General features: G+C 38.1%; 1 protein-coding gene across 1 annotated transcript; it reads left to right on the forward strand.

The window, feature by feature from the left end:
- Positions 1-9,083: 9,083 nt before the first annotated feature.
- LOC127677633 (vomeronasal type-2 receptor 26-like) lies at positions 9,084-45,457 on the forward strand. Its single transcript, XM_052172673.1, has 6 exons — positions 9,084-9,301; positions 10,474-10,771; positions 24,491-25,300; positions 32,065-32,286; positions 37,806-37,929; positions 44,565-45,457. Exons 1-6 carry the CDS (start codon positions 9,087-9,089, stop codon positions 45,455-45,457), a joined length of 2,562 nt encoding a protein of 853 aa, XP_052028633.1. The 5' UTR covers positions 9,084-9,086.
- The last annotated feature ends 26,632 nt before the right edge of the window (positions 45,458-72,089 follow it).

The following is a 72,089-nucleotide window of genomic DNA, read 5'->3' on the forward strand; positions in this document are numbered from 1 at the left end:
AGATGTTCTTTATATTTCTGCTAAGTGATTTTGTTCTGATATAATTTAACTTTTGTGTTTCCTTGTTTACATTTTTTCTAGCTAATGTGTCTATTGTTGACAGCACGGTATTGAAGTTATCCACTCTTGTGTAAGGATTAATCTTTGGTTGTATAATTGTTATTTTAGTAAATTGGCTACACTTTTGCTTGAAGAAATGTTCTAAACTTGTAATAGCCTCATCATGGACTCTATCTTTTAGGAGTACGAAGAGACCCTGCTTATCTCTTCTGTGTAGTTTGGTTTGAAGTCTGTCTTGCCAGATATTAGATTAGCCATGCCTGCTTGATCCTTATTACCATTTCCTTAAAAGTAATTTTCCTTCCTTTTACTCTAAGATGATATCTATCTTTGATAGTAAGACATATATTTTGGTTCTATGAAGGGGACGAATTCTATTTTTAAGCTATTTTGCTAGTCTCCATTTTTTAATTGGAAAATTGAGACCATTAATATTTAGTGATACTAGTGGAGGAGTTGTTTATGTTCCTGTCATTTGTTGATTTTGAATTGTTTTCTTGGACCTCTTTTTAGAAACTCTCCTGATAGTGTTCATTTATCTTTGGTGGCCAATTGGGTATGCTAATCATTCTCTTCCAACTTAAGTATTATTTTTAGAAACCTCAATAGAGATGCTTAGGTGTCATAAATTCTGGTATATTTTTATCATGGAATGTTTATGTTTCTCCTTCAAATATAAGGCATAGTTTTACTATGGAAAATACTCAGGTTGGCAGTTGTGATCTTTCAGAATTTAGGATTCATCTTTCAGACTCTTTTGCTTTAAGTGTTTCTACTTAATGTATACTCTGTTGTTTTTCTGATGGGCATGTCTTTGTAAGTGACATTGCTTGTAACTTTTACAGATATTTAATGCCCCTTATTTGATATTTCAAGTATTTTAGTTATACTACGTCAAGTGACATTTCTTTTCAGGTCCTGTCTGTTTTCTGTAGGCCTCTTCTACTTAACTGAACATCTCTTTTTTGTAGATTTGTGGACTTTTCTACTATGATGTTATTGATAATTGCTAAACTTTTGTTTTTGTATTATTCTCCTTCTTTGCTTCTAAAATGTACAGATTGGGTTTATTTATTGTGTTACAAAGGTCTCCCCTTTCTATACTAATATATACATATTAGTATAGTATTTCTCTACCTTGTGCTCCTGTCCTGATATTCTCTCTTCAACATAATACTCTCTTTCAGTGAACTTTTCTACTAGGTTTACAGAATTTTGCATTTCCAGGCTCATTTCAACTTGACTTATTTTTCAGCAATTGTATTTCTTTTTTTTTAAATACATTTATTTCCTATATTCTTTGTTTACATTCCAAATGATTTCCCCTTTCCCAGATCCCCCCTTCCCGTATTTCCCATAAATCTTCTTCTTTCCATCCATTCTCCAATCACCTCCCTCCTTTTTTTCTCTGTCCTTATATTCCCCTCCAGTGTTAGATCAATCCTTTCCAGGATCAGAACCTTCTCCATACTTCTTCATGGGAGTCATTTGTTATGCGATTTGTGCCTTGGGTATTCAGGGCTTCTGGGCTAATTAATATCCACTTATCAGATATTGCATTCCATGTGTATTCTTTTGTGACTGGGTTACCTCACTTAGGATGATATTTTCCAGATCAAACCATTTACATAAAAATTTTGTGAATTCATTGTTTCTAATTGCTGAGTATTATTCTATTGTGTAAATATACCACGTTTTCTTTGATATATACCAAAGAAATATACCACCCCTCCTTTGAGGGGCATCTGGGTTCTTTCCAGCTTCTGGATATTATAAATAAGGCTGCTATGAACATAATGGAGCATGTGTCTTTATTACAGGCCGGGGAATCCTTTGGGTATATGCCCAGGAGAGGTATATCAGGTTCCTCCGTAAGTGTCATGTCCAGTTTTCTGAGGAACCGCCAGACTGATTTCCAAAGTAGTTGTACTATCTTACAGCCCAACCAGCAGTGGAGGAGTGTTCCTCTTTCTCTACATCTTCGCCAACACCTGCTGTCTCCTGAGTTTTTGACCTTAGGCTCGTATTTCTTTATTGGACTCTATTTTCACATTTTTATTGACTTTCCTATTCTTTTTAACTCCCCTTTATTGCTTTTGGGTAAATCTGTATGTTCTTTTCATTGTTTGACAGTTTTTTAAATCTCTATCATTATTTTCATAATTGTTTTAGTCATTTACATTCCAAATCTATGTTAAGCTCATAGTGTCTCTTCCAATATTCCTTTACCCTCCCCCCAGTCTTCTGCCTCCTGTAGTGTTGCTCATCATCTGTTCAGCAACTGTGTATGGCAGCTTGGGGAGGCAGAATGTGGAGAGTTTGACTGTGCTTATTCCAGGTAACCACATGGGCTGGGTGCTGGGCATAAGGGAAGGGCTGAGGCACTGATCCAGTGGTAGGAAAGCACAGTCTGAGATATGGGAAAGTCTGCGCTGGCGTGAGGGTCGCTGGGCCTATGAAGAGGCAGAAGCCATGGGTTTCTCTGGCTCTTGGACATACAGGTGGTTCTGTGAGTTACAGAAAAGTCAGGGGTGGGGCACTGAGGCCTGACAAAAATGTCTAGTCCAGATCCAGGGGGAAAGGGGGGGCTCTGGTTCCTAGCAGCAGGGATTGTTTTTATCCTGGCAGAGGCAGGCTTGGTTGCTTTTATGACTAGAAGTACAGTCAGGCCTTCTAATGGAGATTGGGCTGCTGCTTTGTGGGCAAAGACTTCCATGTCTCCCCACAGCAGATCTTGGTGAAAAGGGCAATTCCTGGTTCTAATCAGTTTATTTTCATGTGGCAAATGCATTTGTAAAATCATACCTGACTTCTCATAGTGTGCCAGAGATTAAATACCTGTTGCAGGGAGGAATATCTAGGAATGGAAGTTTATTGGCTAAGCCCTCTGGGCTTCTAGGTACCTCATTAGCATGGAGAACTCTGTCTTGAGCCTAGCTGACCATAGGACACTTGCTCCTATGTGAGAACCATTTCACATGTTACAAGGCAGGGGTCTGGCAGGGAGCTGGGAGTCACCTAAGTCTTAGGTGTATGACACCCAGTCAAGATCTGCTCTATCTAACCAAGCTTCTGGCATGGTTTAATGTCCTACATGCTACTGTAGTTTTACTCATTCTTTTAAATATTTACTCATACTCTTTCTAACTGTTCTCATTGGGAGCAATTACTCTAGAATATTTTTGTTGTTGGTTCTTTAAACCACTTGTCTATTTATCAGTCAGGCATTTACTATGTTCAGAAAGTTCAGAGAGGTCATTTTAGTCTGAGATCTCCTTTTTCTCCCTAGGAATTTTGTATGTTTCCAAATTCTACCCCTAGTTTCTTTCTGAAGTCAGCTACTGTCTTGTGTCAATTCTACCCTCCTTCCTGGTTCATAGTTTTTGGCATTAGTTGTGGATATCCCTGTGCCTGTGTATCTAGGCTTACTTCAGCTCTCCTCTTTCCCATTGGTCCACAGCTTCTGCTCTGATTTGTCAAATGCCATGAATCTGGGTGCCTATGCCTGGGTAAATGTCTCTCTTCTCCCCGGGTCCACAATTTGTGCTGTGTGTTATAGAACTATATAGCCCTATATGCACTTCTCTGAGCCAGCCTCAATTTCCTCCCAGGATCTGCACTCAACTGTGAATTGTGCCAATTATCATGCTTCTGAAAGCCTTACACATGGTGTACTCACTATCCTCTGGGTCGATGTCTTTATCTACCAATTTTGAACTCATCATACCTAGATGCCTTATGCTGGGTTAGTTCACTTCTTCTCCTAAGTTTGCAACTATAGCCATTTGTTATTGAATGCCCCAACTCTGACACCTGTTTCCTTTACCTTAGGTCAGCACCCTTTCTTTACTTGAGACCATGGCTTCTGCCTCATACTGTGGAGGTTCCCTTACATGGGTCCTCTATTCTGCATCATCATTGAACTCTCTTTGAGTTGTAGAACATACTCACCAAAGTCTTTGCTCTAGATGGCTTCTGCTCAATTCCAGACACTATGCCTTTTCCAAAAGTATGTTCCTTTTTTCTTATAGATTTTGGTACATTCCAATTATTTTCTGTCCAGTTATTTTTGTTGTATTCCATTTCATGTTCTGTCTTATGTAATTATTCATTTCAACTTCCTACTATTGCCCTTATTAATTAATTTGGACACATTTTTAATCCTTTCTTAGAATTCCTGGTCTGAAATTTTGTCTAAGTTATTCTCACCTTGCTTGTACTTTTGTATTGAGATTTTTGCATCTGGATAGGGCCTTTTTTGCCATCTTTCATCTTCTAGTGGCAATGTTTGCAATGTTTTTCAATGAGAGTTGTAGAGTTGAAGAATAAAGGAAAGGCCTAGCATTAGGAAGGCAAGTAAAACTATCCTTATTTGCAGATGACTTTATCTCATATCAAAAAGACCCTAAGTTTCCTCAAACACACAAAAAACAAAGAAAGAAATAAAGAAATAAAGCCTTTTAGATCTGTTAACCCATTAAGTTCTTAAGTCAGCATCCATATCAGGACTTTGTCAGTTATAAGTATATTTGAGAAAATAATAAGGAAAACAATTTTACTCACAATTGGTTCAAAATAAACAGGCTCAAATTATTGTTATAAAGGCACTAGAAGCAGTAAAAAATTGTAGATTTTGTGTTTTGTTTAATCAATTTATTAATTATTCTATGTCAATTTCCCATCTCCTTTCTCCTCCCAGTTTACTCCAACCACTCAATCTACTCCTCCTCCATTTTTATTAGAAAAGGGCAGGCACTCCATGGTTATCTACAAGCCATGTCATATGAGGTAGAGTAAGAATAGATGCCTCCTTTTCTACTAAGGCTACACAAGACAATTCAGTATAGAGAAAGGGTCCTAGTGGTAGGCAACAGAATCTGAGATATCTCCTGCTTCCACTGTAGGAGTCCATAGATGATGAAGCTACACAAATGGAACATATGCAGAGAGCCTAGGTCAGTTCCATGCAGGTTGCTTAGGTATTCAGTCTCTGTGAGCCTATGTTAGTTGATTCTGTGAGGTTTTTATTATGATAAACATGTTCCCTCTAACTTGCCATCCTTCCTTCTCATCTTCTGCAGGATTTACTAAGCTCCTTCTAGGCATTGAACATGGATCTCTGAATGTGTTTCCATTAGTTGCAAGGTGAAGCCTCTCTCATAACAACTGAGATGTACATCTATCTATCTATCATCTATCTATCTATCTATCTATCCATCTATCTATCTATCTATCTATCTATCTATCTATCTATCTATCATCTATCTATCTACTAGATTATCATTAGGAACCATTTTATTCACTTTGTGCTTCTTTTTTATTGAATTTGCTGTTGGATTTTTTTTTTTGCTATTCATATTTGTTTTTATTGTTGGTCTCTGGAATATATAGTCTCTAGATCCTGTCTCTCTAGGAAGTGTCAGGAATGGGCTCCATCTCATGGCATAGGTCTTAACATGGACCAGCCATTGGTTGGCCCCTCCTAAAATATCTCTGCTACCCTTATCCCAGCCCATCTTTTAGACAGGATAAATTGTAGTTCAAAATGCTTGTGACTGTGTTGGCGCTCCAATCCCTCCTACGGAAGGCTTGCCTGGTTCCAGGAGAGGTCCAGTTTAGGCTTCATATCTCCCTTGCTAGGAGACTTAGCCAGGGTCACCCTCATTGAATCCAGGGATTTTCCACTGCATTTGGTTTCTTGCTTGTATCAGAAATACCCCTCACATCATTTTTACTTTCTGTTTTACTCTCTCTCTCTCTCTCTCTCTGCCCTCCTTGCATATGGTCTTGTTTATTCCCTTTAAACAGAAAATTATTAAATCCATTAAATATATCCAGCAAAATACTAATAGGTGAAGGAAATTAATAAGAATTTTCAAAACCTGAAAATGGATATAAAACCAATAAAAAACACACACACAAAGTGGAAGAATCCTTGAAATGGAACATATTGATAAGCAAACAGGAATTACATATGCAATCATCACCAACAGAATTCAACAAACTGAAGAGAGAATCTGAAGTATAGAAGATATGATTAAAAAAATGGTACATTTTTCAAAGGAAATATTGAACATAAAATGCTTCTGACACAAGACTTCCAGGAAATCCGGGACAGAATAAAAAGACAAAACCTAAGAATAATAGGAAGAGAACATGGAAAGATTCACAGATTTTTCTATTTTCTGAATTCTTTGTTTACATTCCCAATGCTTTCCCATTTTTCGGTTCCCCCCTCCCCATATGTCCTATAAGCCTTCTCTCCACCCATTCTCCAATCACCTCCCTCCTTTTTTTCTGTCTTGGTACTCCCCTACAATACTGGATCAGGCCTTTCCAGGATCAGGGCCCTCTCCTTACTTCTTTATGGGAGTCATTTGATATGCTCCTTATGTCTTGGGTATTCAGAGTTTCTGGGCTAATTAATATCCACTTATCAGTGATTGCATTGCATGTGTATTCTTTTGTAATTGGGTTACCTCACTTAGGATGATATTGTCCAGTTCCAACCATTTACCTAAAAGTTTCATGAATTCATTGTTTTTAATTGCTGAGTAGTATTCCATTGTGTAAATACACCACATTTTCTGTATCCATTCCTCCATTGAGGGACATATGGGTTCTTTCCAGCTTCTGGCTATTATAAATAAGGCTGTTGTGAACATAGTGGAGCATGTGTCCTTATTGCATGCCAGGGAATCCTCTGGGTATATGCCCAGGAATGGTATAGCAGGGTCCTCCACAAGTGTCATGTTCAGTTTTCTGAGGAACTGCCAGACTGTTTCCAAAGTGGTTGTACCATCTTGCAATCCTACCAGCAGTGGAGGAGTGTTCCTCTTTCGCCACATCCTCGCCAACACCTGCTGTCTCCTGAAAATTTCCTGAACAGAACACCAATAGCTTATGCTCTAAGATCAAGAATTGACAAATGGGATCTCATAAAATTACAAAATTTCTGTAAGGCAAAGGACACTGTCAAAAGGACAAAATGGCAACCAACAAATTGGGAAAAGATCTTCACCAACCCCACATCCAATAGAGGGCTAATATCCAATATATACAAATAACTAAAGAAGTTAGACCCCAGGAAACCAAATAACCCTATTAAAAATGGGGTACATATCTAAAAAAAAGAATTTTCACCTGAAGAAATTCAGATGGCTGAGAAGCACCTTAAGAAATGCTCAACATCATTAGTCATTAGGGAAATGCAAAACGAAACAACCCTGAGATTTTACCTCACAGCAGTCAGAATGGCTAAGGTTAAAAATTCAGAAAATATTTACAATAAAATCATGGAAGAAAATTGCCCTTACCTAAAGAAAGAGCTGTCTAGAAAGGTATAATAAGCTTACAGAACACCAAATAGTTTGAGCCAGAAATTAAAATCTCTCTATCACTTAATAATCAAATACTAAATACACAGAAGATACAAAGAATATTAAAAGCTGCAAAGAAAAATCATCATGTAACATAAAAATTCCAACCTATTAGAATTATGCGTTTCATCTTTACAGAGACTCTAAAAGACAGAATGGTCTGGACAAATGTTATTTAAAACTCTAAGAGACCACAGATGGCCATCAAGGCTCCTATACCCAGCAAAACTTTCAATCACCATAGATGGAGAAAAGAAAATATTTCATGAGAAATCTGAAACTAAACATCCATCTTCAAATCCATCCTTATATAGTATACAAGAACAAAAACTCGAATCCAAGGACATTAACTACATGCACAAAAATGTAGGAAATAAATAATTACATGCTATCAAAGCTAAAAAAAATGAAAGCGTGTGTGCGCGCATGCACACACACACACATACACACACACCCACAGACCCAAACACACCCCCATACACAAACCCACACACTATCACCACATATATCAAAACAAGAATTAACAATCAGTCATTAAATGCAGACACTATTGTAGATGCCATTAAGTTCATGCAGACAGGATCCTGATATAACTGTTTCCTGATAGTCTCTGCCAGAGTCTGACATGTACAGAGGTGGATGCTCACAGTCATCCATTGAACTGATCATGGGGTCCCTAATGGAGGAGTTAGAGAAAGGACTGGAGAAGCTGAAAGGGTTTGCAACCCCTTAGGAAGAACAACAATAAAAATCAAGCAGACTCCCCAGAGCTCTCAGGGACAAAACCATCCAGCAAAGAGTACACATGGAGAGGGACTCATTGTTCCAGCTGCATATGTAGCAGATGATGACATTGTCTGGCATCAATGGGAAAGAAGGCCCTTGGTCCAATGAATGCTTGGTTGCATAGTGTAGGAGAATGACAGGTCAGTGAGGTGGGAGTAGGTAGGTGGGTGGGGTAGCACACTCCTAGAAGTATGGGGTGAGGGAATAGGATAGGGCAGAACTGGAGAGGAATCCGGGAAAGGGGATAACATTTGAATAAACATAAAATATCCAATAAAAAATAGGAGTTGATATTTGACCCAATATAGTAACCAGAAACAATGTTTTCTAATGTAACACAATTTCTTTTCCTTACAGAAATACTCTAAAATGAAACTGATGTTAAATAATTCAGAGTCCAGTTCTTGCCTAACAAACACTGAGCCCTTTGATGCCTCCTTCAGATAACTCTTCATGACTTAATTTTGTTTCCACTGGGTAGTCTCAGCTCAGTGAGTGTACACACCCCACAGATATTTTAGTAGACTTCACAATTTTTCTTAATTGTATGTTTTCCTGCTGTGAATCACTATTCCCAGGTGCCAAGTGAGAGATTTTTGAGTCCTTGGAGACTCACAGTGACTCTGTGAAGGGTACATAATCTAGGGCTAAAATGGTATAAAGCAGATTGGACTCCAGGGAACTGAGGGAGTGTCTGGATACTAGTGGGCCTGAACCAGGACAAAACAATGCTTCATATCTTTGATCCACATGGATCAACGAGACATCTTTTACCAGTTTGTTCATGTGCTCTCAGGGATGATTAGCCCAAGATTCTCAACTAAACATATATCTGGGTTTTATCTATTATTTATCAGTGTTATGAAATTATTCATTGCTCTCTCTCTTCTGATTATCCTCATTGTATTCCAGGAACAAATTTCTTGTTTGTCCTTAAGTATACCTGCTTCTCCTGGCTACTATCAAGATGGACATTTTGTTATTGGAGGACTCTTTTCCCTCAGAGTGACTGCTAGAAACAATAGAATTAAATTTGGCTTTAATGATACAGTGACTATACCGGAAGCTGTTATTGTGTAAGTGTTTGACCTCTCTCTTTAAAAAAAAATGTTTCAGCATTTCATACATGTAAAAAAACATATGTTGATCTCACTCTACTCTACTGCTCCGTTCTAATGTTTGCTGCCTTCAACTTCATGGGTTCTCTCTCTGTGTCTGTCTTTCTATCTGTCTCTATCAAATTTTATTGTATTGAGTTCATTTAGGCATGCCAGTACTGCAAGAGTATACGGCATTATCTATAGTCTAGGCAAGCTACTAGACAAACCTCCTAATGAAACTGACTGTCCCTTCCCAAGTAGCCATCAAGTGCCAATAGTTACTCAGCCATGACTCTGTGTGTCTTTCCCCTACACATGCTGAATTCTCTTAAACACGTAAGAAGTTTTGGAAAGCACTTTGCTGTCAAAACCAATTTGTCTTTTTAGTTATATAGTGTAGTGTATTGAGAAGATTTTAGTCTTCCTGTTTAAATTCACACTTGACACTATTTTTTTCAGTTGCTATCAGTGATCAAGCACTGTGTGTTTTCCTGAGGTTTATCTTATTCTTTGAAGACCACATGAAAAACTAAGTTTTAATGTTTGCTATTTCCCACATGTTTTACTCTTCCATTTTTATTTCTCAGAAACAAATTGCACCATAAACATTGAAAAATGTACATTTAATAGTATGTGGTGGTGCAAAACTTTTATCCCAAAACTTGAGAAGCAGAGGCAGGTGGATCTTTGTGAGCCTGAGTTTAACCTAGACTACATAAGGAGTTTAAATTAAACCTTGGTTGAATAATCGAGATGCTGTCTCAAAAAAATTCAAAAACAAAAATAATCAATTTAATAACAAGATGTACTATGAATCTTCTTTTTTAGCACAATTTTCTCCATATTTTTAATATTGAGTAGAATGCCTGTTTCTTGGAATATCAAGTACAATTTTTATATGAATTAAGTTCTTATAAATAAAAATGCAGAATTTGAGAGGTAGAATGGGAGGAGCTATATAGAGAAAAGAGAGGGATGTATAGAATGTAATTATATTTTAATTATTATATTAAAATATATCAACTAATATAAATAATTATATTTTATAAATTAATATAACAGAACATAAATTAATTAAAATAATTAATTAATATTATTAATCAATATAAAAAGAATACAAAAATGATCTTTCCAATTTTTCCTCCCAGGAATCTCACCAAAAATTATCAGCACATGTTGGCAATGGTTTTTGCTATAGAAAAAATCAACAAGGACCCAAATATTCTATTCAATATGTCCCTGGGATTCTATCTCTTCAATGTTGACTTTTCTGAAACAAAGGCCATGGAAAGTTCTATGGCTTTGCTCTCAGGAGGGAGCCCCCCAATTCCTAACTACAGTTGCAGGCCTGAGAAGACTGATAAGCTGGTTGCAGTGATAGGAGGCATTTCAACAGGAATATCAACTCAGATCTCCAGAATTCTAAGTCTCTACAACATGCCACAGGTACACAAAGCATCTTGCTTCCAAGGTTAAAGATAGTAATATAGTAATAAATGCTAATTAATCCAGTTATTGATTATTGATGAGGTATGGGACTGCTTAACAATTTACTATTTTGTTATCAATTTAGCTCTGAAGTATACATTTTTCTTAACATGAAATGTTAGTAAAATAAACTTCATTTCAAACCTCTAAAATAGAAAAAAATATAAGTAAAAGTAATGACAACCTGTATTCTTTCTATGCCAAGAAAATTTCTTTTGCTATTTACCATTTTTAATACAGTCTTTCTTTTGTATCCAGTTTTAGAGCATCACAATGCATGAAGGCTATAATAATTTTATGCACATATGTACACAGTAACTACTGTGAATATATTCCTGATTATTTTACTGTGGTATCAGCTCAGATTGCCATATAAGATTCATTTATACCAAGAAGCGTGAGTCACCCTTCAGTCAGGCTGGTCATTTGGGCTGTTTGTAATTTTCTCCTGTTGATAGGAAAGTGTTTACTTTTGGCTTTGTTTAAAAATCTTTCTGTTGATCAGTAATTATTTCTTATAAACAATGCTAGAGAGGTAGAATTTACAAGACAATTGCATCTTAATTAGTCATAAACTTGGAAAGGTTTACTTAGAAAGTTTACAAATAACAGTGATCTAGTATTTAATGTTTCCTTCTATCCTCAGTGAAGTAACTTAAATCTTAGTAAAATGAATGAGGCTGCCATGCTGTTTCATTTTTATTATCAATTTTTACCTATTTGTTTATTTTTAGACACATTCTCACTATGCAAGTTTGCTTAGTCTTGAACTTCCATTGCAGCCCAAGATAGCATTAGGGAGATCCTCAATCCTTTGCGTACCCAGGGCTGGGATTATAATCATACTCCATCATGCTTGATTAGATTTTTATTTTATAAGATTTTATGAGTTATTTTTTAAATATTTGTCATTTTATTTATTTACATTTCAAATGTTTTCTCCCTTTCCAGTCTCACCTCCCCAAACCCTCCACCCTATCACCCTTTCCCTTTGACTCTAAGAGGGTAATTCTGCAACCACCCACCCACTCTGGCCTCACTCCTCTAGCATCCTCCTTTACTGGGACAAAAAGGCTCCACAGGACCATGTGCCTCCCCTCCCTTTGGTGCCAGATAAGGCATTCCTCTGATACATATGTAGTAGGAGCCATGGAACTACCAATTTAGATAGCTGTGCCCATGGGATCTTTGAGGAGTCCAGTTAGTTGATATTTTTCTTCATGAGGGGTTGCCATCACTTTCATCTCCTTCAGTCCTTCCTCTGACTATTCCACTGGGGTCCCCAGGTTAAATCCAATGGTTGGCAGAGAGGTTCTGCCTCTGTCTTCACCAGGTGCTAGCAAAACCTCTCAGAGGACAGCTGTACTAGCTCCTCTCTGCATGCATTTGCCATTGGCAATAGTGTTAGGGTTTGCTGTCTGCAGATTTGATGGATTCCAAGGTGAGGCAATCTCTGGATAGACTTTGCTTCAGTCTTTGCACCATTTTTGCTTCTTTGCCCCAAGTTTCCTTTAGATAGTAACAATTCTGTATTAAATATTTTGAGATGGGTGAGTTGTCCCAGGTTCCATCCCTCAACTGTTAGCCATATGTATCGTCTGGAGGTGGTCTTCTCAGGATCAATCACCACTCTGTTGGGTATTGCAGCTAATATCATCCCAATTGGGTCTTAGGAGCCTTTCACATCCCTGGCATCTGGGACTTTCTGGTGGTTCCTCCCACGTGCCTGTTCCCTACCATGGAATATTCTGAGTTTTGGGGCTAATATTTACTTATCAGTGAGTGTATACCATGTATGTCCTTTTGTGTCTGGGTTATCTTACATAGGATGATATTTTCTAGTTCCACCCATTTGCCTGCAAAATTTGTGAAGTCATTGTTATTAGCTTAGCAGTATTCCATTTTGTAAATGTACCTCAATTTCTGTATCCATTCTTTCATTGAAAGACATTAGGGTACTTTTCTGCTTATGGCTATTATAAATATGGCTGCTATGAAAATAATGGAGCATGTCCTTGTTATATGTTGGAACATCTTTCAGGTATATGCCTAGTAGTAATATAGCTGTGTCTTCATGAATTTCATTTCTTCTTTTAAATATGTTATTTTTGACATGTGCTTATTACAACATTTATAATGAATACAATTATTTATAAGAAATGTGTATATAACTGTACTAGGCTCATTTTGGCCACAGAATTATTTACATTCCAAATGTTGCCCTTTTCCTGGTCTCCCTCCCAGAGTTTTTAACCCCATTCCCCCTACCCTTGGCCTCTGAGATTGTGCTTATCCATTCTTACCACCCACAACATGTGCTCCTTCATCTCCCTTCCCTCCAGTATTCAGTCTCAACAGGATTAAGCATATTCTCTCCCACAGAGGCCAGAGTAGGCAGTTCTCTGCTACATATTGGATGTGGGTCCACAGACCAACACATGTATGTTCTTGGGTTGGCAGCCTAGTCTCTGGGAGTTCCCAGGGATCTGGGATAATTTATATTGTTAGTCTTCCTATGGGGTTGCCCTCCCCTTCAGCTCTTTCAGTCCTATCCCTATCTTCTCAATAGGGTTCTACAACCTCAGTCTAATGGGTGGCTGTAAGTATCTGAGTCTGTCTCAGGCAGCTACTGATCAAGCCTCTCAGTGCACAGCCATGCTACATTCCAGTCTGAAGTACAACAAAACATTACCAATAGTGTTATGGCTTGGTGGCCAACCATGGGATGGATCTCAAGTTGTCCAATCACTTCATGGCCTTTCCTTCACTATCTGCTGCATTTTTGTCCCTAACTTTGTTTTAGACAAGAACAATTCTTAGTCAAAAATTTTGAGGGTAGTTCAGTGATGTCATCCCTCTACTTGGGGCCCTGTCTCTTTGGCTAATTCTAATTCAAAGTAATTCTGTACTTTTTGGCTAATATCTACTTATCACTGAGGATAAACCTTTTGAGTCTGTCCTCTTGGGTCTCGGTTACCTCAACCAGGGTGATATTTTCTAGTTCTATCTATCTTCCTATAAAATTCATGATGTTCTCCTTTTTAATAGTTGAAACTCAAATTTTTCTCTTTCACCTATGGCTAGCTGGCTGCCTGTGACTACAGAAACTTACACATATAGCCTAACAAAAGTTCAATATACTCACAATGTCCTGAGACATTTTTATCATTTCTTTTAGTAATCCCCTCCTTTTTTTTTTTTTTTAAATATATAGCATCTTGTCAGATTGGCTGCATGTGCTTTACCCACTGAGCCATCTCTTTTTTCTTTTTTATTCGATATATTTTTTATTTACATTTCAAATAATTTCCCCTTTTCTAGACCCTCACTCCCTGAAAGTCCCATCAGCCCCCTTCCCTCCTCCTGTTTCCCCCCCCCCCCTAATCCTTCCCACTTCCCTTTTCTGGTTTTGCCCTATACTGCTTCACTGAGTCTTTCCAGAACAAGGGGCCACTCCTCCGTTCTTCTTGTACCTCATTTGATGTGTGGATTATGTTTTTGGTATTCCAGTTCTCTAGGTTAATATCCATTTATTAGTGAGTGCATACCATGATTCATCTTTTGAGTCTGGCTTACCTCACTTAGTATGATGTTCTCCAGCTCCATCCCTTTGTCTAACAGTGACAGTCAAGCGGATCAATGGAACAGGATTGAAGATCCAGAAATGAACCCACGCACCTATGGCCACTTGATCCTCGGAAAAGGGGCAGAAAACATCCAATGGAAAAAAGATAGCCTTTTCAACAACGATAGATGGTTCAACTGGAGGTCAGTATGCAGAAGAATGAGAATCGATCCATCCTTGTCTCCTTGCACTAAGCTCAAATCCAAATAGATCAAGGACCTCTACATAAAGCCAGACACTCTGAAGCTAATAGAAAAGAAACTGGGGAAGACCCTTGAGGACATCGGTACAGGGGGAAAGTTCCTGAACAGAACACCAATAGCTTATGCTCTAAGATTAAGAATTGACAAATGGGACCTCATAAAATTACAAAGTTTTTGTGAGGCAAAGGACACCATCAAAAGGACAAATCGGCAACCAACAAATTGGGAAAAGATCTTCACCAACCCTACATCAGATAGAGGGCTAATATCCAATATATATAAAGAACTCAAGAAGTTAGACTCCAGAAAACAAAATAACCCTATTAAAAAAATGGAGTACAGAGTTTAACAAAGAATTTTCACCTGAAGAACTTCAGATGGTGGAGAAGCATCTTAAAAAAATGCTCAACTTCATTAGTCATTAGGGAAATGCAAATAAAAACAACCCTGAGATTTCACCTTATACCAGTCAGAATGGCTAAGATTAAAAATTCAGGAGACAGCAGGTGTTGGAGAGGGTGTGGAGAAAGAGGAACACTCCTCCACTGCTTGTGGGGTTGCAAATTGGTACAACCACTCTGGAATTTAGTCTGGCGGTTCCTCTGAAAACGGGGCACCTCACTTCCAGAAGATCCTGCTATGCCACTCCTAGGCGTATATCCAGAAGATTCCCCAGCATGTAATAAGGATACATGTTCCACTATGTTCATAGCAGCCCTATTTATAATAGCCAGAAGCTGGAAAGAACCCAGGTGTTCCTCAACAGAAGAGTGGATGCAAAAAAAATGTGATATATATATATACACAATGGAGTACTATTCAGCCATTAGAAACAATGAATTCAGGAAATTCTTGTCACACTTTTTAAGCATGAACTGTGGAGCTAGCAGTGCTGTATTGTAGACTATATTCTATTCATGTTTCTTTGGTTTTATCATGTTGGCATTTTTGTTAGCGTTTTTCTGTGTAGAATAAGTACACCATCTCTCGTGTATGTAAATGAATCCCTAATATATGCAAATCATTCCAAATTACCTGTGACAGATAATCCCTTTTTTCATTTTCTTGTCTTTTCCAGCCTAAGTGCTGTATGCCTGTTCTCAACTACTTCTGGGTATTAGGTCCTCTCTATGCTGAGTCTTACATTTTTCTTTCTTGATTAAATTTCACATTTTCAGAGCACATTCTTGAGTTGAAGAAAATTTACAAAGGTCGTTCTGTGTTAGGTTATCATTTGACTTACTTGGTTAGCAATTTTCAGCAAGTTTATTTAGTTATCTATTTTTTTATTCGATATATTTTTTATTTACATTTCAAATGATTTCCCCTTTTCTAGGCCCCAATCCCCGAAAGTCCCATAAGCCCCCTTCTCTCCCCATGTCCTCCCACCCACCACTTTCTACTTTCCCATTCTGGTTTTGCCGAATACTGAGTCACTGTGTCTTTCCAGAACAAGGGACCACTCCTCCTTTCTTCTTGTACCTCATTTGATGTGTGGATTATGTTTTGGGTATTCCAGTTTTCTCGGTTAATATCCACGTATTAGTGAGTGCATATCATCATTCACCTTTTGAGTCTGGGTTACCTCACTTAGTATGATGCTCTCTAGCTCCATCCATTTGCCTAAGAATTTCATAAATTCATTGTTTCTAATGGCTGAATAGTACTCCATTGTGTAGATATACCACATTTTTTGCATCCACTCTTCTGTTGAGGGATACCTGGTTTCTTTTCAACATCTGGCAATTATAAATAGGGCTGCTATGAACATAGTAGACCATGTATCCTTATTACATGGTGGGGAATCCTCTGGGTATATGCCCAGGAGTGGTATAGCAGGATCTTATGGAAGTGAGGTGCCCAGTTTTCAGAGGAACCGCCAGACTGATTTCCAGAGTGGTTGTACCAATTAGCAACCCCACCAGCAGTGGAAGAGTGTTCCTCTTTCTCCACACCCTCTCCAACACCTGCTGTCTCCTGAATTTTTAATCTTAGGCATTCTGACTGGTGTAAGGTGAAATCTCAGGGTTGTTTTGATTTGCATTTCCCTAATGACTAATGAAGTTGAACATTTTTTAAGATGCTTCACCATCCGACGTTCTTCAGGTGAGAATTCTTTGTTTAATTCTGTACCCCATTTCTTAATAGGGGTGTTTGGTTTTCTGGAGTCTATCTTCTTGAGTTCTTTATATATATTCAATATTAGCCCTCTATCTGATGTAGGATTGGTGAAGATCTTTTCCCAATTTGTTGATTGCCGATTTGTCCTCTTGATGGTGTCCTTTGCCTTACAGAAACTTTGTAATTTTATGAGGTCCCATTTGTCAATTCTTGTTCTTAGAGCATACGCTATTGGAGTTCTGTTCAGAAACTTTCTCCCTGTACAGATGTCCTAAAGGCTCTTCCCCAGTTTCTTTTCTATTATCTTCAGAGTGTCTGGCTTTATGTGGAGGTCCTTGATCCATTTGGATTTGAGCTTAGTACAAGGAGACAAGGATGGATCAATTTGCATTCTTCTGCATGCTGACCTCCAGTTGAACCAGCTATCATTGTTGAAAAGGCTATCTTTTTTCCATTGGATGTTTTCATCCCCTTTGTCGACAATCAAGTGGCTATAGGTGTGTGGGTTCATTTCTGGATGTTCAATCCTGTTCCATTGATCCTCCTGCCTGTCACTGTACCAATACCATGCAGTTTTTAACACTATTGCTTTGTAGTATTGCTTGAGGTCAGGGATACTGATTCCTCCAGACTTTCTTTTGTTGCTGAGAATAGTTTTAGCTATCCTGGGTTTTTTGTTATTCCAGATGAATTTGATAATTGCTCTTTCTAACTCTGTGAAGAATTGAGTTGGGATTTTGTTGGGTATTGCATTGAATCTGTATGTTGCTATTGGCAAAATGGCCATTTGAACTATATTGATTCTACTGATCCATGAGTATGGGATGTTTTCCCATTTTTTGAGGTCTTCTTCCATTTTCTTCTTCAGAGTCTTGAAGTTCTTGTCATACAGATCTTTCACATGTTTGGTAAGAGTCACCCCAAGATACTTTATACTGTTTGTGGCTATTGTGAAGGCGGTCATTTCCCTAATTTCTTTCTCTGCCTGCTTATCCTTTGAGTATAGGAAGGCCACTGATTTGCTTGAGTTGATTTTATAACCTGCCACTTTGCTGAAGTTGTTTATCAGCTATAGGAGTTCTCTAGTGGAGTTTTTTTGGGTCACTTAGGTAATAGACTATCATGTCATCTGCAAATAATGATAGTTTGACTTCTTCCTTTCCAATTTGTATCCCTTTGACCTCCTTATGTTGTCGAATTGCCTGAGCTAGTACCTCAAGTACAATATTGAAAAGACAAGGAGAAAGGGGGCAGCCCTGTCTAGTTCCTGATTTTAGTGGGATTGCTTCAAGTTTCTCTCCATTTAGTTTGATGCTGGCTACCGGTTTGCTGTATATTGCTTTTACTATGTTTAGGTATGGGCCTTGAAATCCTGTTCTTTCCAAGACTTTAAGCATGAAAGGATGCTGAATTTTGTCTAATGCTTTTTCAGCATCCAATGAAATGACAATGTGGTTTTTATCTTTGAGTTTGTTTATGTAGTGGATTGCATTGATGGATTTCTATACATTGAACCAACCCTGTATCCCTGGGATAAAGCCTACTTGGTCATGGTGGATGATCGTTTTGATGTTTTCTTGGATTCCTTTAGCAACAATTTTATTGAGTATTTTTGCATCGATGTTCATAAGGGAAATTGGTCTGAAGTTCTCTTTCTTTGTTGGATCTTTGTGTGGTTTTGGTATCAGTGTAATTGTGGCTTCGTAGAAGGAATTGGGTAGTGTTCCTTCTGTTTCTATTTTGTGGAATAGTTTGAAGAGTATTGGTGTTAACTCTTCTTTGAAGTTCTGATAGAATTCTGCACTGAAACCATCTGGTCCTGTGCTTTATTTTGGTTGGAAGACTGTCTATGACTCCTTCTATTTCTTTAGGAGTTATGGGACTGTTTAGATGATCTATTTGGTCCTAATTTAATTTTGGTATTTGGTATCTGTCAAGGAAATTGTCCATTTCCTCCAGATTCTCCAGTTGTGTTGAGTACAGGCACTTGTAGTAGGATCTGATGATTTTTTGGATTTCCTCAGTTTCCGTTGTTATATCTCCCTTTTCAGATCTAAGTTTGTTAATTTGGATACTTTCTCTGTGCCCTTTGGTCAGTCTGGCTAAGGGTTTATCTATCTTGTTGATTTTCTCAAAGAACCAGCTCATGGTTTTGTTGATTGTTTGTATGGTTCTCTTTGTTTCTACTTGATTGACTTTGGCCCTGAGTTTGATGATTTCCTGCCTTCTACTCCTCCTGGGTGAAATAGCTTCTTTTTGCTCCAGGTCTTTCAGTTGTGTCATTAAGCTGGTAATGTATGCTCTCTCCATTTTCTTTTTGGAGGCACTCAGGGCTATGATTTTTCCTCTTAGCACTGCTTTCATTGTGTCCCATAGATTTGGGTATGTTGTGTCTTCATTTTCCTTGTGTTCTAAAAAGTCTTTAATTTCTTTCTTTATTTCTTCCTTGACCAAGGTATCATTGAGTAGAATATTGTTCAGTTTCCATGTGTATGTGGGTTTTCTGTTGTTTTTGTTGCTATTGAACACCACTTTTACTCCATAGTGATCTGATCCACATGGGATTAGTTCAATCTTCTTATATTTGTTGAGGTCTGTCTTGTGACCAATTATATGGTCTATTTTGGAGAAGGTACCATGAGGTGCTGAGAAAAAGGTATATTCTTTTGCTTTAGGATAGAATGTTTTATATATATCTGTTAAATCTAATTGGTCCAAAGCTTCAATTAGTTTCATTGTGTCCCTGTTTAGTTTCTGTTTTCCTGATCTGTCCATTGAGGAAAGTGCAGTATTGAAGTCACCCACAATTATTGTGTTAGGTGCAATGTGTGTTTGAGCTTTAATAAAGTTTCTTTTACGAAAGAGTGTGTGCCCTTGCATTTGGAGCATAGATGTTCAGGATTGAGAGTTCTTTTTGTATTTTTCCTTTGACCAGCAAGAAGTGTCCCTCAGAGTCTTTTTTGATGACTTTGGGCTGAAAGTCAATTTTATCTGATATTAAAATGGCTGCGCCAGCTTGTTTCCTGAGACCATTTGCTTGTAAAATTTTCTTCCAGCCTTTTACTCTAAGGTAGTGTTTGTCTTTGACCCTGAGGTGTGTTTCCTGTAAGCAGCAAAATGTAGGGTCCTGTTTACGTATCCAGTCAGTTAGTCTATGGCTTTTTATTGGGGCATTGAGTCCATTGATGTTAAGAGATATTAAGGAATAGTGATTGTTACTTCCTGTCATTTTTGACATTATTTTTTAAATTTGATTGGTAACTTGTTTTGGCTTTGATGAAAGGTTACTATCTTGCTTTTTCCAAGGTGAAGTTTTCCTCCTTGTATTGGTGTTTTCCTCCTATTATCCTTTGTAGGGCTGGGTTTGTGGATAGATATTGGGTAAACTTGGTTTTGTCATGGAATATCTTAGTTTCTCCATCTACGGTGATTGAGAGTTTTGCTGGATATAGTAGTTTTGGCTGGCTTTTGTGTTCTCTTAGAGTCTGCATGAGATCTGCCCAGGATCTTCCATCCTTCATAGTCTCAGGTGAAAAGTCTGCTGTGATTCTGATAGGTCTTCCTTTATATGTTACTTGGCCTTTTTCTCTTACTGCCTTTAATATTCTTTCTTTGTTTATTACATTTGGTGTTTTGATTATTATGTGACGGAAGTATTTCTGTTCTGGTCCAGTCTGTTTGGAGTTCTGTAGGCTTCTTGTATATTCATGGGCATCTCTCTCTTTAGGTTAGGGAAGTTTTCTTCCATAATTTTATTGAAGATATGTGCCGGCCCTTTATGTTGTAAATCTTCACTCTCATCTATGCCTATAATCCTTAGGTTTTGTCTTCTTATTGTGTCCTGGATTTCCTGGATATTTTGGGTTACAAGCTTTTTGCATTTTGCATTTTAACTGTTGATTCCATGGTTTCTATGGAATCTTCAGCATCTGAGATTCTTTCTTCTATCCCTTGTATTCTGTTGTTGATATTTGCATCTATGTCCCCTGATTTCTTCCCATGGCTTTCTATCTCCAAAGTTGTCTCCCTTTGAGTTTTCTTAGTTGTTTCTACTTCTGATTTTAGATCCTGGATAGTTTTGCTTAGCTCCTTCACTTGCTTGTTTGTGCTTTCCTGTAATTCTTTGAGAGATTTTTGTGTTTCCTCTTTCATGAATTCAGCCTGTTGACCAAAGTTCTCCTGTATTTCTTTAAGTGTTTTTGTGTTTCCTCCTTATTGGCTTTTGTATTCTCCTGGATTTCTTTCCATGATTTTTGTGTTTCCCTTGTAAGGGCTTCTAACTTTTGATCCATTTTCTCCTGAATTTCTTTAAGTATGTCCTTCATGTCTTCCTGTACCAGCATCATGACCAGTGATTTTAAATCCAAATCTTGTTTTACTGGTGTGATGGGGTATCCAGGACCTGCTGGTAAAGGAGAATTGGGTTCAGATGTTGCCATATTGCCTTGATTTCTGTTAGTGACGTTCCTGCATTTGCCTTTTGCCATCTAGTTTTCACTGGTGTTAGTTGGTCTTGTCAATGCTGGACTCACCTGTGCAAGCTGAGCCTTCCTGGTGGCCTCTGGTGCACAGCTGACCTCCTGCACTGCCTGGAGACAGGGTGCTGTTTCCCAGGGTATTCTGATCCTGACACCTAAAAGCTCCCGCTGGGGCCCGCTGGATTCACCGGAGCACACCGACTTCTCCCCGCTGGCCGCCTAGAAGCCCCTCTTGCCTCTTGCAGGACCTAGAGATGTGGTGTTGCCGCCCAGGCTGATCTGGATCTGGAAGTGGAGAGACCTGAGTGCTCCCGCCAGAGGCCTCAGGACTGGAACCTAAGCTCCATGCCACAGCTAGTTACCTATTTTTAGCTTCTGTTTTTTTTTTCTCCACATTTTAAAATTTCTCAACCTAATAGCTGTTTGCTAACATCTATTTAGATTCAGAATATATTCTCTTATTGCATGTACCTGCTTATGTGAGGATTGTTTATGATTTTTTTTGTGAATATTGGTTACTTTATGCAACATATGTAACTCATGCCATTTTTCTTATCCTCTTTGATTTCTAATACTGAGGAATCATGACCTCATGGAGGTCCTATAGTTGTTTTTTCTGTCTCTGAGTCTTCCCTCTTTCTGTCTTTATCTCAGTCTCTGTCCCTTTCTCTCTTTTTCAGTGTGTTTGCCTGTATATTTGTGTATATGTGCATGAGTGTGTGCTTGTGTTTGACCATGTGCGCGCACGTGTGTGTGTGTGTGCAGGCTCATGTGGGTGTACGTGTGTGTTTGTGCATGCTCATGTGGGTGTACATGAGTGTATGTGTGTTTGTGTGGTATGTATCTCACATATGATGTATGTCAGGACTGTGTAGGTAGGCATTTCAGGAAAACTGACATGCTTCCTTCATCACTTTCTCCACTGTTGTTTGAAATCTGAGTACTGAATCAGAAGCTTGAGATTTTGAGTTGAATGTTCAGAAAGCTCTAGGGATTTACCTGTCTCCACCCTTCTATGTTACGATACAGCCACACACAGCCATGTTTGACTTGCTATGGAGATGCTGAGGATTCTACTGCAGACCCTTCTGCTTATAGAGCAAGCACTTCAAACCCAGTGAGCCACCTTTCAGCGCCATGATTTTATATATATACATACATTTATATATATATATATATATATATATATATATATATATATATATATATATATATATATATATATATAATATACTAAAACATAATGGATTTGTCATAACATCTTCATGCATGAATAGCATTATACATTGTTCTTCAGTCTCCTCAACTCTGGCTTTGGCCTACTGCACTCTACAGTTATAATTTGATTTTGAGTTTAACTTCTAGACACCAAAACATTGAAATAAATCTTAAACTACCTCCATAAACTACGTTAGCCAAACCTTTTCTTACCTAACTATTCGATTTCTTGCCATTGTGACCTTCCATTTTGACCCTTTTCTCTGAGGCAACCTCATCCAGGCCTGTTCACTTTCCTGCAGACTCTGTGAGGTGCTGTCACTCCACATTCTCAGCCACCAGAGAAGGTCAGTGTTAGATGATCAGTTCTCCCCTGAAGGGACAGTCTGACACAGCCCTCTGAGTCATAGGGAGTTGCAAAGTATAGCTCTTCAGTTTCTTCAGCCCATCTCCATGAGGAATAGCATCTTCCTGAGAGCAACATCTGGACTGGAGGACCAAAGTACCCTGGACTTGTCCTGTGAGTAGGACAAAAGGTCTCTCCACAACAGATGCTTGCCTTTTTTATAATGTTATTTGTCACACTTCAGACATAATTTTTAAATTTATAGTTTAAAAGTAGTTCATTCAGATTTTTAAATATATGTTGAGTTAAGATATTTTGTTATTTAAGAAAACATAATTCAAATTATGTTTTATTAATTAATTTGTTTCATGGGACTTAAAAACTCTTTATCTGAGTTTATTAATGTAAAAAATTGTATTACCATGTGTTATCTATTTAAATTTCTTACCTTTGTACATTTACTAAATATTGGATATTTCTTTATGCTACTGTTTCCTTCCTCAAAGTATCCATGTTTTCTTCATTTTGTGATTTCTTGTTTTGTATTACTTTTTCTTTTCCCCATCCACCCCTTTCTTCCAATCAATTAACATATATATTGAGTGTCTGTATTCAATTATCATGATTTTGGATCCAATAAGTGAAACATCTTGGAAACATGTTTACTAAACATCTAACTAAGTTCAGATGCCGGGGGAGAAGTCAGTGTATTGAACCAGGGCATTAACTGTGGTTTAGGGCATAACCTAGTGGGCATCTGATTTTAGGAGATTATTTCTTAGGGAATTTGTGTGGAAATGAGATCAAGTTCCAGTCTGAGCCATGGACCCCAGGATATTCTGATACCACCAGTGTAGAGAGAGATAGAAGTTTCAGTAAGTCAGACTGATAGTGTTGGCCAATCCTTGGAATTATATTCCCAGACTAAAGAAAGAATCCAGGAACTCATAAAAGAGCATATTTAGGAAAAGGACTGTTTTATGCCAGTGTTAAGGGAAGAGAGTCATTTCATATAGCAGATTAGGTAATTAATACTCTAGCCTGCCCCATCGCAAAGATGATGGATGCCCTAAAGTCCATAAGAATGACAGTGTGAACAACTCAGCTGACGTTTTCTGGTAAGAAGGGTAGCAACATGATGGGGTGACAAGAAGGTCATGTTCAAAGAAACTTTATAACAATCACTGACACAGATAGCCAGCCTTCTAACCTAAGCAAGCTTATTTTAAGATAGTTGACTATAGATTAAAAAAGACAAAAGACTTAGAAACTTCAATAGTGGATTTTACAATGCTCCATAGACTCCTTTTTTTGTTTGTTTTTGGATTTGTGACATCAAGTAAACGGGCCTTTAGTGTTAATGTTTCTCCACTTCTACTATCAGGAAGATGAAAATTTTGAAGTGACAGATTTGCAAATGGTTGTGTTTGACTTGTATTACCTGAGTGGAGATCAGGAGATAGACACTGTGGCCTTTTTCCATAGTTTCTTTAAAAGGACAAAGGAAAAGGTACATTTTGTGTATGCAATAAAGATTAAGTGATATAGGTAACAAATTGGTATTACTTAGTAAAGGTATTTAACTGTTCAATTTTTCCTAGAGTGCATAAGTAGATAAGGTAAACCAAATGATTTGAAAATGAATCTAATTGTCATGACATATATAGTAACTTTCTTTCTGTTCAGATCAGCTATGCTCCTTTCGCTGTGAGTCATGGGACCAGAGTCCAGCTCCAGTCTCCTTACCAGTTTCCTGTGCACACTGCAGCACTGTACCAGGGAATTATTCAACTGCTGCTATACTTCACTTGGATCTGGGTTGGTCTGGTGGTTCCAGATGATATGAGAGGAGAACTCTTCATTAAGGAAATCACAGAGGAGATGATCAACCATGAAATTTGTGTTGCCTTTGTAGAAAAGGATCCAGTATTTCCTTCTGGTGGTGAAGTAGGCTGGTACCAATTAATAGTACATCTCGCATTGACCCGTGTTGTTGTTGCATTTGGTGACACTCATGATTTTCTGAACCTTGTCTCTCTCATAATTTCTGGTGCTATTTTTGGTAATATCTGGATCACAACTTCTGATTGGTATACTACCATATTATCCTTTAAACAAAACCTAATTTATACATACTTTGGTGGAGCATTATCATTTTCAGTTCACAAGGATGAAATTCTGGGATTCAAGGAATTTCAAAGAAGTGTTCACCCTAGAAAATACCCTCATGATATCTTCATCCAGCATGTGTGGTCAAATTTATTTGATTGTTCACATGTCTATGAGCATGGAGTCAGGAAACTAAATCAATGTGAGCAAAATGGCAGCCTGAGCACACGATCTCTGAATGTTTGGGATATGAATACCTCACCCTTGAGCTATGAAGTCCATGCAGCTGTGTATGCCATTGCCCAGGCACTCCATGAAGAGCTGTCACTCAGAGTGAATAGAGACTCATTGGATAAAGGTGGACTCCAGGCTCCTCTCCCATGGAAGGTAACAATAGCTACACTTATGCTTTCCTAGATTATTGGACCCTGGCTTTTAATTTCTGCATTTTGATTCATGATCTGACATAGTGTTAGAAAAACATTTCTTATGCTAGCACGTTTCTTTATGTTATTATCTCCTTCTCAAAGTATTCATGTTTATTCACTAGCATAAAGTAGCATAAATAGTTAGAAAAAAAACATGTCGTAGGGTTTAAAGTTGAGCTAACATTTCTATCAGAAAAGAATATGTGCATGCTGTTGAGAAAATGATATTCCTAGTTTAAGCAAATTCAAACAATAATATTTAAGTTATTTAATTTTCACATCTTTTATTACTCTTTTTACTGTTCTGTGAAGTAATGATAATACACAACAGAGGAGATTTGTACAAGTATTAATGTGGTATATTTTAAGGATTTTGGGCACATTTGATGCCAAAAGTTTGTTTTGTTTCGATAAACACACTAGAAGAACACATAGCTTTTATGAGAGTAGACATTATCATCCATGACTGTTCTCCAGACTACTTCTTTGACTTGTTGCCGTTGTTGTGATCTACTGTCCTTGGTTTTAACTTAGTTCTCTGCACTACACAGCCTCATATTCCTGGCAATCCAGGCTGTGTCTTTCATGGGTTGCCTCTCATGTCCTGAGCCTCAAGTTAAAGAAGTCATTCATTGATTGATCAATACCACACATTCTGAGCCACCATTGCCCCAGTATATCTAGTAGTTAGGACAGATTGAGTCCAAGGTTTGATGAATGGGTTGGTTTCAGACATGCACCACTGGAAGCCTTGCCTGCTTACAGAAGATGACCAGTTCAGGTTCCATATACTCCATTACAAAGTTCTCACTAAGGAGACCTTCATAGGTTTCAGGAAGTTCCGTTTCACTAGGTTTGACATCTATTCTAAATGCTCTAGCATTCCATCTCTCTCTGTGTCTCTCTGACCATACCCTCTCCATGTACCACCATTCACATTTTTTTTCCTTCTTGTTCCTATCTCCGCATACCCTCTAGTCTACCCAACATGTCTTTTGCATTCCCAGGGATATTCATTTAACCAGTCTACTCCCACCCCCGAGAACTCACCTTGTTACTTATACTCTCCAGAGTAGTATTCCATTACGTAAATGTACCACATTCTCTTTATCCATTCTTCCATTGAAAAACATCTACTTTGTTTCTAGTTTCCTGATATTTTAAGCAAAGACACTATGAACTAATTGAGCAAGTGTCCTTGTGGTAAGATGTAGTGTCCTTTGGGTATATGCTCAAGAGTGGTATAGATGAGTCATGAGGTAGATAGATTCCCAATTTTCTGAGGATCCATCATAATTATTTCTATAGTTGCTGTACAAATTTGCACTCCCTTAGTCAATGCAATTGTGTTCCCCTTGCTCCATTTCCTTGCCTGAGCTGTAACTTTTAACATTGATTTTAGGCATATTGACATGTGTCCAAGAGAAGCTCAAAGTAATTTTGATTTGCATTTCCCTAATGGATAAGGATGTTGAATATTATTTTTATATGATTCTCATCCCTTTGAGATTTCTCTCTTGAGAATTCTCTGTTTAACACCATACCTAATTGTAAAAATTAGATTTGTGGTTTGTTGATGCCTTGTGTCTTCAGTTCTTTATATATTTTGTGCATTATATCTCTGTCAGATTTGGAGTTGATAAAAAATCCTTTTCCATTCTATTGACTACCATTTTGTCCTATTGATGTCCTTTGCCTCTCAGAAGCTTTTTCCTGTCATGAGGTCCTATTTGTGTTCTGTTCAGAAAGTTTCTTCTGTGCTAGGTTGTGAACAATTAAATACATTTTGGTGGCATATTCTACACTATCTTCTCTAAAGGTCTTGATTCTCAAATGAAAAACACACACTCAGTCTTTATAATTTAATATGCTTTAAACAGCTCAATGGTTGGGTCACTTGCTAACCTCCATTTGGCTATTCCACCTCCCTCTGATAATCCAGAGTTATCATGTTCACTACTTTTTCTTCTATCAAGGACTTGTTTCCAGCAGCTATGTGCATGTAAAATTTTCTCATTTAAAGAGTTTTTCCAGAAACACAAATACCATTCACTTTATAAGAATTTATAAATATTTTCAATGCTAATCCCTGTATATCTTACATAAAGTTCAGTGTTCCATCAAGTATGATTTAATGTTGCGATCATCATTTTGCCTTGATTTTTGAACAGGGCTAATATTGATCTAATAGTATTCTTCAACATGAAGATAGCCAGTTAGATCAGCACCATTTTTAAATATGCTATATTTTTCTATTGTGTGTTTATTGATTTTTTATAAAAAATAAGGTGTCCATACGTGTGTGGATTTGTTTCTGGGTTTACAATTTGATTCCATTGTTCACCATGTCTAATTTTATGAGAATACTTTGTGGTTTTTCATTACTGTAGCACTGTGGTACACTTTAAAATTCAGCATGGTGTTCCCTCTGGAAGTTCTTTTACTGTTTATTATGTTATTCTCCTGATTCATGAGGGTGGGAGTTCTTTCCTTCTTCTGATATGTTCCTCGTTTTCCTTCCAAGACTTAAACTTTTTTTATTCTAGTCTTTTGCTTCCTTGATTTGGCTACCCCAAAGTACTTTATATTTTGTGGTTATTGTGAAGAGTGTTGTTTCCCTGTTATATTTCTCAGTCTGTCATTTGTATATAGGAAGGCTACTAATTATTTCTTTGTGTTAATCTTGTATCCAGGCACAGTGCTGAAAGTTCTCTCAGTCATACATGTTCCTTGTAGAATTTGGTGTTTGCTTACCTATACAATTACATTATCTGTAATAATGATATCTTGAATTTTTATTTTCTTGCCTGTATCCTTTGATCTTCTTCAGGTAACTTACTGTTTAAGATCCAATTTATTAATATCATCTCCTAGCTCCAGTATTTATTGGGCTTTTATCTGATTGACTCATGCATTGGTGATAGTGGGGTATTGTAGTCTTTCTATCAATTTGTGATTTCAATGTGTGATTTGAGATTTCCTGGTGTTCCTTTAACAGACTTGGGTTTAGATGTTTGTGGTATAGTTGTTGAGAATTAGGATGTCATATTGATGGACTTGTCCTTTGATCAGTATGAATGTTCTCTCCCATCTCTTTTGAGTAATTTTCTTTTGAAGTCTATTTTGTCAGATGTTAGAATATCTATTTTATCTTGACTTTTAGGTACATTGCTTAGAAATCCTTTCCCCAACCCTTTAATCTGATGTAACTACTATGTTGATTTTGAGATGTGTTTCATATATGCTTTCAAAGGTTGGATCTTGTTTTCAGATCTGTTCTGTTAGCCTGTGTCTTTTTATTGAAGAATGGAGTCCATTGATATTGAGAGATATCAATGATGCTTCTTGTTTTTATTAGGCCAGAAGTGGTTGTATGTGTGAGTATGAGTGTATGTGTGTTTGTTTTTCTGCATACTTCCCTGTTTTTGTTTTTCTGCTGTGAGGTTATGTATTTCTTATGTGTTCTTTGGTATATTTTACCTTCTAGGGTTAGAGTTTTCATTTTAGCACCATCTGTAGCAATGGATTTGTGTGTTTATCACAGAATATCTTGTTTTCTCCAGCCATGGTGATTGAAAGTTTTGCTGGGTATAGTTTGGCATCTGTGGTATCTTAGAGTCTACAATGTAATTGCCTAGACCTGTCTAGCTTTTAGTGTCACCACTGAGATGCTTGTGCAATTTGAATACCTGTATATGTTACTCGGCCTTTTCTCCTTAAAGTGTTTATTATTCTATGTTCTATATGTTCAGTGTTCTGATTATTGTATAGCAAAGTGAGTTTGTTTTCTGATCCAATCTATTTTGTGTTCTATATACTTCTTGTACCTTTATAGGCATTTTTTCTTTTTTCTTTTTAGGAATTAAGTAATTTTTCTTTTTTGAGTGTGTTAAATATGGGCCTTTGAGCTAGGATTGTCTCCTTGTTCTATTCCCATTATCTTGATTTTTATTTCTATTAAATTTGTTCTTTTTCAGTGCCCCGTATTTCCTGCATGTTTTGTGTCAGGGACACAGACTCTCCTTGTGGATTTCATGTCAAGTAGCACACAGTCAAATCTTGACAGCTTTTTGTTTGTCTGGTTGACTGTAGTATTTTACTCTAATTTGTTTCTGTTTTAAATTCATGCATTTAGTGAACTCACCTTAAATTCACTATTAATCTTTTTAATAATGTCTATCATGTGAGATTTTTCCATATGCGGCAGTTGACCCCTTTTGTTCATCATTTTATCTGACTTCATTAGATTCAGTCGAATATGTTACATTCAAATTTTTCTCTAAGAATATCAGTTATACTTAAAATATTCTTGTGGTTTTCAAACATGTTCAAGACACATTTGCAAGTACTGCTTATCAGTAATGCTTATGCATTTGGAAACTCTTCTGCTTCCTCTGTTCTATCTGTTGTAGCAGTGTTGTCAAGTGTTTCATTCATCTAAAGATATACCCAGGTTTTATTGCATTCACTTTGTGGTTTTGAGCAGATTATAGCCTACCACAAAGATAAAGAAGATACTATGCTCAATTTAATTGTGTTATTCTGCTTCTTTGCTGTTCTTCTCTATATGTTAGTTTCATTTTCTAGATAACACAAATTTATCTTTTCTGTGAAAGTTTCCTTTAACTTTTTACAAGGCTGGAACATGAATAAAATTTTACTCCCGAGTATTTTTAAATGTGATCATTTTCATTTTCCCATCACTCTAAGAGGAGAAAATTTTGCTGATTCAAACTTAAAGTAAATCATCCTCCTCTCTAAGGAAGGGATAGTTTTCACTTAATTCTTCAGAGAATTAGCTTTTTTTGTGTGTTTGTTTTTAGTTTAAATTATAAGGTCAGATGTAGTTTTTTTATATCTACCATATATAGTCTAATAAAATAATGTATTCATTGACAGTTACAACAAGCAAACAAATAGAATATGCTTTTCTTCATATGCTAAGAGAGCTAAGTCTCTTAGCTCTCTGCATACTCAGAGATCTGCCTGTCTCCCACTATCTCCCTATTCTATATTCATGACTTTTGATTTGTTTCTTCTTTCATGATCCACTAGATTTATGTCCCACAGGGCCTTCAATATGTGAATGAATATGCAGATATCCAATGAGGCAGAAGGAATTAAAAAAATGTTGGTATTTCTAACGACAATGACTTCTTCTCCTTTAGAATCTTTAAAATTCTTACATTGCTCATGTGATAGGCTTGACCCCATAAACTTCCTCCCTCATCTGAAGTTAAACATTTTTATGGGCTCGATCTTGTTCTGTTTCTATACAGGCAGACTTAGCTACCATAAGCTCTTGAGTGCCATGACCATGTCACACCTAAAAGACAGTATTTCATGGACCTCATCCCCAGCATCAGATTTGTTCCTTCTCTCAATCCCCTCTTTCCCAATGGTTCCTTTGATTTGGGAATCCTCTAATGGCTGTCCTATTTCAGTATGAACAATCAATATTCTTGGCATAGAGAAATTCTCTGATATAATATGACAATAGCACGATTCTATGTATATAAATATTCAGGAGAAAATTCAATAATGTGTCTTGTTAGCCAAACAGAAGTAGTAGGCACATGCATAGGACTTCTGATCTCACAAGACCTTGATCTTAAATAGGTTTGTAGTAACAGACATGAGTCCCTCTTGTAAGGACATCCTCAAATACCATGAGCAAGAAGTTGTTTATTCCCATAAAAGTTGTGCCAGTATTTCCCCAGTATGCACATCATGTCTGGAATGTCGGTATTATAGGATGCAAGGTCTACAGTTAGGAAAGGCCTCCGCTGACTTTACTTCCTCATCAGCTTGTAGTTCAACTTCTGCTAGAGTGAAAAGTGCCAGACCAACAGAGAAGCAGAATAGAAAACAGGAAGAAAGCTTTCACATTAGTTCTGGCCTCACTTCCGTGTCCTGTAGCAAAGTGTGTGGTGACTTCAGCAGTAGGGTATTACCATCTGGTTCGCATGTGTAACCAAAGGCAATGATCATAACCTGCATTGTCTTGAGGTCTTTTGGGGGCTTCTTAACTGCCACAAGGATATTTTATATATAATAAACTGTAATTCCTCTGTTTACATTCTTTTTAAATTGCATTTTACTTTGCAACTAGCTTACAGTTGTAGCTATATATGACTTCGTCATAATCTTCAGGTTTGGTTAACTTAACCTACTCTATTCTCTCTGACTCTTATCCACCTTTGCAGGTCTCCATCACATGTTCCTATATATTTCTGTTCCAAAGGTGTTCTTTTTTTGCCTCCTTCCTTATTTACAAATTTCATATTTTAAATTCTGAAAATTTTATTTTATTTTTACTTCCTTGAGTTATGTGTAGTGGTGGAAAAAATTGTGGTTTTTCTGAAAAACTCTTATGCAAAAGTTTAAACAACCTCATTCAAATCATTTTTATTTTTCATAATTTTTCAAATTGTAATTTTCAAAATTTAGAATCTGTCTGCCAGAGTCACACTGAGTGACTGAGAAAAGTTCAGAAAGAAAACCTGAATAGTGGTGATAGAGTTGTTGAAAAGCTTACAACTATGTTAATGTCTTCATATAGTCCTACATGTACTAGTCTTATGATACATATTTGATAAATGAAACCAAAATCAAAGCCACAGGAACATACAGTGAGTAAAAGAGAGGGCAATTATACTAACCAGGTTTATTTGCATCCCAGTGAGGCATACTTCAATTTCTGACAGTTATTTTCTCTTTTAGCTCCATCCATTCTTACAAAAGGGCCAACTTCGGACAAACATCAATGAGAACATTGTGAACCAGGAAGATTCGGCAACCAAGCTTGACATCTTTAATTACCATTCTCTGCAGAGTGGTACCAAAGCTCAAGTGAAAGTTGGCGAGTTAATGTTTGAATTTCACAGTGTTCAGCATCTTTCCCTAAATGACAAACTCATAAATTTGGGTATACATGACAATCAGGTGAGTATCTTTAAAGTCAGCACTTGTGGGGGAAAAAGGAGGAGAGTATGCAGGCGATGGTGGCAGGCCCTTCATAGGAGAGCCCTGGTATGCAGATCCTGAGGGGATAGGAACACCAACAGGACCAAATATACTGAAGTCCCACAGGACAGGAGCTGCAGTGCTAGTGGGTGGGGCCATTAGCACAGCCCTGAATACCTGCTATGGGTGAAGCTGCTTAGCTGTGAGGTGGTTCAGCAGGCTGAGAGGAGTCTGACTTGGATCCTATCCCATGTCAGCTGGAAATGCTGAGGCTTGCTCCGTGCTTTTACACGGCGGGTTTAATAAAAGAGACAGTTCATAGTTTTATATTTTATTATTAAAAGAATAAAATGAGAAAAGGAGAAAGAGAAGATAGAGATATGAGGGATGGGCATGACCACGTGAAAGACAGAATGAGAGAAAGAGCTGAGAGAGGAGAGAGAGAAAGAGAGAGAAAGGAGACAGAGAGAAAGGAGAGAGAGAGAGAGAGAGAGGAGAGAGAGAGAGAGAGAGAGAGAGAGAGAGAGAGAGAGAGAGAAAGGAGAGAGAGAGAGAGAGAAAGGAGGGAGAGAGAGAGAGAGAGAGAGAGAGAGAGAGAGAAAGGAGAGAGAGAGAGAGAGAGAGAGAGAGAGAGAGAGAGAGAGAGAGAGAGAGAGAGAGAGAGAGAAATAAGGGAGCTGGATAAAAGAGAGCTAGGAGGGGCAGGAAGTATTCATTTATACTAAGCTGCAGTACCTGTCTGTTGCCAGGTAACCTAGGGGCAGGGAGAGCCTGCCTGATGCCAGGTGAATGCAGAGGTGGAGTCCAGCCAGTACACTAGGGAGTGGGGCATGCCATATGTGACTGATGGCCACAGGATTATGGAGTTGAGTCTCCAGAGTGGCCTTGCCCAACCAAGCTACACACACCATGGTCCCACAAGCACTGTGTGCTGTGCTCAGAGTGGAATTCCTTAGAGAACAGGGTTAAGGGAATGTTGAGTGCCATCAGGCTGAGAGTGCCCTTAGTTTGTCTTTTCTAATGCTGAATACCAGAACTTTCTGCCTACAAATCACTGTAAAAATTACTGATTCATTTTGGATTAATTCTTCAGATGGTTTCATTCTTGTAATGATCAGATACATCCATGGCTTACCTAGAAAGAAAAATGAAACAACATCTTGGATATTTATTTGGATGGATCATAGTGGTCAAGGCTTTAGTGGAAGTAACTGCCTTCAGTAAATAAATAAAATAAACACATGTGGATAAAACCAATCTCCCCAAATAAGGACTTATAACTTTGATTTTATGAAGTTAATTGTTATCTCTGAGGCTTACTGCCTCCATCTGTTGTCCTAATTCTATTTCAGGATGCTTCTAGACTCCTATGGTCTATTCTAGTTCTAGAACATTTACAGTCTTTGAGACTTAATGCTGAAGAAGTTCCCCATCTCTACCTCTTTCTGAGTTCTGGCTGGCTGGTTCAACTCAGGTATTCTGGCTCAATGTCTTCTTCAAGCTCACTGTTTCAATCTAACTTCTCTCAGTTTCTGACTGAATTTGCTCTGCTTAGCTTTATACTAAGTTTGGCAATATATTCTAATCTTTTGGCTCCTTCTCAAGTTCTCCTGGTTCTGTCATTACCTGTGTCTAGCTTGTACTCTCTACAACCTGTCTCTGTACAAGTTGTACAAGTAAAATTCATTGCCACCCAACCCTCATGCAATATTCCTTTATGTTTCTAACAGAAGCCATCTAGGAAATGCTATCACAAGTGAATACAATTTCTGGAGATAGTCCACAGTTTTGAGTGGTTATAATGGGAACACTCTGAGAGTATCTGGATGCACCCAGATACTTTGACTTAGATATTGCTCCTCTTTCCTCACAGTATTATATAGCTTAATTTCCTGTGTATTTACCCATTTTATTGGGTACATTTTCTTCAGAATCAATATGAAGATATGCTTTCATGTAATAAAGCTGTTTGATGAATTGATGATTTTCTAATTGCTGATCATGATTTTAAAGAGCTCCTAAATTGATACAAGTATTCTCAAGGGCCCTATAAAAAAAGATGCAAATAGAGCTCTTTATACCCTCATGTTTCTTTGATTAATTATGCTAGCGAAAAAAACAAATTGGAAAAAATTAATAATCAATGAGAAAACATTTATTCAATGATAGATCTAAGAAATATCCCATAGGTGTTCACTGTGGAAAAGCAAGGCCATATGAAACAGTTGCTTTTAACTTATAACGAACTGATACAATGAAACACTGTTTTGTATTTATATTTTTCTGCTGTAATCCCCTTTTTAAAAAAATATTTTGCGTTATGAGGTAATTTTTTCACATAGATTTTTGTAACAGAAAACCTGTAAAAACACTGAAAGCAATAATAAAGACTTGTAGTAGCCTCTTTCCTGTTTCTCCCAATGTGTGTTTGTTATTTTGTGCCCTTACTTTGACTTTCTTAATTTCTTTTCTTTTCTTCAATTCCGTTTTTTCTTTTCTTTTCTTCCTTCCTTTATCAATTCTTTTCTACCTTCCTTTCTTCCTTCCTTCTCCTTCCTTCCCTCCCACCTCTTCCCCTCTTTCCCTCTTCCCCTCTTTCCCTCTTTCCCTCTGTTCTTTCTTTCCCTCTTTTCTTTCTTTCCCTCTGTTCTTTCTTTCTTCCTTTCCCTCTGTTCTTTCTTTCCCTCTGTTCTTCCTTCCTTCCTTCCTTCCTTCCTTTTTTTCTTTCTTTCTTTCTTTCTTTCTTTCTTTCTTTCTTTCTTTCTTTCTTTCTTTCTTTCTTTCTTTCTTTCTTTCTTTCTTTCTTTCTTTCTTTCCTTCTTTCTGGCTAGGGAAGAGTTATCCAAATTTGAGCCTCTTGCCTGCCTAGCAAGAGGTCCCTGAGTCAACGTCTAATGAGCCCAAGTAACTAAGTTTCTTTTCTTAATGAAATCCTGCTGCAGGAGGCGTCAATTGCAAGAAGACATCAGCTTTTGGCCCAGGATAAGCAAAACCAAGTTAATTGTCCAAAGTCACCAGCTTCTACCACCAGAATAGAGAGAATTAAATAGCCAGAAGCCACCAGTTTCTGGGCCCCAGAACAATAAGAGTGTGTTAATGGTCAGAGGCCTTCATCCTTCTGTCACTGTGTCCCACCTCAGTTCCTGATTATAGAAGTTAGCACCCTAGCAAATTGCTTTTCTTTCCTGTCTATTCTAATGAGAGTTGGGTGTTTCCTATCTCTGACACATTCTTTCAAATCTTTCTCTGATTTGTCACTTTGCCTGCCCCTCAATTGGTCACTTGATCTTCAACACAGGAGTGGAAAATATCCAGTGGAGAAAAGATAGTCCTTTCAACAATGATACTGGTTCAACTGGAGGTCAGCATGCAGGAGAATGCAAATTTATCCATTCTTATCTCCTTGTACTAAGCTCAACTCCAAGTGGATCAAGGACCTCCACATAACACCAGACATACTGAAACTAATAGAAATGAAACTGGGGAAAACCCTTGAGGACATAGTCACAGGGGAAAAGTTCCTTAGCAGAACACCAATAGCTTATGCTCTAAGATCAAGAATTGACAAATGGGATCTCATAAAATTACAAAGTTTCTGTAAGGCAAAGGACACCATCAAAAGGACAAAACGGCAACCACCAACAAATTGGGAAATGATCTTCACCAACCCTACATCTGATAGAGGGCTAATATCCAATATATACAAAGAACTCAAGAAGTTAGACCCCAGGGAACCAAATAACCCTATTAAAAAATGGGATATAGACCTAAACAAAGAATTTTCACCTGAAGAAATTCGGATGGCCGAGAAGCACCTTAAGAAATGCTCAACATCATTAGCCATTAGGGAAATGCAAATCAAACGAACCCTGAGATTTCACCTCACACCAGTCAGAATGGCTAAGGTTAAAAACTCAGGAGATAGCAGGTGTTGGCTAGGATGTGGAGAAAGAGGAACACTCCTTCACTGCTGGCTGGTGGGATTGTAAAATGGTACAACCACTATGGAAATTAGTCTGGCGGTTCCTAAGAAAACTTGGCATGACTCTTCCAGAGGACACTGCTATTCCTCTCCTGGGCATATACCCAGAGGATTCCCCAGCATGCAATAAGGACACATGCTCCAGTATGTTCATAGTAGCATTATTTATAATAGCCAGAAGCTGGAAAGAACCCCAATAGCCCTCAATGGAAGAATGGATACAGAAAATGTGGTATATAAACACAACGGAGTACTATTCAGCAATTAAAAGCAATGAATTCGTGAATTTTTTAGGCAAATGGATGGAACTGGAAAATATCATCCTAAGTGAGGTAACGCAATCACAAAAGAATACACATGGAATGCAATCATTGATAAGTGGATATTAATTAGCCCTGAAGCTCTGAATACTGAAGATACAATTAGCATATCAAATGATTCCCATGAAGAAGGAAGAAGAGGGCCCTAATCCTGGAAAGGCTTGATCCAACATTGTAGGGGAGTACCAGGACAGAGAAAAGGGAGGGGAAAAGATAGGAGAATGGATGGAGAGAAGAGGACTTATGGGACATATGGGGGGAGAACTGGGAAAGGGGAAAGGTTTTAGAATGTAAACAAAGAATATACAAAATAAATAAAAAAAGAAATTAAAAAAAAAAGAAGTTACTTTCAATCATGGGTACTTTATTCTACAAACTAGCTCTATCTTCTTTGGTTGGGATTAAGGATATATTCTGGTACAGAGCCTTCCCACAACTAGAAATAGATTTTTCAGTAAATAACATTATCTCAGGGTTCACAGTGTGATTAAATATCATGTGACAGATATTTCTGGATTTCAATGTAAAATTATATGCACACTTATATCCTTATTGTTATAACTGATCATAATGAACATCTCTGTGATGTGATAAAAATAGGTGATATGTAGTAATGTGGAACATTATGGTCCTCAAGAGACCTGATAAGTTTTTTTCCAATGCAAAACACTGGGTACATCAAACACCCCAAGGCAGGTCTCATATCCAGGAGTAGTTAGGCAGCACAAGAAGGGAATCCACAATGCATACATACTTTTATTTGGTTACAGTTTTGTTTTTATTTTCTTTTGCTTTTTGTGCTGTTTTATTTTATTTTTAAGGTTTTGATGCTTAGTTGAGTTTTGGGGACATCAGTCTGCTTTTTTTGAGAAAGAACTCAAATTTGGGAAGGTTGAGAGAGGGAGAGGACCTGGACAGAGATGGGGAAAGGGAAGGACATGATCAAAATATATGAAATAAATAAAGTGAAATAAATGAAAGCAAGAAAATAAATCAAACAATGAAATAAAATAAAGCAATAGTTCAAAAAAGAGAATTAGGGAAAGGGAGAAACAGGCAATTTGGCTTCACACTCACTAAAAGCGTGGTACTTTTTTCTTATAGTACACAGATATCCTGCTGACATTTACCATCTCAGTGCTAATACTGAATGTCATGAGCTGACTGACTTTGCTTCTCTCATGTCTCCTATACAGATTCCTTTTTCTTATTGCAAACGAAGTTGTCTACTTGGATTTAGGAAAACACAAGACGGTCTGTATGCATTCTGTTGTTATGATTGTGTCCCATGTCCAGCTGGAGAGATTACAAATGAAACAGGTATTTATAAAATGATTCTAAATGTGGAAATTTCTAGAAATGGTTCTGAATGTGGAAATGATGCAGCACTAGATACGGGTGATAACAGAAAACCTGAAGACACAGTTATATTTATATAGCTGATTCTCAATACTTTAAAACAATTTAATTCTGTGTGGAGGTGGCAAAGTTCTTAATGACAACTCTCAGTATGTGGATCTCTGAGTTCAAGGCAATCCTGATCCACAGAGTGAGTTCAGGGACAGCCAGGGCTGAACAGAATAACCCTGTCTTGAAAAACAAAACAAACAAACAAACAAACAAAAACATTGATCTCAACCCAGTCATTTTTGTTACTGATATTTATTTATCTCTTTGTTTTATTTGCTATGCTGTGTGTATTGATCTCAAACTTCTGGGTTCCAGCAATCCTCCAGGCTGAGCCTCCTGGGTGACTATGACCACAGGAGTGTTTTCCTGTATCTGGTTCAACTTTTGTCCTCTGCACATGCGCTTTGAGTTTAAGTTTCTTTTGTTTGGTTCTCTGCTTTTCACTACTGGTTCTATTATAGCTATAGCAGTATTAAGGGTAAGGTTAGTGCTCTGTGTATACTGTAAATAGTTAGTGCTCCTTGTATACCCTAAAGTATGAGATGCATTATAAAACATGACCTTATGTCATACTTAAAATAAATATTAATATAAGCAATGCTTTTTTCTATACATGGAAATTTGACTTCTGAGAAACCATATAAATTGCTCAGGTCATAAAACCTAGAGACAGTTGAGACAAGATACAGACTTGTCAAGTGAGAGGAGCTGCTAAAAAGAATGTATCAGAGTGACATTGATGGCAGATACAGCAGGACTCTTCTGGAACCATGGGACACTGGGACACTGGGACACTGGGACCCAGGGACCACTTCCTATGGTGAATTGTAGAAACTCCATAACTATTTGTTTATGATTAAATAAGTGTTTCCTTTATGAACTAAAAGTTTCTATTTGAAATACTTTGGTTATTGAGGGGGCTCTCATTATGCATTCCTTGGTATAGTAAGCCAGCATCAGGTCACAGTATAACCAAGCACTTAGAGATTCCAGAGGATGAAAGGGTTGTGAGTGATGTTGGGGGCTGTGAGTGATGTGCAAGGAAGACTGTGAGTGATGTGCAGGGAGGGCTGTGAGTGATTTGCAAGTTTACATTTACTAAAAATCAGGATTTTAATTGGGTGATATGATTCTAGTTTACTAAAAATTCTGAGAATAATATTTCTATCATTATCATATGTTTAACACAGTTTTGTGCTGGGAATAGAACCTAAAGCCTAATATGCAGCCCTAGACTCAGCTGAATCTACAGATCATGCCATTGTCACCATAAACATTTTTCCAACTCATCCAAAACAGTGTTTTTCACCCTAAGAAAACCTATTCACCTAAAATTTATTAGCTTCAGCATTATTTCTAGAACAATGATACATCCTTGGATAAAAAACAAAATGAAAGAATCAAAAGAAAATATCACTGTTCCTAAGTATAGATATCAGTAAATGTTAGAAAGTTTTAGTTTCTAGGTGTTCCTGTTAGAGACCTGCTATGACAAGCTAGTTCTCTCTTGGAGGTAGCTGAGGTGGTAAAGAGTTGGGTGGTGGTGGATGGAGAGCAAAGCTTGGTCTTGTGAGATATTTATAGATGCTTTTAGATAATAAAATATTTACCTGACTTGAGTCTAAGTTACTTTGCAGTAGTACATGGCCTGCCTCTGGCATTTAGGATCTCATAATAAAACAGTTGGGGATTATGTAAAGTAGCCTTCCTTCTTATCTCTGCATGAATTTGGAGGCTGAGACTCACAGCCTGCTATGGAAAGTCTCTGGAAGAAAAAGGGACACTGTGAAAAGTGATTTTAATATTTATTTCCAAGTTCTCCAAATAATTTTCTACTCCAAAAAATCTCTTTAGAAAATTCTTCCCAATTTCTAAGTTCCTCTTTAATCTCTAAATTCACTTAAAAATTCTAAGTTATTCTACTGTGCTGTTCTACTCCTTCCCATCTTGTTCTCACCTTCTGCTTTGATGTAGTATTGGCCTTCCTAGTGTTTTGCACTATTTCTAGGCAAATAGAGTACAAGCTTTTTTCAACCAAGTCCTTTTTTTTTTTAAACAGAAGTTCATTAAAGTACAAACATAAATTAAAATCTCCATTTGAATAAGAAGTTTACAACAGAGATTGTTTACATATGGATCCTTTAAAATGCAACATATTTTATCTGTCTTTAGCACTATAGGTTCATTGAAATTTAAAATGCATGATTTTTATTAGATATATTCTTTATTGTCATTTCAAATGTTGTCCCCTTTCCTGTTTCCCCCCTCACCTGAAAATCCCATAAGCCATGTCCTCTTCCTCAATCAACCCTCCCCTGCTTCCCTGTCCTGGTATTCCTCTACACTACTGCATTAAATCTTTCCAGGACCAAGGGCCTCTCTTCCCTTTGGTGTATAACAAGACCATCCTCTGCTGCCTACATCTGGAGTTGTGGGTAGCTCCATTTGTACTCTTTGGTTGATGGTTTTCTCCCTGGTTGTTCTGGGAGTATTGGATGTCTCATATTGTTATTCCTCCTGTGGTACTACAAACACCTTCAGGTCTTCGGTCCTTTCTCTTGCTCCCCCATTGGGGATCCTGTGCTCAATTCAATGGCTGGCTGAGAGTGTCCCTTTCTGTATTTGTCAGGCCTAGGAAAGCCTCACAGGTGATAGCTATATCTTGCTCCGGTCAGCTAGCACTTGTGGGCAGCCACAATAGTGTCTGGGTTGTGTAACTGTATATAGGATGGAAACCTGTGTGGGGTAGTCTCTGGACGGTCTTTCCCTCAGACTCTGTTCCAGCTTTTGTCTCTGTATCTCCTTCTGTGGGTACATTTTCTTCTTTCTATAAAGGGCTCTAAAATCCATACTTTGTTCTTCCTCCTTCTTGGGCATGATTTGGTATGTGAAATGTGCCTTGGGTATTCCAAGCTTCTGGGCTAATATCCTTTTATCAGTGAATGCATACCATGAGTGTTCTTCTGTGATTGGGTTAAGTCACTAAGGATAATATTTTCCAGTTCCATCCATTTGTTTAAGAATTACATGAATTCATTGTTTTTAATGGCTGAATAGCACCCCAATGTGTATTTACACCACATTTTCTGTATCCATTCCTCTGTTCGGGGACAGCTTGGTTCTTTCCAGCTTTTAGCTATAATAAATAGGACTTCTATGAACACAGTGGAGCATGTGTTCTTATTATATGCTGTAGAATCCTCTGGGTATATGCCCAGGAGTGGTATAGCAGGGTCCTCCAGTAGTATAATGCCCAGTTTTTTGAGTAACCACCAAACTAATTTCCAGAGTTGTAATACCACCTTGCAATCCCACCAGTAGTGGAGGAGTGTTCCTTTTTCTCCATAACATATCCAGCACCTGCAGTCTCCTGAGTTTGTAATCTTAGCCATTCTGACCAGTGTGCTGTGAAATCTCAGGGCTGTTTTGATTTGCATTTCCCTGATGACTAAGGATGTTGACTTTATTTAGGTGCTTCTCAGCCATACAATATTCCTCAGTTGAAAATTCTTTGTTTAGCTCTTTACCCCATTTTTTACCAGTGTTATTTGGTTCTCTGGACTAACATCTTGAGTTGTTTGTATATATTGGATATTAGCCCTCTTTCGGATGTAAGGTTGGTAAAGATCTTTGTTAATTTGGATACTGTCTCTGTGCCCTCTGATTAGTCTGGCTTACTGTTTATCTATCTTGTTGATTTTCTCAAAGAACCAGCTCCTAGTTTTGTTGTTTCATTGTATGGTTATTTTCATTTCAACTTGGTTGATTTCAGCCCTGAGTTTGATGATTTCCTGCCTTCTACTCCTCTTAGGTGTACTAGCTTCTTTCTGTTCCAGAGCTTTCAGGTGTGCCATTAAGAAGCTAGTGTATACTCTCTCCAGTTTCTTTTTGGAGGCACTCAAGGTTTTGAGTTTTCCTCTTAGCACTGCTTTCATTGTGTCACATAAGTTTGTATCTGTTGTGCCTTCATTTTCAATAAATTCTACAAAGTCTTTGATTTATTTCCTTATTTCTTCCTTGACCAAGGTGTCATTGAGTAGATCATTGTTCAGCTTCCTTGTGTATATGGGCTTTTTGTTGTTTTGTGGCTATTAATGGCCACCCTTATTCCATAGTGATCTGATAGGAGGCATGTAATTATTTCAGTCTTCTTATACCTGTTGAGGTCTATTTTGTGACCAATTACATGGTCGATTTTGGAGAAGATACTACAAGGTGCTGAGAAAAAGTTATATTCTTTTGATTCAGGATGAAATGTTCTATTTAAATCTGTTAAATTCATTTGGTCCAAAACTTCAATTTGTTTCACTGTTTCTCTGTTTAGTTTGTGTTTCCCTAACCAGTCCATTGAAGAGAGTAGAGTGTTCAAGTCACCCACAAGTATTGTGTGATGTACAATGTTTGCTTTGAGCTTTAGTAAAGTTTCTTTTATGACTGTGTCCTTGCATTTGGAACATAGATGTTCAGAATTGAGAGTTCTTCTTCATAGATTTTTTTTCTTTGATGAGTATGAAGTGTCCTTCTGTGTCTTTTCTTATGACTTTAGGTTAGAAGTTGACTTTATCCAATATAGGAATGACTACTCTAGCTTGGTTCCTGGGGCCATTTTCTTGGAAAATTATTTGCCAGCCTTCTACTCTGAGGTAGTGTTTGTTTTTGACAAAGAGGTATGTTTTCTGTATGTCGCAAAATTCTTTGTCCTGTTTATGTATCCAGTCTGTTAGTCTATGTCTTTTTATTGGGGAATTGAGTCCATTTATGTTAAGAGATATTAAGGAATAGTGATTGTTGATTCCTGTTATTTTTGAGGATATTTTTATGTTTGAGTGGTTATCTTCTTTTGGGTTTGTTGAAAGAAGATTCATATCTTTCTTTTTCTAGGGTGTATTTGGCATCCTTGTATGGGCATTTTCCATCTATTATCCTTTTTTAGGGCTGGATTTGTGGAAAGATATTGTGTAAATTTGGTTTTATCATGGAAGGTCTTGGTTTCTCCATCTATGGTGATTGAGAGTTTGACTAGGTATAGTAGTCTGGGCTGGCATTTGTGTTCTCCTAGAGTCTCCATGAGATCCACCCAGGATCTTCTAGCTTTCGTGGTCTCTGGTGAGAAGTCTGGTGTAATTCTGATAGGTCTTCCTTTATATACTACTTGGTCTTTTTCTTTTACTGCTTTTAATATTCATTCTGTGTTTAGTACTTTTCATGTTTTGATTTTTATGTGATGGGAGATATTTCTGTTCTGGTCCAGTATGTTTGGAGTTATGTAGGCTTCTTGTACATTCATGGGCATCTGTTTTTTGGGTTAGGGAAGTTTTCTTCTATAATTACGTTGAAGATATTTAGTGGCTCTTTAAGCTGTAAATCTTCACTCTCTTTTATAGCTATAATCCTTAGTTCTGGTCTTCTCATTGTGTCCTGGATTTCCTGAATGTTTTGGGTTATAAGCTTTTGCGTTTTGCATTTTCTTTGACTATTGAGTCAATGTTTTCTATGGGATTTTCAGCAGCTGAGATTCTTTCTTCTATTTCCTGTATTCTGTTGTTGATGTTTGCAGCTATGATACCTGATTTCTTTCCAAGGTTTTCTATCTCCAAAGTTGTCTCCCTTTGTCATTTCTTAGTTGTTTCTACTTCCTTTTTAGATCCTGGATGGTTTTGCTCAGTTCCTTGACTTGTTTGTTTGCATTTTCCTCTAATTCTTTAAGGAATTTTTGTGTTTCCTCTGTGAGGACTTCTGCCTGTTGACCCTTGTTCTCCTGCATGTCTTGAAGTGATTTTTGTGTTTCCTCTTTATAGGCTTCTATCTGTTGACCCATGTTCTCTTGTATTTCTTTAAGTGATTTTTGTGTTTCCTTGTTAAGGGATTCTACCTGTTGACTCATGTTCTCCTGTACTTCTTTAATGAAATTATTTATGTCCTTGAAATCCTCTATTAACGTCATCTGTTTGTTTGTTTCAAATATGCTGTCCTGCCCATGCTATGGTCAATGGCTCTGTATTGATATGCATACAGGTAGCATGAAGTGAACTCAGTGGGGAAAATAACAAAATAGAAATTAAGTTGGGAGAAAGAATTATTGGAGGGACAGAGAGAAGGTGTTGCAGGGGGACGGGATTGGGGTAGACTTCATTAAAATACATGATATGCATATATTATGTTCTCAAGTAATAAACAATATTTTCTAAACAAATGGAAGAAAGAGAAAAATAGTAAACTCTCAAAGTCAGCTTTTTCTTGCTTTCACAAATAATCAAATATCATTTTCATATTGTCTGATTTCCCCTCAACATCATTTCAACATTTTTCATTCTCTCATATTGTTCAAGTCCAGTCACGTTCTGAATATATTATTTATACAGTGTATCTGTATTTTTCTTCCAAAAAATAACTTATTCATTGTTTTTCAATGTCATGTTTCAGTGAATATATCCACAGATATTTTCTTGAGAATTCAACAATTTCTTTGTGCAAGATATGGGTCTTATAGGTACATTTAGAAATATAGGAGTTGAATGTAATAAAACAATCTGCCTCATTTTCAGGTATGGATCAATGCTTCAAATGTCCTGAAGATCAGTATGCAAATAAGCAGAGGGATCAATGTTTCCCTAAAATTATAGCATTTTTATCCCATGAAGATACTCTGGGAGTGGTTTTGGTCTCCATGGCCATTAGTTTATCTGCCTTTTCAGCCATGATTTTAGGATTATTCATTCACTATCGGGACACACCCATTGTCAGAGCAAATAACAGAAATCTCAGTTATGTCCTCCTTGTTTCTCTAATGCTATGTTTCTTTTGCTCATTGATATTCATTGGCCAACCTAGAACAGTCACTTGTGTCTTGAGACAAATAATTTTTGGGGTTGTGTTTTCTGTTGCTCTTTCTGCTATCTTGGCAAAGACTTTCATTGTGGTTGTGGCCTTCAAAGCCATCAAACCAGGAAGCACCTTACAAATGTGGATGGTGACCCGACTCTCAAATGCTATTGTCTGCTGTGGTTCCATCATTCAAGTGTGCATCTGTGCAGTCTGGCTGGGAACATATCCTCCCTTCCCTGATGTTGACATGCAGTCAGAATATGGGCAAATCATCCTCTTGTGTAATGAGGGGTCCACACTTGCTTTCTATTGTGTTTTGGGGTACTTGGGCTTTCTGGCCAGTCTCAGCTTGCTTATTGCTTTTATAGCTAGAAGGCTACCTGACACCTTCAATGAGGCAAAAACAATCACATTCAGCATGCTGGTTTTCTGTAGTGTGTGGATTTCTTTTATATCCACTTACCTGAGCTCTACAGGCAAAACCATGGTGGCTGTGGAAATCTTTTCAATTCTGGCCTCCAGTGCTGGTTTACTAGGATGCATGTTTCTTCCCAAATGCTATGTGATCCTACTGAGGTCAGGTGGCCATTCCAGAAAGAAGTTCTTTAAATGAATTCTTTAAGACAATGGAATGTATTGTGATTTGTGTAAAATGAATCATGTCAGAATATTCAAAAGAGTGGTGTGAAGCCAATGCATTTCACCAAAGAATGGCATCTGCAATGTAATCACCTGTCCCTACAATCCTTGGAGCCAACTAGACACCATGAAGCTAGCCATCAAAGTTTAGATAGTTGCCTACTAGTGGTGACTGTAGGTGTGCCTACTAAATGTTTCTTTAAATCACAGATTTTTTTTTAATTTTATTTTTTTAAACAATGTAAAAGGACTGGGAACATTAAGTTTAAGAATGAGAGCACATCATTTGTGTGGAAAAAAATAACAGATGTTTTAAAATGTGATTCTTCTCTGTTAGTCATATGTAGGCTTACTCTTTATATTCAATACAGGTTAATTTCAATGTAATCATGAGTTCTTTAACAGAAATTTCATGGTTGCTGTTTCTCTCTTCTGAAGGGCCTGACAAAGAGCACAGTTTATCATGTAAGTTTCACAGTGTTGGGATGTTTTTGTGGTCTTCTCTATGCTCAGGTGAAACAACATGGGTGCAAGATTAGAAAGAGTCCCAGGTGAAACACAGATAGTTTTATCCTGAGGATATCCAAAAGATCAGTGGATAGTCTCCTGAGAGAGTAAACAGCCACCAAGGGAAGTGCTTTTCTCTTTCAGAATTAGGAGTTTCACATTGACTTCACAGCTGATATCATTTACAATCATTGGAATCTATTCTCAAGGAGAGACTATCTTATGGTAAATGTGGGCATGGATAAGAGGTATAAGGCCAGGTATTCAACAGGACTTTGAGAATCATATTATGTCCTAGACCATGTAGTTTTCACATATTTTCTTTTATCTAGGAAAGGACTTGTTTTAAATATGATTACCAGACCAAGCCCAGTTCAAACTAAAGTTGGACCTTGCAACATTGGGAGGGATTGTTGCTCCATCATCCTCAAAAACAAGCACAGAAGAGACTACTTGGCCAAAGTGGTTTTCATTATGTTTTGGAACAAAGCTGATTTATGTCTTCCTTAGTTTTTAAATCAAGAGTGTGTTTGTACACTGTAATGTTGGATATGCTACCATCGTAAGATCAAGAATCATTTAGGGTATTTCAAGTCTACCTTGTCTCTCAGTTATTGCTTATCTTTCACTTAGGCAAATTTATGTCATACTAGACTGAGTTGGTTTTATTTGGCCATAAAAGCAGCACAGAAGATAGAGGTATAGTAAAGTTTCTTCCAAAGATATTACTTGATGGACATAGAAATACTTGATTCAAAGTGTCTGAAACTGTCAACTCATGGGGTTTTACTACCTTAAAGAGGAAGGCATCCCACTCTGAAAAGCTGCCAGGCATATGGACTCCATGAGTGATAAGAAATCCCTGTTTCCTAGAGCCACTTTCTCTCTTGAAGCCATGTACCATAGAGTTGTAAGCCAAGGACAGCCCAGGGGCATTTCCAACTGGATGGCAGGAATCTCACATCCTGGTTGAAGTTATCTGAAAGAATATGTAACTGTTCATCAAATATATATTGCTAACTAAATCATTAGCCATTCAAGTATATTGTAAATTGTTACATTGTGTCAATCACTGTATGGTTAATGGAGACTACTCATCATCCAGTAATTTCTTAAAACCCATATAAATTTACTGCTTGATTTTGACTTTTAAGTACATGGAGGAATAATGCATTAAAATCTCATAAATTCTTTAGAGAATTTTCATTATATAAACAATCATTTTGCACCACTTTCCTTAAGAATTTTTATAATGGTTTTAGCCCACTTTTCCCCTTCTTCAAGCATGTTCCCTTACTTTCAGGTCTCTAGAGTGAAGCCTCAGTGTAATCTTTCTGTTGATTTCTTTGCTGTGCCTTAAGCAGTTATTTTCATGCCTATCTTATACAATGTACAAATGTCAGTTTTCAGTTCATGCAAATGTGGCATCCTTTATGTATTCTCTGATTTACAGTTTTTCTTAAGACAGCTTTAGGTGTTTACACATGTAATCGTCTATAATGTAGCTATATTCAGTCTTTTCCACTGAGGAGTATTAAATCTCTGTACATAAAATTAGTTCAATAAGCACCAGATACTCTTCATGATAGAAATTGGAACTTTTATCATTTTCCCACCACAAGTAAAGTTTATTCTATTTCTAGATTAGTCTATTGGTATATACCCATACAGATTATCTAGAATTTTACTTTATAATCATCGTTGTAGTAAGAAATATTAATTTGTCATCACCTACCAAATTATTTTCTAAATTTTACTTAAATAATTTGGTCCTCAATAAAGTCTTTAAAAGATGCAATCCTTACTTAGTCATTGGTTCAGTTTACTTCCTTCACGTTGTGATTATGATGTGGTATTACATTTTGTTTTAATTTATACTGAAACGGTGAACAATCAGATTGCAATTTTTAACTTTTTGGGAAATTCTACAGGTGCACAATCATATAAAAACAGTTTTCTTTATTCATCCCATGTAGGATTTTCAGGGTTTCCTCAATATCTCAAATAGTGTTCTCTTTTCATGGCTATTCACTAGCTTCATCCTTCTACATTTTCTTTTCCTTTCTCTCTATCTGCAACCTCATAGGATATAACAATAAATAGTATTATTCAATGCTTAATGTCTCTTAAATTATACTTTATATTTTCTAAGAGGGAAAGAGCATATGATTACCTCTATGAATAATGTTAGTGTCCTAGTTTCTTAATACAGTTCTATACTGAGTCTAAATAAAAGTATTTGCAAAATATGACATGGTGTTTTTAAATGTCATCTTCTATTTTGGTGGGAAGCCATATGAATTTCAGTTGGAGTTCAAGTACTGGGCACATATGCTCTATATTTCCATTGTTCCTTAAAACTGAATTAGAGACAGGGTCCACTGCATCCCTTCTGTTTTTACAACATCATCATATAAGTACCTACTCCATGTTGAACATATCTTACCTTCTCCCATCAGCCCTTTAGTTTTTTTGGGCCAGACACATTGCGGTTTTACAATTACCAAAATATTAATTTATATACAATACTAATTTCTGTATTTCAATATTACTTTTATTTTAATGTTGCTTATTCTAATGGTAAGAAGGATGCCACTGGAATTTGTATGGAGTTACACTAAACCTGTAGATTGCTTTTGCTACAATAATTTTTTTACAGCAGTATTTCCTTGAACATATGAGTATAAGAGGCCTTTGTATATTCTGGTGCCTTCTTTAATTTCATTTCTTTCAATGCTTTAAAGTATTTATTTTTGATCTCTTCCACTTTATTGGCTAGGTTCAGTCCAAGAAATGTGTTTTTAGAAATTTATTTTTAAGGAATGTTTTCCTAATTTACATTTTAGTATGTCTGTTACTGGTTATAGGTAATATCAATTTTTATAATATTAGGTTTGTATCTTGACACGTTGCTAGAATTTTTTTCTATATTCTTTGTTTACATTCCAAAATATTTCCCCTTTCCTCATTCCCCCACTCCCCATAAGTCCCATAAGCCCTCTTCCCTCCTCCCATTCCCCAATCACCCCCCTCACATTTCTCTGTCCTGGTACTCCCACAAAATCATCAATCCTTTCCAGGACCAGGGCCCTCTCCTTTCTTCTTCTTGGGAATCATTTGATATGTTAATTGTGTCTTGATTATTCAGAGCTTCTGGACTAACTAATATCCACTTTTCAGTGACTGCATTCCATGTGTATTCTTTTGTGATTGGGTTACCTCACTTAGGATGATATTTTCCAGTTCAAGCCATTTACCTAAAATATCATGAACTAATTGTTTTTAATTGCTGAGTAGAATTACATTTTGTAAATATACCACATTTTCTGTATCCATTCCTCCATTGAGGGACATCTGTGTTTTTTCCAACTTCTGGCTATTATAAATAAGGCTGCTATGAACATAGTAGAGCATGTGTTCTTATTGCATGCCGGGGAATACTATGGGTATATGCCCAGGAGTGGTATAACAGGGGCCTCCAGAAGTGTCATACACAGTTTTCTGAGGAACAGCCAGACTGATTGCTGGTTGTACCAGCTTGCAATCACACCAGCAGTGGAGGAGTTTTCCTCTTTCACCAGATCCTCTCCAACAACTGCTCTCTCCTGAGTTTGTAATCTCAGCCATTCTGACTGATGTGAGGTGATAGAATGATAGAGAAATATATATATATAGTTAGATTACATGTTTATTCTAATTTTTCCTCCTGCTTCACAAATAATTAAATTACGTGATATAGCCACTGTTTTTTAAAATGATAAATAATCAAGCTTTTATTTATAGACTGATACTTAAAATAGATAGCTCATGGCTTAAAATTGCTTAAAATTATATTTGTTATAGATATTGCTAATTTTCTTTTTCTGCTATTTTTTATTCGATATATTTTTTATTTACATTTCAAATGATTTCCTCTTTTCTAGCCCCCCACTCCCCAAAAGTCCCATAAGCCCCCTTCTCTCGCCCTGTCCTCCCACCCACCCCTTCCCACTTCCCCGTTCTGGTTTTGCCAAATACTGCTTCAATGAGTCTTTCCAGAAAAAGGGGCCACTCCTTTCTTCTTGTACCTCATTTGATGTGTGGATTATGTTTTAGGTATTCCAGTTTTCTAGTTTAATATCTACTTATTAGTGAGTGCATACCATGATTCACATTTTGAGTCTGGGTTACCTCACTTAGTATGATGTTCTCTAGCTCCATCCATTTGCCTAAGAATTTCATGAATTCATTGTTTCTAATGGCTGAATAGTACTCCATTGTGTAGATATACCACATTTTTTTGCATCCACTCTTCTGTTGAGGGATACCTGGGTTCCGTATATTGAACTGAATCCCTGCATCCCTGGGATAAAGCCTACTTGATCATGGTGGATGATCGTTTTGATGTGTTCTTGGATTCGGTTGGCAAGAATTTTATTGAGTATTTTTGCATCGATGTCCATAAGGGAAATTGCTCTGAAGTTCTCTTTCTTTGTTGGATCTTTGTGTGGTTTTGGTATCAGCGTAATTGTGGCTTCATAAAAGGAATTGGGTAGTGTTCCTTCTGTTTCTATTTTGTGGATTAGTTTGAAGAATATTGGTGTTAGGTCTTCTTTGAAGGTCTGATAGAATTCTGCACTGAAGCCATCTGGTCCTGTGCTTTTTTTGGTTAGAAGACTTTCTATGACTCCTTCTATTTCTTTAGGGATTATAGGACTGTTTAGATGATCTATTTGGTCCTGATTTAATTTTGGTATTTGGTATCTATCAAAAAATTGGCAATTTCCTCCAGATTCTTCAGTTGTGTTGAGTATAGGCTCTTGTAGTAGGATCTGATGATTTTTTGGATTTCCTCAGTTTTTGTTGTTATATCCCCCTTTTCAATACTAAGCTTGTTAATTGGTTTACTTTCTTTGTGCCCTTTGGTCAGTCTGGCTAAGGGTTTATCTATCTTGTTGATTTTCTCAAATAACCAGCTCCTGGATTCGTTGATTCTTTGTACTTTCTCTTTGTTTCCACTTGATTGATTTCAGCCCTGGGTTCTTTCCAGCTTCTGGCTATTATAAATAGGGCTGCTATGAACATAGTAGAGCATGTATCCTTATTACATGCTGGGGAATCCTCTGGGTATATGCCCAGGAGTGGTATAGCAGGATCTTCTGGAAGTGAGGTGCCCAGTTTTATGAGGAACCGCCAGACTGATTTCCAGAGTGGTTGTACCAATTTGCAACCCCACCAGCAGTGGAGGAGTGTTCCTCTTTCTCCACATTCTCGCCAACACCTGCTGTCTCCTGAATTTTTAATCTTAGCCATTCTGACTGGTGTAAGGTGAAATCTCAGGGTTGTTTTGATTTGCATTTCCCTAATGACTAATGAAGTTGAGCATTTTTTAAGATGCTTCTCCACCATCCGAATTTCTTCAGGTGAGAATTCTTTGTTTAACTCTGTACCCCATTTTTTAATAGGGGTGTTTGGTTTTCTGGAGTCTAACTTCTTGTTTGTTATTCCAGATGAATTTGAGAATTGCTCTTTCTTACTCTGTGAAGAATTGAGTTGGGATTTTGATAGGTATTGCATTGAATCTGTATATTGCTTTTGGCAAAATGGCCATTTTAACTATATTGATTCTGCCGATCCATGAGCATGGGAGGTTTTCTTCTTGAGGTCTTCTTCCATTTCCTTCTTCAGAGTCTTGAAGTTCTTGTCATACAGATCTTTCACCTATTAGGTAAGAGTCACCCCAAGATACTTTATACTGTTTGTGGCTATTGTGAAGGGGGTCATTTCCCTAATTTCTTTCTCAGCCTGCTTATCCTTTGAGTATAGGAAGGCCACTGATTTGCTTGAGTTGATTTTATAACCTGCCACTTTGCTGAAGTTGTTTATCATCTATAGGAGTTCTCTAGTGGAGTTTTTTGGGTCACTTAGGTAGACTATCATGTCATCTGCAAATAATGATAGTTTGACTTCTTCCTTTCACAACCACTCTGGAAATCAGTCTGGCATTTCCTCAGAAAACTGGGCAAGTTACTTCCAGAGGATCCTGCTATACCACTCCTGGGCATATACCCAGAGGATTCCCCAACAGCTAATTAGTATTCGTGCTCCACTATGTTCATAGCAGCCCTATTTATAATAGCCAGAATCTGGAATGAACCCAAGTATCTCTCAATGGAAGAATGGATGCAAAACCTGTGGTATATATATAAATGGAGTACTATCCAGCCATTAGAAACAACAAATTCATGAAATTCTTAGGCAAATGGATGGAGCTAGAGAATATCATACTAGGTGAGGTAACCCAGTCTCAAAGATCATTCATGCTATGCACTCACTAATAAGTGGATATTAGCCTAGAAAATTAGAATACCCAAAATAAAGAAAAAAGAAAAAAAAAGAAAGAAATCAGAGAAGATATCAGAATATGGAAAGATCTCTTCTGTACCTGGATAGGTTGGAAACATCATGGAAATGACCATCTTACCAAAGCCATCTCATGATTCAGTACAACTCCCATTAAAATTCCAATACAATTTTTTATAGACCTTTAAGGACGAATTCTCAATTTCTTATGCAAAAACAATACAGAGAAAGAGAGAAAGAAAGAAACAAACAAAAACTCACTAAATCTGAAGCAATCCTGAGGAAGAAAAGAATTTCAGGAGAAATTACAAACTGTCATCTCAAGTTGTACTACAGAACAGTTGTGGCATTAACTGCATGGTATTGGTATAGAAAAACACACCTCATCAATAGAATTGAATGGAATTTCAAGAAATAACCCCACACATATATGGACACATGAGTTTTGATAAATAAGCCAGAACCATACAATCGGGAAAAAAAAAGCTTCTTCAACAAATGTTGTAACTTGTTGTTTCCATGTTGAGGATGAAAATAGATCCAGGTTTATCATGCTTCACAAAACTCAAGTCCAAATGAATGACAAATATTCAAGTGCCACTGGATAAATCAAATTCAATAGAAGTGACATATCCTTAATGCAATGGTGCAGTAGACAATTTTCTGAGTAGAACACTAATGGCTCTCGCTCTAAGATTACCAAATGACTATTATAAAGAAGGTTGCCATTAACATAGTGGAACATGTGTCCTTATTACATGTTGAAGCATCTTCTGGGTATATGACCAGAAATGGTATAGCTGGGTCTTTGGGTAGTACTTTGTCTAATTTTGGGGGGAGTTGCCAAAGTGATTTCCAGAGCAGTTTTTCCAGCTTGCAATCCTACCAGCAATGGAGGAGTGATCCTTTTTTTCCACATACTTACCAGTACTTGCTTTCACCTGAATTTTTGATCTTAGTCATTCTGACTGGTGCAAGTTAGAACATCAGGGTTGTTTTGATTGGCATTTCCCAGATGAGTAATAATATTAAACATTTCATTAGGTGCTTCTCAGCCATTCCTTTTTCCTCAGCTGAAAATTCTTTGTTAGACTTCTTACCCTATTTTTAATAGTGTAATTTGGTTCTCTGGAGTCTAACTTCTTGGATTATTTATATATATTGGATATTAGACCTTGATCCGAGGCAGGGTTAGTAAAGATCTTTTCCTGATTGTTGGTTGCTGTTTCACCCTATTGACAGTGTCATTTGCCTTACAGAAGCTTTTTTTTTTTGAGTTCCCATTTGTTAGTTCTTGATTTTAGAGCATAAGCAATTGATATTCTGTTCTGGAGAAATTTCCCTGTTCCCATGAGTTCGAAGCTCTTTGCCAATTTCTATGTTTATAGCAGTTTTACTTATAATAACCATAAGCTGGAAAGAACCCAGATGTCCCTCAACAGAGAAATAGATACAGAACATGTAGTACATTTACAGAATGGAATACTACTCAGCTATTAAAAACAATGAATTCACATTGGAATACTACTTACTTATTAAAAACATTGAATCCATGAGATTCTTAGACAAATGGATTGAACTAGAAATATCATCTTGAGTGAGGTAACTCAATCACAAAATAACATACATGGTATGTACTCACTTATAAGTGGACATTATCCCAGAAGCTTGGAATTCCTAAGATACAAATCACAGACCAAATGAAGCTCAAGAAGAAGGAAGGACAAAGTATGGATACTTTGGTCCTTCTTAGAAGGGGGAACAAAATACCCATGGGAGGAGACATGCACAGTGTGCATTCACTTATAAGTAGATATTAGTTATAAAATACAGGTACCATGCTATACTTGTTGGCATCAGAAACTGTTTGCAGTTAGCCTCAGAATCAGTTGACAATGACCAGCTTGTGTCTGCTGCCATGGCAACTGCCACAAATTTCCTGGGCACTATTCACTGACATCACGTGTGCATGGTAGTGTGCACCTATACCTGGCATCTATGTCACAGCCTAGGTAAAACACAGAGACTTGCTCTCTTTTTATTCTTCTTTGCTTCTCTCCCTTTTATTAAGGAATGGGAATTGTGCTGGCCTGGTGGTCCAACTAAAAATATTTCATAGACATGAAGAAGCTAAAATGGGAGAAAGGTACAAGAGAAGATGCTTGAGTCTTATTTAGAAAGGTGAATAATGTAGTCACAAGATGCAGATCATGAAGGGATTTGGGAAGGAACAGGATGTGGTAGACAATGGGGGAGTTCAGGATCAGGTATGGGAAATGACAGGAGAAAGGTTAGATGGCCACAAAAATGAGTGAAAATATGTGATAGACATGGGTGAGGTGGGGGGGTATATTACCAGGTGGAGACATAGACTTGGTATAAGAAAGGTGCCCAAGAATCAATGGTAGTGAAATTGGCTTTGGTTAACAACACTGAGGATATGGAAACTGAAGAGGCTACCTCTTGTAGCCAGGCAGTATTTACAATAGAACAATAGAGATATCAACCACCCACAAAACTTTCAACCCTTAATTTAGTCTGTCTACATTAAATGCAGGCATGGGGAATGAAGCAAAGACTGAGGGAATAGCCAAACATTAATCATACCAACTTTACACCCATCCCATCGGCAACGACTAGCCCTTGACATCGTTAATGATACACTTTTGTGCATGCATGCAGGAGTCTAGCAAGGCTATCCTCTGAGAGACATGACTTCCTATATTGTGGGTCATTAGTGTCTAAGAAAATTCTGTTTCTCTCTCCATTCCTCCTTCTTCCCTTCCTTTCTCCTTCCCTCCCACCTTCCCTTATTCACTCCCTCCCACTTCTACTGCTACCCTTCCCTTCTTTTTTTTAAATTTTTTTATTAGATATAATTTATTTACATTTCAAATGATTTCCCCTTTTCTAGCCCCCCACTCCCCGAAAGTCCCATAAGCCCCCTTCTCTTCCCCTGTCCTCCCACCCACCCCTTCCCACTTCCCTGTTCTGGTTTTGCCGAATACTGCTGCACTGAGTCTTTCCAGAAAAAGGGGCCACTCCTCCTTTCTTCTTGTACCTCATTTGATGTGTGGATTATGTTTTGGGTATTACAGTTTTCTAGGTTAATATCCACTTATTAGTGAGTGCACACCATGATTCACCTTTTGAGTTTGGGTTACCTCACTTAGTATGATGTTCTCTACCTCCATCCATTTGCCTAAGAATTTCATGACTTCATTGTTTCTAATGGCTGAATAGTACTCCATTGTGTAGATATACCACATTTTTTGCATCCACTCTTCTGTTGAGGGATACCTGGGTTCGTTCCAGCATCTGGCAATTATAAACAGGGCTGCTATGAACATAGTAGAGCATGTATCCTTATTACATGGTGGGGAATCCTCTGGGTATATGCCTAGGAGTGGTATAGCAGGATCTTCTGGAAGTGAGGTGCCCAGTTTTATGAGGAACCGCCAGACTGATTTCCAGAGTGGTTGTACCAATTTGCAACCCCACCAGCAGTGGAGGAGTGTTCCTCTTTCTCCACACCCTCTCCAACACCTGCTGTCTCCTGAATTTTTAATCTTAGCCATTCTGACTGGTGTAAGATGAAATCTCAGGGTTGTTTTGATTTGCATTTCCCTAATGACTAATGAAGTTGAGCATTTTTAAAGATTCTTCTCCGCCATCCGAATTTCTTCAGGTGAGAATTCTTTGTTTAACTCTGTACCCCAATTTTTAATAGGGTTGTTCAGTTTTCTGGAATCTAACTTCTTGAGTTCTTTATATATATTGGATATTAGCCCTCTATCTGATGTAGGATTGGTGAAGATCGTTTTCCAATTTGTTGGTTGCTGATTTATCCTCTTGATGGTGTCCTTTGCCTCACAGAAACTTTGTAATTTTATGAGGTCTCATTTGTCAATTCTTGCTCTTAGAGCATATGCTATTGGTGTTCTGTTCAGAAACATTCTCCCTGTACCGATGTCCTCAAGGGTCTTCCCCAGTTTCTTTTCTATTAGCTTCAGAGTGTCTGGCTTTATGTGGAGGTCCTTGATCTATTTGGATTTGAGCTTAGTGCAAGGAGACAAGGATGGTTCAATTCGCATTCTTCTGCATGCCGACCTCCAGTTGAACCAGCACCATTTGTTGAAAAGGCTATCTTTTTTCCATTGGATGTTTTCAGCCTCTTTGTTGAGGATCAAGTGGCCATAGGTGTGTGGGTTCATTTCTGGATCTTCAATCCTGTTCCATTGATCCTCCTGCCTGTCACTGTACCAATACCATGCAGTTTTTAACACTATTGCTCTGTAGTATTGCTTGAGGTCATGGATACTGATTCCCCCAGATTTTCTTTTGTTGCTGAGAATAGTTTTAGCTATCCTGGGTTTTTTGTTGTTCCAGATGAATTTGATAATTGCTCTTTCTAACTCTGTGAAGAATTGAGTTGGGATTTTGATGGCTATTGCATTGAATCTGTATATTGCTTTTGGCAAAATGGCCATTTTAACTATATTGATACTACAGATCCATGAGCGTGGGAGGTTTTCCCACTTTTTGAGGTCTTCTTCCATTTCCTTCTTCAGAGTCTTGAAGTTCTTGTCATACAGATCTTTCACATGTTTGGTAAGAGTCACCCCAAGGTACTTTATACTGTTTGTGGCTATTGTGAAGGGGGTCATTTCCCTAATTACTTTCTCAGCCTGCTTATCCTTTGCGTATAGGAAGGCCACTGATTTGCTTGTGTTGATTTTATAACCTGCCACTTTGCTGAAGTTGGTTATCAGCTGTAGGAGCTCTCTAGTGGAGTTTTTTGGGTCACTTAGGTAGACTATCATGTCGTCTGCAAATAATGATAGTTTGACTCCTTCCTTTCCAATTTATATCCCCTTGACCTCCTTATGTTGTCGAATTGCCCGAGCTTGTACCTCAAGTACAATATTGAAAAGATAAGGAGAAAGGGGGCAGCCTGGTCTGGTCCCTGATTTCAGTGGGATTGCTTGAAGTTTCTCTCCATTTAGTTTGATGCTGGCTACCGGTTTGCTGTATATTGGTTTTACTATGTTTAGGTATGGGCCTTGAAATCCTGTTCTTTCCAAGACTTTAAGCATGAAAGGATGCTGAATTTTGTCAAATGCTTTTTCAGCATCCAATGAAATGACCTTGTGGTTTTGTTCTTTGAGTTTGTTAATGTAGTGGATTGCATTGATGGATTTCCGTATATTGAACCAGCCCTGCATTCCCGGGATAAAGCCTACTTGATCATGGTGGATGATCGTTTTGATGTGTTCTTGGATTCGGTTGGCAAGAATTTTATTGAGTATTTTTGCATCGATGTTCATAAGGGAAATTGGTCTGAAGTTCTCTTTCTTTGTTGGATCTTTGTGTGGCTTTGGTATCAGCGTAATTGTGGCTTCATAGAAGGAATTGGGTAGTGTTCCTTCTGTTTCTATTTTGTGGAATAGTTTGAAGAGTATTGGTGTTAACTCTTCTTTGAAGGTCTGATAGAATTCTGCACTGAAACCATCTGGTCCTGTTCTTTTTTTGGTTGGAAGACTTTCTATGACTCCTTCTATTTCTTTAGGCATTATGGGACTGTTTAGATGGTCTAGTTGGTCCTGATTTAATTTTGGTATTTGGTATCTGTCAAGGAAATTGTCCATTTCCTCCAGATTCTCCAGTTGTGTTGAGTACAGTCTTGTAGTAGGATCTGATGATTTTTTGGATTTCCTCAGTTTCCGTTGTTATATTTCCCTTTTCATTTTTAAGTTTGTTAATTTGGATACTTTCTCTGTGCCCTTTAGTCAGTCTGGCTAAGGGTTTATCTATCTTGTTGATTTTCTCAAAGAACCAGCTCCTGGTTTTGTTGATGTTTTGTATGGTTCTCTTGTTCTACTTGATTGATTTCGGCCCTGATTTTGATGATTTCCTGCCTTCTACTCCTCCTGGGTGAAGTAACTTCTTTTTGTTCCAGGGCTTTCAGGTGTGTCATTAAGCTGGTAATGTATGCTCTCTCCATTTTCCTTTTGGAGGCACTCAGGGCTATGAGTTTCCCTCTTGCACTGCTTTCATTGTGTCCCATAGATTTGGGTATGTTGTGTTTTCATTTTCATTGTGTTCTAAAAAGTCTTTAATTTCTTTCTTTATTTCTTCCTTGACCAAGGTATCATTGAGTAGAATATTGTTCATTTTCCATGTGTATGTGGGTTTTCTGTTGTTTTTGTTGCTATTGAAGACCACTTTTACTCCATAGTGATCTGATAGGAGGCATGGGATTAGTTTGATCTTCTTATATTTGTTGAGGTCTGTCTTGTGACCAATAATATGATCGATTTTGGAGAAGGTACCATGAGGTGCTGAGAAAAAGGTATATTCTTTTGTTTTAGGATAGAATGTTCTATATATATATATCTGTTAAATCTAATTGGTCCAAAGCTTCAATTAGTTTCATTGTGTCCCTGTTTAGTTTCTGTTTTCCTGATCGGTCCATTGAGGAAAGTGAAGTGTTGAAGTCACCCACAATTATTGTGTTAGGTGCAATGTGTGCTTTGAGTTTTAATAAAGTTTCTTTTACGAAAGAGGGTGCCTTTGCCTTTGGAATATAGATGTTCAGGATTGAGAGTTCTTCTTGTTGTATTTTTCCTTTGACCAGCAAGAAGTGTTCCTCAGAGTCTCTTTTGATGACTTTGGGTTGAAAGTCAATTTTATCTGATATTAAAATGGCTACTCCAGCTTGTTTCCTGAGACCATTTGCTTCTAAAATTGTCTTCCAGCCTTTTACTCTAAGGTAGTGTTTGTCTTTGACCCTGAGGTGTATTTCCTGTAAGCAGCAAAATGTAGGGTCCTGTTTGCGTATCCAGTCAGTTAGTCTGTGTCTTTTTATTGGGGCATTAAGTCCATTGATGTTAAGAGATATTAAGGAATAGTGATTGTTACTTCCTATCATTTTTGACGTTATTTTTTAAGTTTGATTCCTTAACTTCTTTTGGGTTTGATGAAAGGTTACTATCTTGCTTTTTCCAGGGTGAAGTTTCCCTCCTTGTATTGGTGTTTTCCTCCTATTATCCTTTGTAGGGCTGGGTTTGTGGATAGATATTGGGTAAACTTGGTTTTGTCATGAAATATCTTAGTTTCTCCATCTACAGTGATTGAGAGTTTTGCTGGATATAGTAGTTTTGGTTGGCAGTTGTGTTCTCTTAGAGTCTGCATGAGATCTGCCCAGGACCTTCTAGCCTTCATAGTCTCAGGTGAAAAGTCTGCTGTGATTCTGATAGGTCTTCCTTTATATGTTACTTGGCCTTTTTCTCTTACTGCCTTTAATATTCTTTCTTTGTTTAGAACATTTGGTGTTTTGATTATTATGTGACGGGAAGTATTTCTGTTCTGGTCCAGTCTGTTTGGAGTTCTGTAGGCTTCTTGTATATTCATGGGCATCTCTCTCTTTAGGTTAGGGAAGTTTTCTTCCATAATTTTATTGAAGATATTTGCTGGCCCTTTAAGTTGTAAATCTTCACTGTCATCTATGCCTATAATCCTTAGGTTTGGTCTTCTCATTGTGTCCTGGATTTCCTGGATTATTTTGGGTTACAAGCTTTTTGCATTATGCATTTTCTTTAACTGTTGAGTCCATGGTTTCTATGGTATCTTCAGCATCTGAAGATTCTTTCTTCTATCCTTTGTATTCTATTGTTGATATTTGCATCTATGTTCCCTGATTTCTTCCCACGTTTTTCTATCTCCAAAGTTGTCTCCCTTTGAGTTTTCTTAGTTGTTTCTACTTCTGATTTTAGATCCTGGATGGGTTTGCTTAGCTCCTTCACTTCCTTGTTTGTGCTTTCCTGTAATTCTTTAAGAGATTTTTGTGTTTCCTCTTTCATGACCTCAGCCTGTTGACCAAAGTTCTCCTGTATTTCTTTAAGTGTTTTTTTGAGTTTCCTCCTTATTGGCTTTTGTATTCTCCTGGATTTCTTTCAATGATTTTTGTGTTTCCCTTGCAAGGGCTTCTAACTTGTGATCCATTTTCTCCTGAATTTCTTTAAGTATGTCCTTCATGTGTTCCTGTACCAGCATCATGACCAGTGATTTTAAATCCAAATCTTGTTTTACTGGTGTGATAGGGTATCCAGGACATGTTGGTAGAGGAGAATTGGGTTCAGATGTTGCCATATTGCCTTGATTTCTGTTAGGGACGTTCCTGCGTTTGCCTTTTGCCATCTAGTTCTCACTGGTGTTAGTTTGTCTTGTCAGTGCTGGACTCACCAGTGCAAGCTGCCCCTTCCTAGTTGGCCTCTGGTGCACAGCTTACCTCCTGCACTGCCTGTAGACAGGGTGCTGCTGCCCAGGCTGTTCAGATCCCGAAGGCTCCCGCTGGGGCCCGCTGGATTCACCGGAGCACACCGACTTCTACCAGCTCGCCGCCCGGGAGCCCCTCTAGCCTCTTGCAGGACCTGGAGATGTGGTGTCGTCGCCCAGGCTGATCTGGATCCGGAAGCGGAGAGAGTTGAGCTGAGGGCTCCCGCCTGAGGCCTTGTCCCAGATTGTGTCTGTGGACCAGGTGGAGCCTGTGTGCACCCCCAGGAAGCGCTGACTGTGTATGCTGCTGGGAACTCCCCTGTGTTCTGATCACTCCGCTGGGCAGCCAATCCCCCAACCGGGCTGGCGCACACAAGGTTAGCCTGGCCGCCCAGGCCCTGAGTCCAGGCAAAAGCCTGGGAGGCCAAGGTCTGAGCAAAGTTCCCCTAGGGGTATGACTGTTAATTGGGTCTGCCAGGTGACCAGGATGGCGGGCATGCGTGCTCGTGCTCCCCGAAAGCGCCGGGAGAGTCTGCTGTGCTAACAACCTCCTGGGCGGGTTGACACACAGATGGCCCACCAAGCCGCCCAGTTCTTGGGGTCAGTCCTGGGCTTTTGGGGGCCTAGACCCCCGCTTTGTTAGCCTCAGGCTATGCTCTGCCCGCCAGAGCTCTCTGTCATCCTGTAGGCAAAATGGTGGCGCGCATGCAGGCTTGGGCAAAAAACCTCCTGACTTGGTTGGCACCCCGATGGCCCGCCGAACAGCCCAGGACCTGGGTGCAGGCCAATGCCCGTCGAGCTCAGACCCCGCGGTGTTGGCCTCGGATTATATTTGTGTACCTCAGTCTGTCCGATCTCTCTGGAGTCCGAAACCAAGATGGAGGTGAGCCTCTCCTGACTGGCGGGAGGCTGAGTTCTGAAGTGGCTTCCGTGCAGCGAAAGGTGCCGCAAAACCGCAGCTGCTTGCAGCCCGGCTGGTCAGCGAAGGTCAGTGGTCATGGGCGCAGGGCCTAACTGGACCCTGTGTCGCCTTGGTTCCACTGCTGATGGCCCTTCAGCTGGACTAGCCACTGCTGCACTGCCGCCGCCGCCTCCGCCGCCCTACCTTTCCCTTCTTCTCTGTACAGTGCTGGTGTAACTGGCAGTATTCATGTAGAAGAATGGAAATTAATCTAGTTTTATACCTTTGTAGAAAGCTCAAGTCCAAGTGGATCAAGGGCCTCCACATAAAAACAAATATACTGAAACTAATAGAAAAAAATGGGTAAGAGCTAAAAAACACAGCCACAATTTCCTGAATAGCACACAAATGGCTCATACTCTAAGATCAACAAATGACAAAAGGGATCTCTTGAATCTGAAAAGCATCTTTAAGGTAAAAGACACTGTCAATAAGAACAAAAAGTGAACTACAGATTGGGCAAAGATCTTTACTAAGTCTACATCTGATAGAGGGGTAATATCCCAAATATGCAAGAACTCAAAATGTTAGATTACAGAAAACCAAATAACCCAATTAATAATGGGGTACAGAGCTAAACAGGAAAATCTCAATTGATGAATTGTGAATGGCTGAGTAGCACCTAAAGCAATGTTCAACATCCTTTAGTCATCAGATAAATTCAAATCAAAACAAGACTGAGATCCAATTTTACACCAATCAAAATTTCTAGGATCAAAAACTCAGCTGTCAACAGATGTTAGTGAGTATGTGGAGCAAGAGAAATACTCTTCCTTTGCTGGTAGGTTTGAAAACTGTAGAACCATTTTGTCAATCAATCTGATAGTTTCTCAGAAAGTTGAAAATAGTTCAATCTGAAGACCTAGGTATTTAACACCTGGGCATATACCCAAAAGGTGCTATAACATATGACAAGGACACATGGTCCTATATATTCTTAGCAGCAATATTTGCAATAGGCAGAAGCTGGACACAACCCAGATGTTCCTCAAAAGAAGATTGGATACAGAAAATAAGGTACATTGACACAATGAAATACAAATTGGCTACTAAAAAATGAGGACATCACAAAGTTGCAGACCGATAGAGTCGCAGGACTATAAAAAATAGTCCTGAGTAAGATAACCCATAGCTAATAGTACATACATGGTATGTACTTACTGATAAGTGGGTATTAGACAAACAGTACAGAATACCCATGATACAAATCAAACACCACATGAAGTTTGACAGGAAGGAAGACACAGGTATGGATGATTCAATACCATTTACAAGGGGGAACTAAATAATCACAAGAGGAAGAGGGAGGGAAGGACCTTAGTGGGAGGGAGAGGAGGAAACAAAAACCAGGACAGGTCAGGTATGGAGTGGGTTGAGGGACAATAGAGAATCCCAGACCACTAAAAGATTGAATAGAAATATGCAGGATTGTGGGCTGGGGAATGAGAGAAACCACTAGAACATACCAGAATACCAGGAATGAGGGAGGCTCCCAGGACCCAATAGAGATTTCCTTAGCCAAAATGCCCAACAGCAGGAAGATAGTACCTGTAGAGACCACTTCCCATAGATAGATATGGCTACCAGTTGAGGGAGGGACCTACCCACCCATCTTCAAGATTTTTAACCCAGAATTGTTCTTTTTCTAAATGAAATGCAGGGACAAAAATTGGAGGAGAGTCCGAGGAAAGGCCACAACTCTACCCTGGGTTCCATCCTAGCACAGACACCAAACCCAAACACTATTGCTGATGCCAAAATGTGCTTGCTTCAACTCCAAATGGATCAAGGACCTCCACATAAAGCCAGATACTCTGAAGCTAATAGAAAAGAAACTGGGGAAGACCCTTGAGGACATTGGTACAGGGGGAAAATTCCTGAACAGAACACCAATAGTGTATGCTCTAAGATTAAGAATTGGCAAATGGGACCTCATAAAATTACAAAGTTTCTGTAAAGCAGAGGACACCATCAAAAGGACAAATCGGCAATCAACAAATTGGGAAAAGATCTTCACCAACCCTACATCAGATAGAGAGCTAATATCCAATATATACAAAGAACTCAAGAAGTTAGACCCCAGAAAACCAAATAACCCTATTAAAAATGGGGTTCAGAGTTAAACAAAGAATTCTCACCTGAAGAACTTTGGATGGCAGAGAAACATCTTAAAAAATGCTCAACTTCGTTAGTCATCAGGGAAATGCAAATCAAAACAACCCTGAGATTTCATCTTACACCAGTCAGAATGGCTAAGATTAAAAACTCAGGAGACAGCAGGTATTGGCAAAGATGTGGAGAAAGAGGAACACTCCTCCACAGCTGGTGGAGTTGCAAGTTGGTACAACCACTCTGGAAATCAGTCTGGTGGTTCCTCAGAAAACTGGGCACAGCACTTCGGAAAGATACTGGTATACCACTCCTGGGCATATACCTAGAGGATTGCCCAGCATGTAATAAGGATATATGCTCCACTATGTTCATAGCAACCCTATTTATAATAGCCAGAACCTGGAAAGAACCCAAGTATCCCTCAATAGAAGAATGGATGCAAAAAATGTGGTATATATACACAATGGAGTACTATTTAGCCATTAGAAACAATGAATTCATTAAATTCTTAGGCAAATGGATGGAGCTGGAGAACATTATAATAAGTGAGGTAACTCAGTCTCAAAAGATCAATCATGGTATGCACTCACTAATAAGTGGATATTAGCCTGGAAAACTGGAATACCCAAAACATAATCCACACATCAAATGAGGTACAAGAAGAATGGAGGAGTGGCCCCTGGTTCTGGAAAAACTCAGTGTAGCAGTATAAGGCAAAACCAGAACAGGGAAGTGGGAAGGGGGGTGGGAGAACAGGGGGAGGGAAGGGAGCCTATGTGACTTTTGGGGAGTGGGGGACCAGAAAAGGGGAAATCATTTGAAATGTAAATAAAAAATATATCCAATAAAATAAAAATACATCAAAAAATGTGCTTGCAGACTGAGCCTGGCATGGCTGTTCTGTGAGGGGCTCTAACAGTAGCTGCCTAAGACACAAGCAGATACTTACAGCCAACCATTGGACTGAACCCGGTCATTCCAATAGACCAGTTAGGGGAAGGACTGAAGGGGTTGAATAGGACTGCAATTGTGTAGGAAGAACAGCAGTATCAACTAACTGGACCCGGGAGAGCTGGCAGGGGCTAAGCCACCAACAAGTATTATACCTGGTCAGGTCTGTGGTCCCAGCTACATATGTAACAGAGGACTGACTTGTAAGGCCTCACTGGGAGGAGATACACTTAGTCCTGTAGAGGCTTGATGACCCCAGAGAAGTTGACTGGTAGAGGGATGAGGTAGGATTGTGAGTTGGGAAACATCCTCTTTGAGACAAAAACTACAAGGGATAAGGTGGGAGGGCTCATGAATGGGGGAATCTGGAAGGGATACAATATCTGCAATGTAAGAATATTTGTGTACACATCATAGCTGTCTCCCCCAAGGAACGATTCATGAGAGCAACCTTGAGCCATTTTCTATTCCCTTTATATTTGACAAAACCACAATATTGGAGGTCCTTTCATGCAAGTCTGCTTACAGAAGCAAGACCAGGCAGTTAGGATTTTTCAAAGAAGTTAAGGAATATTTCTGGAGTGTTTGTTACAGAACATTTCATGTTTACCCTGTAGGGTGCAGCTCAAATTCACAAACAACCTTGGTTCTTGCCCAGATAGTAGGTTGCTCTCCCCAAACTTTGACAGCAGACCATACTCACAGAACTCATTGAACTCAGAGAAGATAATCAGGTGCCTATAGGAAGCAGTACCTTATTTGGCAAATTCTCAAAAGTGAAATAAAACTTGCCACAAACCGATTTGCTCTACAGTGGTGTTTTACATGTAAGATATATAAGGGCAATACTGGCAAAAAACTTGTTGGTGTGACTAAGAAAAGATTTGATTTACAGTCTCCTCTCCATGATGAAATCCATACCTAACACTGCTTGTGTGAGCAAGTTCCTGAGACTAGATGGCCCAGGGGACTAAAGAAAAACAAAACCAAATAACAGTGCTCTAAACGAACAGGAGGCAAAAATGATTATTCCTTAATGTCTCTTAATATCAATGGAATCAGTTCCCCAATAAAAAGTCATAGACTAACACAAAAGTCATAGACTAACATAGACTGGATACATAAACAGGTTCTACCATTTTCCTGCATACAGGAAAAGCCCCTCAGTGTTAAAGACAAACACTACCTCAGAGTAAAAGGATGGAAAACAATTTTCCAAGCAAATGGTCACAAGAAACAAATTGGAGTAGTCATTGTAATATTGGATAAAATTGACTTTCAAGCTAAAGTCATCAAAAATGACAGGGAAGGACACTTCATACTCACCAAAGGAAATTCTAACAAGATTAACTCTCAATTCTGAACAACTATGCTCTAAATGCTAGGGCCCCCACATTCTTTAAAGACACTTTACTAAAGCTCAAAGCATATGACACTTCACACAATAATTGTGGGGGTCTTTCAACACTCAACTTTCATCAATAAACAGATCAGGGAAATACAAACTGAACAGAGACACAGTGAAACTAACAGAGGTTATGGACCAAATAGATTTAACAGTTATCTATAGAACATTTCAACATAAATTAAAATTATATGCCTTTTTCTCAGCACCTCATGGTAAGTACTCCAAAACTGACCATATAATTGGTCACAATACAGACCTCAACAGATATGAGAAGATTGAAATAATTCCATGGCTCCTATCATATAACTATGGATTAAGGCTGGTCTTCAATAGCAACAAAAATAACAGAAAGCCCATATACATGGAAGATGAACAATACTCTACTCAATGATAAATTGGTCAAGGAAGAAATAAGGAAAGAAATCAAATACTTTTTAGAATTTAATGCAAATGAATGAACAACATACCCAAACTTAAAGGACACAATGAAAGCAGTGCTAAGAGGAAAACTCATAGGCCTGAGTGTCTCCAAAATGAAACCGGAAAGAACATACACTAGCAGCTTAACAGCACATCTGTAAGCTCTAGAACAGAATTTATCTAATACAATCAAAAGGAATAGATTCCAGGAAATCATCACACTCAGGGCTGAAATCAACCAAGTGGAAACAAAAAGAACTATACAAAGAATCAACAGAAGCAGGAGTTGGTTCTTTGAAAAAATCAACAAGATAGTTAAACCCTTAGCCAGACTAACCAGAGGGGATAGATACAGTATTCAAATTAACAAAATCAGAAATGAAAAGGGAGATATAACATCAGAAACTGAGGAAATTCAAAAAATCACCAGATCCTGCTACAAAAGCCTATACTCAACACAACAACAAAATTTGTATTAAATGGGCAACTTTTTAGAGAGATACCAAATAGCAAAGTTAAATAATAATCAGATAGACCATCTAAACTGTCCCATAACTCCTAAAGAAATAGAAGCAGCCACTGAAAAACTCCCAACCAAAAAACAGCAGAGAAACAGATGGTTTTAGTGCAGAATTCTATCAGACCTTCATAGAAGTCCTAACACCAATACTCTTCAAATTATTCCACAGTATAAAAACAGAAGTAATACTACCCAATCCATTCTATGAAGTCACAAATAGGCTGATACCAAAACCACACAAAGATCCAATAAGGAAAGAGAATGTCAGTCCAATTTCCCTTATGAATATCGATGCAAAAATACACAATATAATTCTTGCCAACTGAATCCAAGAGCACATCAACATGATTGTTCTCCAGAGTCAAGTAAGCTTCATCCCAGGGATGCAGTGATGATTCAATATATGGAAATTCATCATTATAATCCACTATATAAAAAAATTCAAAGAAGAAAACAACATGGCCATTTAATTAGATGGTGAAAAAGCATTAGACAAAATTGAGCATCTTTTCATGTTAAAAGACTTGGAAAGATCAGGAATTCAAGGCCCATACCTAAACACAGTTAAATCAATATACAGCAAACCTGTACCCAACATCAAACTAAATGGAGAGAGATTTGAAGCAATCCCACTAAAATCAGGGACTTGACAAGACTGCCTTCTCTTTCTCCATATCTATTCAATATAGTACTTGAAATTCTAGCTAGAGCAATTAGAAAACAAGTGGAGGTCAAAGTGATACAAATTGGAAAGGAAGAATTCACTGTATGCAGATGATAGGATAGTATCATCTAAACAACCCCAATACCTCCAACAGAGTACTCTTACAGCTGATAAACAACTTTAGCAAAGTAGCCAGATATAAAATTAACTTAAACAAATCAGTTGCCTTCATATACTCAAAGGATAAGTGGCTGAGAAAGAAATTAGGGAATTGAGAACTTGACAATAGCAACAAACAATATAAAGTATCTTGGTGTGACTCTAATCAAACAATTGAAAGATCTGTATGACAAGAACTACAAGTCTCTGAAAAAAAGAAATTGAAGAAATTTCAGAAGATGGAAAGATCACCCATGGTCATGTATTGGCAAGATTAATATAGTAAAAAATGGCTGTCTTGCCAAAAGCAATCTATAGATTCAATGCAATCCCCATAACAATTCCAACTGAATTCTTCATAAAGTTATAAAGAGCAATTCTCAAATTCATAGGGAATAACAAAAAAATGCAGAGTAGTTAAAAAATATTCTCCATGATAAAAAGAACTTCTGGGAGAATCAATATCCCTCACCTCAAGCAGTACTACAGAGCAATAGTGAGAAAAACTGTGTTATTGATACATTGACAGGCAGGCAGATCTATGGAATAGAATTGAGGACCCAAGAATCAACCCATACACCTATGGTCACTTGATCTTTGAGAAAGGAGCTAAAATCATGCAGTGGAAAAAAGTCTTTTCAACATATGGTGCTGCTTCCAATGGCAATTGGCATGCAGAATGCAAATTGATCCATTCTTTTGTCCTTGTACAAAGCTCAATTTCAAGTGGATCAAGGATTGCTACATAATACCAGATACTCTGAAACTAATAGAAAAGAAAGTGGGGGAAGAGCCTCGAGGAAATGGTCACAGGGGAACATTTCCTGAACAGAACACCAATAACTTATGCTTTAAGATCAAGAATTGACAAATGGGACCTCATGAAATTACAGTTTCTGTAAGGCCAAGGACACTGTCAATAAGACAAAACAGCAACCAACAATTTGGGAAAAAACCTTTACCAATCCTACATCCAAGGGAGGGCTAATATCCAATATATACAAAGAACTCAATAAGTTAGATTCCAGAGAACCAAATAACACTATTAAAAAATGGGGTACAGAGATAAACAACAGAATTTCAACTGAGGAATATTGAATGTCTGAGAAGCACCTAAAGAAATGTTCAAAATCCTTAGTCACCAGGGAAATTCAAATCAAAATAACCCTGAGATTCTACCTCACACCAGTCAGAATGGCTAAGATCAAATACTCAGAAGAGAGCAGGTGCTGGCAAGGATGTGGAGAAAGAGGAACACTCCTCCACTGCTGGTGGGATTGCAAGCTTGTACAACCATTCTGGAAATCAGCTTGGCAGTTCCTCAGAAAATTGGGGATAATGCTACCAGAGGACCCAGCAATACCACTCCTGGGCATATACTCATAATATTCTCCAGCATGTAGTAAGGTCACATGCTTCACTATGTTCATAGCAGCCTTATTTATAGTAGCCAGAATCTAGAAATAAGCCAGATATCACTCAACAGAGGAATGAATACAGAAAATGTGATACATATGGAATACTGCTGAGGTATTAAAACCATTGAATTCATGAAATTCTTTAGCAAATGTGCGGAAATAGAAAATATCACCCTGAGTGAGGTAATCCAATGACAAAAGAACACACCTGACATGCACTCACAGATAAGTGGATATTATTCCAGAATCCTGAAATACCCAAGATATAATTCACAGACCCAATGAAGCTCAAGAAAAAGGAAGAAGAATGTATGGATACTCTGATCCTCCTAGAAGTGGGAATAAAATGCCCCCAGGAGGAGATACAAAGACAAAGTGTAGAGGAGAGCCTGAGGGAAAGACCATCCAGAGACTGTCCCTCCCAGGGATCCATCCCATATACAGTTACAATGCCCAGATACCATTGTGTATGCCAACATGTGCTTGCTGACAGGAGCCTGAAATAGCGTTCATGTGGGAGGCTCTGCCAGTGCATGACAAATACAATGGGGGATGCTCTCAGCCAACCCTTGAACTGAGCAAAGGATCCCCAATGGAGGAGCTAGAGAAAGGACCCAAGGAGATGAAAGGGGTTTGCAGCGCCATAGGAGGAACAACTATTTGAACCACCCTGTACCCCCAGAGCTCCCAGGGACTAATCCACTATATGTACAACCAAAGAGTACATATAGTGGGGCCTATGGCTCCAGATGCCTATGCAGCTGAGTATGGCTTTGTTGCACATCAAAGGGAGGATAGGCCCTTGTTCCTGAGAATGCTAGATGCCAGAGTATAGGGGAATGCCAGGATAGGGAAGCAGGTCTGGGTGGATTGCTGTGTAGGGGAGAGGGGATGTGTTAAGAGATAATTTTGGGGGGCTAACAGTGAAGGTGAACAACATCTGAAATATAAATAAAGAATTTTTCTAACAAAAAAGATATATTATAGAGTAGTAGTCTCCAAAACAGCACGACACTGGCATAAAAATAGATATGGAAATCAATGGAACATAATAGAAGATCCAAATATGGGCAGAGAGAACTATAGCTATATGATATTTGCCAGATATATAAACAGTACTTACTGGAGAAAATGCAGTTGTCTATCAGCTGGTCTTAAGAAAACAGAATATCCATATGTAGAAGAATTAAGCTAGATACATTGCTTTTAATCTGCAAAAATCAGTTCCAAATGGATCAGAGACCACAACATAAGAGCTGACACTTGCAAATTGCTACAGGAAAAGCTAAGTAGAATTCCAAGATATAGGCTGCTGTTCAAGGTGTGTGTTCATATTTCTAGACCCAGGCAATATCCTTTAGAGTTTTTGTTTCCCAATCCTTTATATCTAATGCTTCAAGTTTTCAGTGAGAGAAACTGTATTTTCACCACTAGATATAAATCTCATGAATCTGTGAGTACAGATTGCTGTCCTGGGAAGCTGTGAGTGTCATCATATAACACTTGAAATCTGTCCCAGGATTTCCCTGATTTGCTGTAGCAGGTTACATTGTTTTCCTACTAATGTATTTAAAAATACCTTGATTTGATTCAAGGTTTGGTGTTTTTCTCATTGATGTACTAATTTTCATTTAATTACTTCCATGTAGGAAGTAATCGATTATCTGAGGACAAATTGAATTCATGTATAAAAAAGGGGGTAGATTTAAGAGAAAGGCATACACAAATGCATTTAGTTTCATAAGATACAAAGTTATTCAGAAATAAAGAAATGGAAATCTATGTTTTACTTTGTCTAAAAAGAGTTAGATTGGGGCAAGGGAGCAAAAATATCCAAATTAGGAAATAACTTATAACCTACTGCTAAGAAAGTAGGAGGAATTTTTGAGGCCTGTGCAATCATCTTTCATGGGTAGAGTCCTTGATGGGATAAGGGGGACAGGGCTCAGGGTTATGGATTCCTGTGGGGAAGAAAGACTGGTAGAAGGCAGGCATGACCACCCTGCTTTTGCTACTTTCTGATTTTCCAAGGTGCCACATTGGTATTTTTTAATTTTTATTTTTACTTATTCACTTTATATCCTGCTCATTGACCTCATTGGGGTCACTCCATCCCATAATTCTTCCTCTATACCTTCTACCCATTTTTTTGAAAGAGTAGGCCCTCATGGTACTTCAAGTCTCTGAGAAGCTAGGAACATCCTCTTCCAATGAGGCCAGATGAGGCAGCCCAACTAGAAGAACATATTCAAGAGACAGGCAACAGCTTTTGAGATCGGTCCCACTCTATTTGTTTGAGACCTACACAATACCCAAGCAGCACATCTGTTAAATATGTGTGGGGAGACCTTGCTCTAGTCCTTGTATGTTCTTTGATTGTGGTTCAGACTCTGAGAACAACCAAAAATCAAGGTCTCTTGATTCTGATTGTCTTCCTGTGAAGTTCCTATCCCTTTGTGTGTGTGTGTGAGGGGGGCAATCTTTCATTCTGTTCTTCCATGAGAGTCCCTAAGCTCCATCTATTGTTTGTTTGTGGGTAACAATGCCTCTATCTGAGTCACATGGTGGGTGGGTCCTCTCATAGAACACCTCTGCCAGACTCCTATCTGCAAACATAAGAGTACCATTATTATTGTCAGGGATTTGTGCTTGTCAATGGGATGGACATCAAGTTGTGTCAGGTAACTGTTGGCCATTACCTCACTTTCTGCTCCATTAAGAATCCCTGTTCATCTTGTAGACTGGATAAACTTTTGGGTAGATGTTTGTGGGTCGGTTGGTGTACCTCTCACTCTATGAGGGTTCCTGCCTGTCTACATGAGTCAGCATCCCCAGGTTCCATATACTTAATGCTATGAATCACATCT

The sequence above is a fragment of the Apodemus sylvaticus genome, chromosome 2 (genome assembly GCF_947179515.1).
Source record: "Apodemus sylvaticus chromosome 2, mApoSyl1.1, whole genome shotgun sequence".
NCBI lineage: Eukaryota > Metazoa > Chordata > Mammalia > Rodentia > Muridae > Apodemus > Apodemus sylvaticus.

What these genes read in the sequence shown, in the direction of transcription:
- LOC127677633 (XM_052172673.1), top strand. Translation starts at nt 9,087, where the DNA reads ATGAAATTATTCATTGCTCTCTCTCTTCTGATTATCCTCATTGTATTC. An exon ending in GTCTCTACAACATGCCACAG is followed by an intron (nt 10,772 to 24,490) that starts GTACACAAAGCA and finishes CTTTCTGTTCAG; the next exon opens with ATCAGCTATGCTCCTTTCGC. An exon ending in TGGGTATACATGACAATCAG is followed by an intron (nt 32,287 to 37,805) that starts GTGAGTATCTTT and finishes TCTCCTATACAG; the next exon opens with ATTCCTTTTTCTTATTGCAA.